This window comes from Haliotis asinina, chromosome 11, assembly GCF_037392515.1.
Source record: "Haliotis asinina isolate JCU_RB_2024 chromosome 11, JCU_Hal_asi_v2, whole genome shotgun sequence".
Taxonomy (NCBI): Eukaryota; Metazoa; Mollusca; class Gastropoda; order Lepetellida; family Haliotidae; genus Haliotis; species Haliotis asinina.
The window spans coordinates 37257154-37329242 of NC_090290.1; the positions used below are offsets into that span (position 1 = coordinate 37257154).

Here is a 72089-nt window from a genome sequence, read left to right on the forward strand (position 1 = left end):
TATCTGGTCTGGACCTGAATATTTACAGACTGTTACAGCTATACAGCTGGAATATTGCTGAGTGCAGTGTAAAACTAACCTTGCATGCTCGCTCACCTCCTCACTCACTCACCCACTCAACACATATTTAGTTTTGTATCTCTCTTTCAGTACTACAAGCTGACCCAGATGAACTACTACACTGTATTGTTCGGAGTATCACGCGCTCTCGGCTGCATGGCCTCGCTCATTTGGGACAGGGCGCTCGGGCTTCCCATAGAAAGACCAAAGTCCTTCGACACACCAGGCCTCATGAAACTTGTTGGAGCCAAGTGATCAAACATTTGGTTACCATAGGAATTTTTAAAAAGCCACGTTTTATAGAGAAACCAGAGTATCTTTTGTACATCTTGATTTTCTTCATTTGTTTGAATCTGTTTTCAAAAATAAATTAAGGGAAAATATGTTAGTACGTTGGTATGGTTCGTTTGAGGTTATCAAGCAGGTGTATGACAATCCTACGATGAAGTTTATGTGACATTTCGCAAAGCATATTTTAGACTTAAGGTATTCATGGTGTAGATCCCTGTATATGCTTTACTGTGCGGACATTATGCTCTGGTAGAAACTTTCAAAATTAGGGAGTTGTTAGTGAAAGAGGGCACAAGCTTCACATGTCTGTGGATATTTTTGGAAAAACAAAAGCAGTGGTGCAAAGTTTCAGTCATCATAATGATTATGGTTGTCATACAGACACATTTGTATATATTGTTTAACAGTCACCATGTAAAACATTTTTGTCATACCATTTCTCAGATGGGCAGGTTTCTTCAGTCATTTTGAAATGTCTGACTTAGTGAAAGCATTTTCATGGAAAGTGAGATCAATACAGTTCATAACACTAAGACGACAACTATCACATTTTTGACAATCTCTTGAAATATACTTATATTTCTCAACACCAATGTTTGCCTTTGTTTATACAGAGAAATCTGAGGAAATTTGTTGTGGGTGTAACCACCTTGGATCAATTTGAATTTCTGTTCAGTGTTGCACTTGAAGTTGTCTCCCTTTAAAGCAAGCATTTTTCTGTTTGTTGTTTTTGTGTGAGTGTGATTGTCACTTCAGTTGGATGTATTTACAAATACAATCTATACTGAAGAACCCAAGCATCATATGTGCTATGTATTGATGACTGAGAATTTGCACATGCACACTAGATCCAGGAAGGACTTTAGATTGTGTCGGTGCTTATCTGTACAAAGACTATAGTTCTACACTGTCAACCCTGTAAGTTACTCAGGTTAAGACACCTTTTAGGTTGTTGTGTTTTACCTACAACATCTGTTTGTGGAATTGTATTAACAGTGTTCGAAATTAACCTTTCATGACTCTGCAAGTACTTGCTACCTGCTTTAGGAATAGGTAGGAAAATCTTTTACCTGGTAGCAGCATTTTTTCCTGTTGCATAAAACACATGTAATCAGTTCATAGCGTCTTAATTACCTCTGCAGACTGGAATTTGTCACGTTATGCAAAAGACATACATTTACTTGTATTAGCAGGTGACATGTTATCACCTGTGAAGCATTAATGTAATATTTCTGCACATTTATGTGATTATTGGGATATGTAAGTGACCAAGAAAAGGTACAATGAGCATTTTTTGGAAATTAAAATACCAGTATTGGTAAGTTTATAAGGGAAAGTGCACAAGTGGAGATTTTCCGTTTGAAAATGATGGCTAATTGACGAACATAAGTGGTTTCACTAAAAAATACCAGGTAACAAGTTGTTGCTACTGGGTTTTTTTTCAGGTAGCAAAATGGCAGTTTGAATAGCAAATTTGCTACCTCAAAGGATTAATTTCGAACCCAGGTATTAACAGCTTATGTACATATTGTGTGCTGTAGCGATCATAGAAATCAAATACTATTCTATGTACAACTGTATATGATGAACAAAGTTGTCTGAGCGTTGTTGCCAGCGTATTTCTAGCCATACATATCAGCTGGAGGAGGTTGTTAAAAACACTTTTTTGCCAGTAGGTTGTTACCATAGAGCAGAGTTGATAATTGATAATATTGACCTGTTTCACAAAGCGATCATAATGCCACAATTGTGGTGAGTCACTTTTATGGTATATATGACTTAAGACAGTTGTAGCCTTGTGTCACTTTTGGAAATGACGTCCTGCTTGGTAAAAAATTCCTGTTGCAATTGTGTGAGATTCTTGTGATAGGACTTTTTCCAACAGTATGTGTGTTTTTCCCATCGTTTACAATACACAAGAAGATATACTTACAGTAGCTATTGCGGAGCAAAGGTGTCTTGACTTGAAGGATCTTGATTGAGTGGCTGGTTGTCGGTAATTCATGTATCGGGAACACATAATTGTACACGGTGAGATTCCTCTTGATGATCATTGGGCAATTAAATGTGTTATGGAAAGAATTAAAACTACATTACATTATTTATTTGTTTCTGTTTTTGCTCACAGTTTACCAGAAGAAAAAAAGACATGCTCCCAGTATGACAAGGCAAAATGTATGGCATGCTTGGAGAGTTGCCTCCCTTGGGTGAAATGGTTGTTCATTGTGAACAACCTGTGCGCAAAAACAACAGTCTGTTAATGCAGAGCTAAGGTCACCATAAGCCCTTGAGTCGTTCCTTCTTTAGCTTCCAAGAAATATGTATTGTCCTTTAAATACAGAAAACTATATTTATGACCAACTCAGATGCCGGATACAACCAGCTAAGTGCAAACCTCTAGTTGCATAGTTCAGTGACCAGCCGTAGAGGCAATTACGTTTATCAGCAAATACAATTAGTGATCCTTGTAACCTTAGTTTAGGGATGATGCGACCGCTTAATGGTTAACGCTTCAGTTCGTCGCGCTGAAGACCCGGATAGATTACTCACAGGGGTACAATATGTGAATCGCATTTCCTTCTCCCTTCCCACACATGAAAACAACGGACAAAAAGCAGCATGAGACTCCCACGAAGAGATGTGGCGTCTGTGTATATATTCTCACAGCAGAGCTTCTCATCTTTAGAGAAGCACTAGAGCATAAGGTCCACGGAAGGCTTCTAATGCCCATAAACGCCATTCCCATGTTTTATGACAAAACTCATTTCCATCAGGGACAAGTGGACTTTCTACGTTGTGCAGCTTGCAAAAAGTTTTCGGGTGTTTTCTGTTTTGTCAGGATGGGAGATGGAGGTAGTATCTCTTGCAGTCTGAGCAGTTGGGTAGCCTAGTGGTTAAGGCGTCTGCTCATCACGCCGAAGGCCCGGGTTCGAGTTCCTCATATAGGTGTTATCTTTGAAACCCATTTCTGGTGTCCACACAAGTGATATTGCTGAATTATTGTGAAAAATGGCGTAAAACCAGACTCGGTGTTTTGTCAGGTGTCAAGTTTTCATGGATCTCTATCCTGGAGGTGCATCCTGCATGTTGGTCAGACGTTTCTGTCTGTCAGGGACGCTGACCTTTACACCACCTCTTTTCTGTGTAAACTGGAGGACCTACAAGGTCGGTTAAACATTTTTATTAAAGCCTTTTTGTGTTTCAAAAAGGGACCCATGACATCATCAGGGGATCGTTTGTGCGTAGACTGAATCCAGCTTGAGGACTTAGCAGTTCAGACATCCAGGTCATGTTTGTGCAAACTATGGGTGAAGCCAGCATTCAGTTACCTTTGCTGCCCGAGAGGGTGGTTTCGCTAATGGTTTGCCCGGGCTCCATTGGTCGATGAGAGATGATTTGTTGGCCAACAATACCAAAAATTAGTGGCTAACGTGTTGCAGTGATTTCGAAAATAGGCAATCATCACGCGTCTTTTTTGTAAATAACTTTTCATCCAATGATCCAAACGATCTCAAACTTTGCATGTGGAATTTTGTCAGACAACCTAATCACACTGTAAATCACAGATTTTATGCATTTGTGTGAAAGAATCTGTCTATGTAACTGTCATCAAAATAAACAGCAGAACTCTGACAACTTGCAGACGGAGGGATCCAGTGGCCTGTAACAGCGGCAAACTATAGTTTAATTGACTTCAAACCACTTGGGCCCTTATTCTCGAAACGTTCGTAGCTCTGAGAATGTTTAAACTTTGATCTTAGCCAATGTGTTAAGAATGGGCTTAAGGCGTTCGTAGGGTTACGAACGTTTCGAAAATTGCTGGCCTGGTCTCTTCGCCTCAACAGACTGTTAGTTTAAATTCGCATGACATGGTCCTGTTCATAAACACAAGGGTAGCGTCTCTAATCGATCTCTTCGCCCGGACAAGTCTTTCCCGGGCAGACGACTATCGTTTTTGGAAGCTACTTTTGGGGTTTTCTACCTTGGCTCTTTATTAGTTTCTTTTTGGGGCTTTGTAACGTACCATGTCCAAAGAACATCGTGCACTTACCCATCTTATACATGGTGGTGATGGTCCCAGACGAGGTATGGCAAAGTCAGCAAGATGAAAAACGACAACGTCCAACCTGTTAAAACGCAACGGATGCGCACTTTCCGCGATATGGATGTCTTAATCCAAAACGAAAAGTTTCTTTTTCGGTACAGACTGCAGCTGTGAAACATCACGTTGCTGTAAACGTTTGCAGTTCAATACAATGCAGCATGACAAACCAAACCACGACACCCAGAATTAGCTGGAACACCGATGACTGGAACATTATCGAGTTCAGTATTCTTCTCTGTGTCTGAAAATGGTGGGAATGAAAGAAATAAACTCCAGATGTGATACATACTGGCTGATGAATCTGATGAACAACTCAGCCACAAGTAAGTCAACCTCTTCCATCCTTCTTGGCCCCTACCTGTTTTGTCTTGTGGCATCGTTTACAAAGATGTTTACTCATGCAAGTGATGTAGTCTTCTATTTTATGACATGGCAACGCCTATACATTATAAGTTCTTCTTGTCTTCTCAGCTATGTTACGTTTTCCTAGATGTCACATCCAACGAAGAGACTGGAGGCAGCCTACAAGTAACCAAACGGATGTCCTGTTACTACAGGATGTTTACTGAATGCTATCTCGATTTCGGTGGTTCAAGGGTGAAATAGGCATTCGTGATTGATTAATTCCCTTCCTTCCATAATCGTTTCCTCATTTGCCTATTTTGAAGTACAGAAGAAGTACTCATCGATGTGCATCGGCAGTGCGTTTATCTGCTTTTTGCTCACAGTGGTGTACAGGAATTTACAGTAATATCGCAAACAATATCATTTTGGCATCAGGAGCGTTTAGACAAGTAATTTCAGGTGAATAATGTCATGTCACCATCGCGCACCTGTCAGTCCAGTCTATTCTTTAAAAAATAGAATTGACTGTGTGCGACCATTTGAAACTTACGCCCACTGAGCGTCATCATATGGAAATAACTCTCTTTATGGTGACAGTTCCCGCGGCATTGTTCACAGATCAGTTTAATAAGAGGGGTACAAGCCGATACCCGCAGATGCAGTGTGGGTTCAAACAGGATTTAGTACCGAAATGCAAGCGGTGAAAGCACCATAGGTGCAAGATCTGCATCGTGGTTTTAATGGTACTTTTCTGATGCAAGATCTACCGAGGCCCTTACGGGGACGCTAATTAACACTCTGAAACTTTGGTAACATTTTATTTGCAATCTGAGAATACACAGGAAAAAACTTGAACAACAATGCCGGGCAATGATTATGTCACCAATCCGATTGTCACGGGATATTTGTTATGATGATGTTAATCACCACTGGCAAACGCACCAGTATCTGATGCATCCAGCCCTGGTTTGGATAACATTTACAAGCGACACACCTGGAATATTGCTTAGTGCAGCGTAAACTATACTCACTTATTCCATCATGGTAGGGTGTGATCACCTCTTTTGAATAAGCGTTCTGTAATTGCCTTTGGATTCAGGAGTGAGTTAGTGTTTCATAAACTACACAGTCTAGTAACAATGTGCATTGTATCTTTATGGTCTAACAATCTAAACGGTCTAACAATCTGCAAGTCTGTGTTGTCTACCAAGCTTCAGGCACCTTAACACAGCTTTATGGCCTATCTGGAAGTTTACAACGTTCTCTCTACTGGCAAATACATCACCTCACCACTAATCATGCAGTGAGTCAGTTTAGTTTTACGCCGCACTCAGCAATATTCCACCTATATGGCGGCGATCTGTAATAGTCGAGTCTGGACCAGACAATCCAGTGATCAACAGCATGGGCATCAATCTGCGCAAATGGGAACCGATGACGTGTCAACCAAGTCAGCGAGCCTGCCCACCCGATCCCGTTAGTCGCCTCTTACGCCAAGCATAGTCGCCTTTTATGGCAAGCATGGGTTGCTGAAGGCCTATTCTACCCCGGGATCTTCTATGCGCACTTGCAGACAGTCGAGGTTATGACTTTCCTACCTCTAACATTGAAGAGTTCGATCTCAGTTAAGATCGCGATCTTCAATTCATCGCGTCTTGCAATCGCGCTACGATCGGCTTTGTGCTAGTGGATTAGGGCAATTATATGCTGATTGTAAAGCTGATTGTAGGGGCATAAGATTGATTGTAACTATGACATCATCATCATCATCATAATCATCATCACTATCATCATCCAAACAGCAGGTCAGTCGTGGATAGGTTTGGATTTGATCTCACAAGGTTGGGGATGGACTACAGTCTCTAACAAACTCCAGTCAATCCCCATCCACTTGTCTCTGGAACCACAGAAACTTACACTCTTTGCAGTTTGTTTCCAGTCAGCATAATTTTACTGAACCAGATCCGCCAGAGCTTCGAGCATTTACCATATATTTTCGACGTACTACAAGTTATAGCTATGATTTTACTGAATGAAGAGAAGATCTAAAAGTGTGACGCCGCCCAACACAAGCACAATCTACGTATATATTATTGATCACATTTTCGTTTTCTTTCCATATATTACTTTTGATGTTTCTAACTTTAACGTCTTCAGTTCCCGTTAGATCTATACATACAGGACATGTTATAATACAGGGCCTAGATTTTCGAAGATCTCTTAGTGCTAAGATAGTCGTAAGTGCCATACATTAACATTAACTTACGAGTATCTTAGAGCTAAGAGAGCTTCGAAAATCTAGGCCCTGACCATCAGTGTGCAAATAGTTTTCAAATTGATATATTTACAAAATAATCCCATGAAAATTCACTAGTCAGTCGGACCTGTGACTGTTGCGATTCACTGGCCCGTCTGGATTTTTACTAGCCACGGGCTTGCGGGACAGTGGCTAATTAGCACTCTGCTCTCCTCTTTTATTAAATGTTTATAAAAAAGTAAAGGGACCTTTATGTGGTGAAAAGGAATCCATGCTGGTATTCGTAGCACCTCACCGTGTCCTAAACGGTAAATTGATCTGAAATTACGACTGCCAAAGTGATGCATATATTTACACATGTAAAGAACAGCCAAGGCAGGAACCTGCGTTATCTATTACTCAGCCAGGATCTACAAGTCAAGCCAGGCTTTCAAGGTCAAGGTTGATGAAGAGGAGAGAACCGGGATGTCCTGTTTATGCAGGGGCCATATGTAAATTGGCTGTTCAAAGATTCAGACGCCCTCCCATGTTTTTTGTATATAGCGCAAAATCTCACTTTATAAGCATTCCCTTCGTAAAACTGTTGGCGGTAAAGCTGGATGTGAATGTCCAACATGGGGCTCAAAGGTAGGCAACGTAAAATCGGATGGAATTAGGTTATGTTTTTTTCCATGTTGTAACCAAAAAAAGTTCCTTTGTTGGTAGTTTAGCATTAATTCGGAAAGTGGACTGAACCTACACTTGCCTGAGAAGAGCAAGATTTATGGATGTCAACTTCTTTATTCTGAATAACACGACGTTTCAGGGTATATGCTTGCTCTTCACCCGCCATCCATAAATCTTGCTTTTCTTATGTATTCCACTTCTAAAAACCGTTCAAAGATTTAACCATTATAGCAATATTTCTTATTCAATGGAACCACGATTCCTGGCCTCAGATACAATTTAGAGAATAACCAACAAAGATAAGTTGCATTTTTGTTTTCAAATGAATATATGGTTTTAATCCAGTGCCTTTGGAGACGGACTTAAACATTCATTAGCGACGGACAGGTTTTCTGGTAATTTCTAGTTTCGAGCAGGTTGTTCTCTACTATTCATTGACCTTTGAAGCGAGCAAATAAACAAGAAAAACCAAAATGCAGAGTTCATTTGCAAAACTCAATCTCAGCGCCAGAATTATTGTAAATCCTTCAAATAGCGATTTTAGGTTTTGGCTGCAAACGACTAGGTTGTTCAGGACAAGCGGGTCCAGGTGACATAACGTCATCAAATTGTGACATCATGAACAATCGATGACGTTGGACCGAACTGTCTCCACAACACACGGAGTAGATGAGTGATTATGGTGTTATATTGCCTTTTAACAATATTCCAGCATTATCAACTGGGACACAGGAATTGGGCTTCACATACTGCGCCCATGTTGGGAATCGAACAATGATCTTTAGTGAGACGAGCGAACGATTTAACCACTAGGCTATCCCTCCGCCCCTAAAAAACCCAATCGACCATTCCTCGATATCTCCAGGGTATATTTTCCGATAAATCTACACTATATCCTGGATGCATCTATAGCTCGGTCAAATAATATTATTATCTCTCTTTGATAGCTCAGCATTCTCACAGTGGCCAGCCAACTAAGCCGCCGTTACACACGAGCTTGTGTGTCACCAAAGATAGTGGTCGCAGCTGCGAAGGTTTGTTCGCAGTGCAATTCAGATTTTGGGGAAGTCATACAAAGTATCAGGTCCGAAACTTTAAAAAAAAACATACATGCAAGAACTCCTTCTATCTCTTTAAGAGTTCTTCTGCATGCTTTTTGTTACCAAGTTTGATCAGTTAGATAATTCAAAAAGCGAAAGTGAGTTGCGATTGGTACGCTCAACTTCTCATCGTAGACAGCTGATTGGATGGAAAGCCATCCAAGGGAGGTAATAAATCAGTGGGCCGAGCGGTAGATGCAGTCAGGGTATAGTGTAGATTTATCGGAACGTATTCCCTGGAGATATCAAGGATGTCATTCTACCCTCATGGATAATACAGACTCGGTACATATGGTGATTTTGTGGTCACGGTGAGTAAATGTCGACGTATATATCTGAGCATGTAACTTGTAGTATGTTGATCATTCTGATCCTCACCATGTGTGACTAGCCATCCCCATTTAACTATTGCTATTAACCTCGGGGTTGTTCAAGACTCCATTATGGCGGATTGCCATGTTTCCTCTGAGCCTAGGGCATAAAACGTTCGCTTGTCTCGCCGAAGTCCCAGGTTCGATTCCCCACATGGGCACAATGTGTGAAGCCCACTTCTGGCGTCCCCCGCCGTGATGCTGAAGAAATATTGATAAAAGTGGCGCTGAACTAAGCTCACTCAACCATTACGACCATAATTTAGCCATAGACATTCTCATCTAAATTCGATCAACATTGGTGATCCTGTTTCAAGCTTGGTAAATGGTTAAAGTTTGTATAACACACAGTATTTCTATATGTATATTTCATATATGTCTTAGTTTCTTCTTTATGAACCACAACATCAGATGATAAGTTTCTTTTGCCAGGTAGTTTACAAACAAAAAGTATTGGAACATCCTAAAATTCAATACAACCTCCAAATGTGGTGAGGTCCTTTATACACTGAAGTAAATGCATTATTTTGTGTGCTTAACGGAATAGTACCACATGCTGGAACATGCAGTTAAGCACCAGATTCAATATTCGTTGAATTTTATTAAAATGAAACATGGTCACAAGCTCCATGGCCTTTCATATGTTTTTAAATCTTTGATAAAGGCACAATGTCACATATTTTCGACAAAGTTTTGGCATATGTATATTGGGACATCTGCACTCACACGAACGGTCCCACGTTGTGTTGCCGGTGTTTCCCGAACTGATTTTAGTCACATCAAGATCGCTCCAAAGGACACAACTCTGCGCTTGATGTAATGTTTGGGCCCTTGAGAGCGCGGGAGTCCATTTAATACAACGCTGCATTAATTCATTCAGACTTTTTAAATCAATAATGTAATCTAAATATGTCATTTATTTTTTAAATAAATTTATGGTAGCTTCCCAGGGGCCGAGTATTACTGGGAGAAAGCATTATGGTATCTTTTAGAGAAGTGTGATATAGTGCCGTTAAAGTACACCGAAGTTCCGTATATTTTTATCTCGTGGTGTCATTGCAGTAATGCTGAAAATCCAGTAATCCGGTTAATTGCACCCCTGGGCAATCAAACATTTACAAGCGTTTGTCAAACGTCTTAGCGAAATGGTAAGTCGAATACATGTTGCATTACCGTGTCTCCGTTCATATGAAGTCTGTACAGGTTTGGAACCTGTAATTTGTTGTATCTTGAGCACCTGCTAGGTTTCATCAAAGACAGGCCTGTTCATTTAGGTCATACTGGGATTTCCAGCCTCAACTCAGACGTGTTGAAATCTCGAAGAACCGCAACGGTCATTGACCCCTAGGGAAGCATTCATTGCTGTTGAGAAACAAACCTGTTTTCACAGTGATTCAAACCAGCACAGGCAGCAATTATTTGCAGCAAAATCTGTGTTTATATCAGCTAAATAGCCCTCTCTGTAGCACCCTCACAAACTCACGCACAAGCAAGTAAAATGTACTCAAATTTGATTTTGGTCACAGATGCATGAGATTTGAAAACCTCCACGTCCAACATATGAAATTATGTAGACTTTACAATGACATGGACTTTGATCAAGCACTTTAATTATAATTTGCATGGTCGTTCGCCGTGCGATAATGATTGAGTGAGTTTGGTTTTACGCCGCACCGAGCAATCCAGCTATGTGGCGGCGGTCTGTAAAAAATACATTCTGGACCAGACAATCCAGTGATCAACAGCATAAGCATTGTTCTACGCAGTTGATACGATGACTTGTGTCAAGCAAGTCAGGTAGCCTGACCACCCGATCCCATCAGACGTCACTTACGGCAAATATGGGTTACTAAAGACCCGGATCTTCACGTGTCCTGGTGAAAACACTGAAATGATAATTAACACTTTTTCAGGTGACGCGGAACATGGAGTTGTTCACAGCACCAACCAGGAATCTTTCTGTGAGAAGTACACATCCTGTCGGTGGATCATTGGTTACCTGTGCTGTTCTGTCCGGCTCGCCCAAACTACGCTACGACAGTGCATGGGCATGGCGGTTGTTGTCATGACGATGCCAGTGACCGGACCGGATGTTACGTCACGTTCACCTGTTGTGGAAAACAATACGTTGTCTAACCATGTTTTGAGTGTGAGAAGCATTGTGTTATTTATAGATTGCGCATCGACATCTACAGATTGTACCTTTATCGTTAGTCTTAAAAGTGTTAACAGAGTTAAAGGATAGGCGCGCACACACACACGCACACGCACACGCACACGCACACGCACGCATGCACATACACACTCACACACACATAATAAATCCCACGCATACATACATTCACACATACACGCACCCACGCACACAAAAACCTACCCACCTACCACCCACACCCACATGCATGCATGCGTGCATGATACATACATACATACATACATACATACATACATACATACATACATACATACATACATACATACATACATACATACATACATACATACATACATACATACATACATACATACATACATACATACATACATACATACATACATACATACATACATACATACATACGCATGCATGAACGTACGCACGCACCGGAATGTCACCGCCAATCATTCTTGTAATATCAATCCAGGGTTGATTATTTTCCAGACCTCAGAATTCACGTGGACCTCAGAATTCGAGGGATTGATTCTGTCGTCCTACACATTTGGTTTCCTAGCAACTCCGATACTCGGTGGCTATGTTGCTGGGAAATATGGCGGGAAGATTGTCATCACGGTTTCCCTCGTTGCTGGTTCTATTCTGACAATGGCAACTCCGGTGGCAGCACGAGCATACCCCACGTCTTTGGTGGTTCTTAGGGCTGTCGTGGGGCTGTTTATGGTAAATGTTGTATATAATAGAACTAGGGCTGCAACGATTCACACAGACCTCTATTCGATTTTCGATATTGGACCCTCGATTCGATCAGTTTGGGTTTTATTTTTCATTTAAGTAAAATCAGAATGTTTCATTTCAGTCTCATAGCTTATTACTCATGGCATATCACACTGAAAAATTATTCCAAGATTTGACTAGGAAATCAGGAATGATAATGATTCAACATTTTCCAAATAAACAGAATATGGTATTTAAACTCAGAACGGCACTTTTCACTTTCTTGACCCCATGTCAAGAGCCATCAACGTTATTAAAGTAAATATTTCAAAAGTCAAGTATGTGGAAATAAAGATAATTTAAATAGATAAGGTCATTTAAATAGATATTTAAATATGAAATCGAAATTGTGATGACATCAGTTACAGAAAATTCGATTTTCGATCAATCGAACCGAGCCGTTGCAGTCCTGGTCTAAGTACTGTTCACTTAATCATTGTCTTTCATGATGACATTCCAAAGAAATTATCATATGTAAATTATGTTATTTCTTTACGTATGATAATACCCCATTAATGATGCCAGATGAATCTTGAGGCGAATCATTATAGCAAATAGATACACGAGAATAAGGTCGCCATGTCGGTGTGAACGTGTGCATGCAACTCAGTTCATTACTTTCCAATGCGACTCGGGAAGATTTCGGTTAGTATTGATCTTCTCTAACGTATGCTTGTCGTAAGAGGCGATTGACGGGATCGGGTGGTCGGGCTCGCTGACTTGGTTGACACATGTCATAGTATCCCAGTCGTTAGAACGACGCTCGTGCAGTTAATCGCTGAATTGTCGATTATTTATAGACCGCCACCATATAGCTGGAATATTGTTGAGTGCGGCGTAAAACTAATCGCACTCATTCACATACAAACACATTTTGTCATCAGCCAGTCTTGCATCTCCTGTGTTTGCCCTAGGGTTCTGTAGATCCGGCCATCCAGTCACTGTGGTCAAAGTGGGCTCCGAAACACGAAAAGGCGTCCCTCACGTCCTGTGCCTACTCCGGTATGTGATGACACGAGCATGTGCCTACAGCTTGTTAGGCTTGACTTGCGCTACACTACCCATGCATAACCCGGGAGGTCAAATGGTACAAACTGCAGGTCGAGTTAACTAAGGTTGCGTCCGTGCGAAACATGCATGCGTAGATTAGTTTCAGAACTTGCTCTGACGGTTTCTCGACACTGAGATGCCAAACGTCAACATTGTCTCGGCTGCTCGGACATGTTGACAATCAACTGAGAAAGGTGCACCCCTCCACAGTAATAAATCCAACTAGTTGTGACACGGTCACGCGATTCATTAGTACTCACTTGATAAGGTCAAGCTGAACAAGCTGTACTACCCTGCTGTGTAAACATACCCTTGTCCGAATCGTAAAAAAACATACCATTATTGTATATTCCTCTGTTTCCTCTCACCTCATTGGGCATACTTAGTTATATCGCCTTTTCCCTTGTGCTTGAACATACTCATTTACATATCTGGGACCCGTGAAGGTCCGGGATAGAATAGGCCTTCAGGAACCCATGCTTGCCATAAAAGGCGACTGTGCTTGTGGTAAGAGGCGACTAACGGGATCGAGTGGTCAGGCTCGCTGACGTGTTCGTCACAAGTCATCGGTTCCCAATTGCACAGATCGATGCTTATACTGTTGATCACTGGATTGTCTGGTCCAGACTCAGTTAATTACAGACCACCGCCATATAGGTGGAACACTGCTGAGTGTGGCGTAAAACTAAACTCACTCACTCACATATCTGTCTCATGTGCATCAATATAAATACACTGTACCGTCTACTATATCATTATCCACCAGGGGAAGGACCAGCCCTGAAACGTAGTGGGAAATAAATTAGAAGTTGTCATCCTTAAGATTTGTCCTATATTACTTTTGCACCTGATAACTCGTATAACTGATACGAGAAGTTCTTAAAACCTTTTGGCCTTGTAGCTTTGAGTTCATTTGCAATTCGCTTCCCCGCAAGTGAGACTTCACTTTTCGAAACAGGTTATTAATTACTGGGCGCCAGAGTGTACTCTTGGATTCCGCGTGAGTTGTGTCCTCCAGTGTGAGAATATGAACGACAGCTCTGTACTCAGTTCTTGAATCCTCCATGATATCAGTCGGATATCTCTCTTCTAGTTATGGCAGTATTCATACTGTTTGTTACGAGGTGTTGAAACTATCACAGGTATCTCATGAATGATCAGTGTATACAATACTACTAACGGCATTGCTGTTTCACAACTTTAGATTGTTGATTTTTTGTGTTTGGTTAGAAGTGACTTTTCGGGATATGCAGTTAATAACGGTTTTGTCATGAGCTGCTCTCTGTGCATCATCTGCGCGTTCACAATGTTCTTACTCTGCTTCTTTGTTTACTATGAAACCCGAATGTGATTCATTGCATACTTAATGCAGACAGGTATTGCCGTACTGTTGGTTACGCCGATATTAGTACATGCATACTCTATCACTTGACATAACACATAACATGAATGAGTGAGTGAGTTTAGTTTTACACCGCTTTTTGTAATATTCTAGTAATAGCACAACATGGCTAACGATCTCTTCAACTACAAGGCTTTCCCACCGCCCCACGAATGAGTGATTCGGAGAATTTAATTATTTTTAGTTTGAGTCTAAAATGTGTTAAAATTAGACTGTATATCCCAACAGGTGTTAGTATTGCTGGTATTCTGACATTTTTCATCTCGGGATATCTTGGTGGCGTCTCCCTAGACAACGGATGGCCTCTCATCTTCTACGTGTTTGGTAAGACGACATTTAGAATTAAAAATATTGAGGACTCATTTATTCGACTTCACAAAAACTCCCCATCATCTAATCAGTTTCAGATTTCAACAATACTGTAATCTATACATGTTTTTCGAAGCCATACAATATAATCAAGAATCTTTCAGAATTCATCACTTGTATGTATTCTAGACTAAGTATAATCGCTCTGCTGATCTGAAAACCAAAGTGTTTTAGTTCCTAAAAATATTTTTTCGAGAAACTCAATCTTGAAGGTTAGAACAACAATATTTTCAAATCTATTCGATCAAAATTCTTTGGAATTGTGCACATACATGTGCTATATCGCAAAGACTTGGAAAAGTATGCTAAAGTTCCTGAAATAAATGAGAAATTTCCGGATAACAATATATTTGTAATTTGGTTCAGACCCAGAGTGTTCTATGTATCAGAAATGCATCGGAATCGTTATTTAACTATTGTTGTATGGTTATTTCCCGTACCAGATTGTATCTTAGTCGTTGTAACATGTTTCGGTTTCATAGCCTACGAATTACATTAAATATATCATAAATAGGGGCAATGTTCTTGCATATCTATAATGATAATCAGTATCTTCCAGACTGCTCCATCTCCATATCACGTGATCAAACTGGATTTGCTGATTGGTCCATTAACTGCTTAGAACTAAACTGGAACTAAAAGATTAAACAACGCTTCATATCACCAGAAGTGGATGTAGAACATTCTGATTTTCTGGTGAAGATACGTCCTCTTTGATGTAATAAAAAAATTCCTTCTGGGCAAATAACTTGTAGCTGTGCATTTACTTTTGTGTAAATAAACCAGCAATAAAGGACACACGTGGAAGTATGTATAAGGGTTAAGGTATCAACTACATGCTAAAAAAACACAGATACATTTTTGGCATTTGATTTTTCTCGTTTTGAGAGCTTGGAGTGATATCATTACTGTCACTGACTCCCTCAGGGTTAAATGCTTAGGTCTTAAAACTGTGCTTAGACCCTGAACACAAACCTATCCATGTACCATGTCCTATAATAGAAGCAAATAGGTAAAGGTTCAGGGCATATAAATATCGAATTTCCCCCCAGCATTTACCTTAGTCTGTCATACATAACTGAGACAAATGTATCTAAGAAAAGCCATGCAAGTGTGGAGCATGTGGCAGATTTCCACAGCTTTAGGTTCTGAAAATGAAGAAAGTCTCACGGCTCCTTTTCTTTATTGTTTTACTATCAACTTATTTCTGCTAAATATGTTCATTTTTAAAGACTAGTTGTTAGTCTACACTAACCTCTCTTAACTGTGATGCCAGTGGGTTGAAAAATCCACAGACCCATGATTTGAACTTTGCTGATGAACAGATTCAGTGCACGGTGAAGTAACACCCGATTTGTATACCAGATATTTCTATGATACTTCTAACGCCTAGTCTATGAATATGTATAATTTTGATAGTAGCAAACAAACCCATATGAACTGAACAGGAGCCCTAGGCATACCAGAGATTCAGAACCTGAGGAAATCTAGACTTGCTTCATTTAGGTCTTTAGCCTTGCAAAGAAGGCTTGGCAGTTTAGAAAATAATGTGGTTCAGGGACTGTGAGACAGACTCTGGTACTTCTTGTGAATAGTCTCATATACCTCAGTCAGGGTTCATTTAGGTCTTTAGCCTTGCAAAGAAGGCTTGACAGTTTAGAAAAGATATGTGGTTCAGGGACTGTGAGACAAACTCTGGTACTTCATGTGAATAGTCTCATATACTTCAGTCAGACTGTACCTTCTATAATCTACAATTACATGGACTAAGTGTTTCAACTGTAGGTGGTTTCACGCTCCTGTGTGTGTTCCCCTGGGTGGGGTTTGTGTCCGACTCCCCACGGAACCACCCCCGGATCTCGGAGGCAGAGCTGAAACTGTTCACCAGGGACAGGACTGCTGGGAAGCTAGACAGAAAGGTACGTGACATGTCCGAAGCATGTAATTTTGTTTTGTGTACTTAGTGAGGAACCACAAATACTTTCGTTACCTGGAAATATTGACTTTCTTTGTGCATGTCTTACCAGTGTTGCATCAATTAATTTTGATGTTACTCACTAGAAAACCGTTATCTATAGAAAGCGTCATAAAGCATAATGGTATTGAGTGCGGAATTAAAACAACAAACAAACCAGCAACAAAAGAGCATTCACCCCCTCCCCTTATTTGTCTACATATTCACCACTGAGAGCTCAATTGATCCCGAGAGCATTTTTCTGCTACCGATCGCGATTGAAAACGACTTCTTTGCGACCAATATTTAAATGTTCTGTGTATACTGACAGCAAAAGAAACACAACTTTCAAATAGAAGACATAAACATGAACGCTTAGTTTTATGAGATTTCATTTTGTCGAAACTTGCGTTTCTTTTGCTGTTAAGTATATATTGGTATATTATGTATTATCAAAGCATTTGATTTTTCATCTTTTATATATCACCATCCCAGAGTATCCAATGTAACGTCCAAAGACGTTTATCTCATCGTATATTAAACGTATTAAATAACCTTGCAGATGTCACGGCCGCCGTGGAGAAAAATATGGACGTCGCGGGCATTTTGGGCGATCCTGGTCGCCCACATTTGCTACTCCTGGGTGACGTCCTGGGTCATGGCGTACCTGCCTAAATACATGAAACAGATACTCAAGTATGATATTGAAGAGGTGATGATACGGGTTGAATCAGAACCAAGTGTCGAACTGCCAAGTCGTCTTGATAAACATAAGTACCATCAAAATTTCGTCAGAAAGCTTTGACCTGCACTGTACGATGATCGTAAAATATGGTATATTAGGCATTGCTTGAGATTCGAACCCACACCCTCATAGTCAGCACACAAAGTCAGTCGCCTAACCCGCTCATCGAATAAAATCTGTACTTTACTGAGAAAGTGTTATCCCAAACATAACATGCGGTACATTTGACCACTTTCGTAATGACACTGTGCAGTCATACACTATTATCTTTGCTTAGAGTCTCAGATTGGGCATTATATTTTTAAAAATAATTACATATATTAATATATATGAACCATATTTACAGTTGACACTGGCACCAACTTGCTGGGTAGAGATCAAGTCAAGTTTGGTTATACAGAACATGTCCCAATTGCAATTCAAATTATTTTCAGTCAGTGTACAGGTTGTCAAAGTCCAGAACGTGAAATGCGTCGATTCTGGAGCTTAATATTGCTGCATATTAAATTTTAGTTAAATTGCTATACTGAGTAAACTTTTGTTAGGTGAATGGAAAGGGTGTTTTACGATTAAAAAGAACAGTTTTAAAAAGGATGAGGATCACATTACTGTTTACTGCGGAATCGAAGATGAATTTGATATTTAAATTCAAATCCAGTTTATCATTTAGCCAGTCTCGAAGTTTCCGTCATATATGGGTAAACTTGCTACAATCATCAAAGAGGTTCGGGTGTTGTTTCTATGAATGTTGTTTCTGGTCATGTTTTACTGATTTATTAATTACAGCACCATACCTGTGATTGTATGTTGCATTTTAGTCAGTGGGTGAGTGAGTTCGCACTTACGCCGCTGTTTAGCAATATTCCAGCAATATCACAACGGACCACCATAATGGGCTTTACACACTGTATCCATGTGGGGAATCAAACCCAGGTCTTCGGTGTGACTAGCGAATGCGTTAACCACTAGGCTACCTCCACCGCCCTTATTTTAAACAGAGAAATGTAATCACTGATGCTGGGTCGTCTGTGCAATGGAAAAATGTGTTATAACACGGTATTGCAGGATGGTATACTGTCTTCTGTACCGTTTGCTGGGAGGCTACTGGTCGGCATTGCTTCCGGCTACATATCTGACTGGGTGCTCGCCATGGGACTTCTGTCTACAGCCAATACAAGGAAGACATTTCAGCTCGTGGGTACGTCACGTCAGTGGCAAGATGTCGTTTGTTATCTCGTCTTGGAGTATTTCATATGCAATATGGTTAACCTGAGTTTACATAGTTTATTATCACGTAGCTGTTATAACGAATGTACTTGCTGACTGACGTCAGTGCCAAGATGTTGTCAGTAAAGATCAGATGGACCCGTGAAGGTCCGCGTTAGAATTGATCTTCAGTAACCATCTACTTGTCTTGAGACGTGACTAACGGGATCTGGTGATCAGGCTCGCTGACTTGGTTGACACATGTCATCGTATACGTAGTTGCCAGTTACGTAGATCGATGTTCATGCAGCTGATCACTGGATTGTCTGGTCCAGACTCAATTATTTACAGATCGCCGCCATGTAGCTGAGGTATTGCTGAGTGCGGCGTAAAACTAAACTCACTCACTCCAGATCGGGTGGGCGTTTTTGTGAAAGCGATATGGATTTTATTTATCATTCATCAGCATGAAGTAGATATGGACGTTTCTTGTTGATAAGATTGTACATGACTTTCAGGATGTATTGGATGTGCAGCCTGTACCATTCCCATTGGGTTTCTGGACCACGAGAAACGAACCCTGGCTGTGATTCTGTTAATACTAGGCTTATCCCTACAGAACTGTACGTCTGTAGCCTTCAGGATCAATCACCTCGATATAGCGCCAAGGTTTGTAGTTCGTATAGTGAGGATGACTAGATGTGTGGTTGAGTCTAGGTTGTTCTCGCGGAGCGCACAGCGATTTTCTAAAACTACCGGAAGTATTTAGTCTTGGAGAGACAGACGGTTCCTAGTCGCAGTGGTTTGGCTGCTTTGTTAGGAGCTGTCAATTGGAGCAAATGCTGATTGATGGGATGAATGAGTGAGTTTAGTTTTACACCGCTGTTAACAATATTCCAGCAATGTCACGGCGGGGAACACCAGAAACGGCTTTCACACATTGTAACCACGTGGCTAGTGAACGCCTTAATCACTGGGTTACCCAACCGCCCCTTTCTCAAACCAAGATATGTAAACTGACTTCACACATTGTGCTCATGCAGCGAACACATTGAGCAGTAACCAGTAGGCCACGCCATCGCCAGGGGAACAGACTATGTAATGTTGACAGGTAGAAGTGCTGACACAGTTGACATCAGAAAGACATGTTGACAGTGATAGCAGAAGCAGATATCGAAGACAGACAGACGTGTTGACGTATATAGTTGAAAAAGCGCGTTGAAGAGGCGTGCTGGCCTCTTTTACATCAACATTCTCAACACTTCTACACCGCTGCTACAACATTTCCACTAAACATTGGGGTAAAAGCAGGAGGAGGAAGAAAAGCGTGTTTGAGCCGATACTTTGGTGCGTCTTACCAAAACTGTGCAAAAGTCCGATGAGTGGTGTGAGCTTAAGGCAAAATGATCTTGGCCCTTATTCTCAAAACGTTCGTAGCCCTAAAAATTCTTAGTTTTGATCGTAGCCAATGTGTTAAGAATGGGCTTAAGAAGTTCGTAGGGCTACGAACGTTTCGGGAAAAGCTAGCCTGGTTCGGATACATGTCTATGTGAAGGTGTAAGTTGAGGTTACGAGTACTTCCGACGGAATCGATTTAGCACGTTCATTCTTAATGCCTGCAATTAAGACATCAATCTCTCAGCTGGTCACTTCCAATATGTGGTGTCTGTTAGAAGTTTGTTCTCGATAAGGTTGCCCGATGAATTAGTAAACATTTTTAAATTAATTCTTTCCTCTCTTCTATTCCAGGTTTGCTGGTGTGATGATGGGCATAACAGTGACATGCGCAATGGCTGCATCTCTTTCTGCACCGCTCATCTCCTCGTACGTGATAAAACAGGTTTGTACAGCCCTTGGTGTCGGATAAAAGTGTTCCTCTGACGGGGCATGATCATTTGTGATCAATCACTGAGTGTCGTGTTAATTCATGTCCCTGTCAGAACCATGATGCTCTCGAGAGAGCGATGCGACATACTATTTCCTGTTTATAGTTATTTTAAAGGCACATTTCACTATTCTCTCATTAATACCAACTATCAGCTCCAAGCAAAGCTACCATATATGTTTTTCCGATAAAAGTAGATATCAAGAAAACTATATGGAATTTAAACAGAATGAATTAATACAACGATGCATTTAATCGACTCTTGCGCCCTCTACCGACCGAAAGATATCTCAAGCGAACCCCTCAGAGCACCAATATCCTACAACGCAACATGTGATTGAGACCAGTTAGGCAAGTTTGTGTGTGCAGTTTTGGTTACTTTCCACATACGGCAAGTGTTATCTGTTTGGAAGCCGTTTGCCACGAAGTTTCAATTATCGATTTCAGGCACGTTTTGTAGGAGATAAGGCCTTTATTATATCAACAGGGAGCTAAAGTGAATGCATATGCCCCAATAAATACATTGGAGACAATTGGCGAAAAATCGTGGCATGGGGCCTTTAAGAAAGACAGGTAACTTTAAAATCCATCACTTCGTTCGTTGAAAACTATGGATTTGTTTAGCACCAGTCTAGTTTATAAATCAAATCTATGCCGTATGGTCAGCGAGCACTCGCCATTCATGTCCCTGATAGACATTCCGTTTCGAAGTTCCACCGGTATTATAGCTATTCCAGGCCCCCCTAAGTAATTGAAGGAATTACAGCAAATTTGAAGGAATTGCATCTCAAATGTAAACAAACGCAGCCCACTCGCGAAACAATTGCAGCGATATCGGTAATTTAGCGGTAATAACAGAAATACATCGGCCCTATCGGAAGCAATGTCGGTAATACTGGAAACATGATCGGCCATCTTCGGAGATTTTTCAGTCGCGAGCGGAAACTCACGCAGCAAAACATGGCGTCGTTGGAAGAAGCACCCGTCTCGGTGAGATTTGTTTTTAGTTTCTACTATTACATTTTTATACTTATCCATCTTTGACCACCCGTGTTGAATGCGTTTAGGTATGAGGTGTTGTCGGGGCAATAGCTTATGTTTTTAGGAAAAGATAGTCACTCTAGGAGAGCGTCACAAGTCATGCCCCTGTAGTTTGTTTACATCTGAACATCGAAGTCGTGCCGATGATTACGAACGTGCGCCAGATATAACATCATTTTTTTTGTAAAATGTTTTTAAATTTGTCAATTGCACTTCGTAGCAAGAAAGATTATGGCTCATAAACTTCTTCATGGCGCACGTTCATGATGTTCGTAATCATCGGCACGACTTCGATGTTCAGATGTAAACAATCTCCAGGGGCATGACTTGTGACACTCTTCTGCAGTGACAATCTTTTCCTAAAAACATAAGCTATTGTCCCGACAACACCTCATACCTAAACGCATTCAACACGGGTGGTCAAAGATGGATAAGTATGAAAATGTAATAGTAGGAACTAAAAACAAATTTCACCGAGACGGGTGCTTCTTCCAACGACGCCATGTTTTGCTGCGTGAGTTTCCGCTCGCGACTGAAAAATCTCCGAAGATGGCCGATCGTGTTTCCAGTATTACCGACATTGCTTCCGATAGGGCCGATGTGTTTCTGTTATTACCGCTAAACTACCGATATCGCTGCAATTGTTTCGCGAGTGGGCTGCGTTTGTTTACATTTGAGATGCAATTCCTTCAAATTTGCTGTAATTCCTTCTATTACTTAGGGGGGCCTGTATTCGCCGGTCTGTTATCACTCATTTAATAAAACTAGCTTGGCAACTGAATTTGAATCCGTATTAGCTGCGCAATCTCTCCTTCTGTGAAGTCACTGGGCAGAATTATGACCTCAATTTGTCTTCTTACGTGGACGCTGACACCTGACTATACAGATCCTGTTTCTTTCGTGGACGCTGGCACCTGACTATACAGATCCAGTTTCTTACGTGGACGCTGGCACCTGACTATACAGATCCAGTTTCTTACGTGGAAGCTGACACCTGACTATACAGATCCAGTTTCTTACGTGGACGCTGACACCTGACTTTGTAGATCCAGTTTCTTACGTGGACGCTGACACCTGACTATACAGATCCAGTTTCTATGTAGAGACAACTGTCAAAAACAAAGCTATTTTCCACACAAAGACCAAGGGGTTAACTTACATTCATGCTTAGTTTCCATGCCAAAGCAAGGGAGATAACTGGTGATAAAAGTCTAGTTTCCTGGCTTATCAAATAATGACGCAACGTTTAAGGTAGATGTTGATTGGACTAACGAGATTTTATACAGTCAAAAAAGCGATCGAGTGATCCGGTTCGTAAACAACATGGCAACTGTTGTACAAATTTCCGTCACTTGCAGGCTTTGCAAAACATAACAAAATATTATATGCCGCCATCACCACGACACGTATTAACCCAACTGTTTCATTCGTCACCTGATGCACTTGGAGAGTTGTGTGATCATATGTAAGGTGAGACTGTACATGAGTCCAATTAAATGTCAAACAGCATGCATTAAGACGCTGTTTCCATGTCCAAATGCGGGAGGGCTTCATCCATCGGGTACAAGAGTCATCCTTTCCAGCGTCATTTTAACAGTCACGCCCGTGAAGATCCAGGTTAGAACTGATACTCAGTAGCCCATGCTTGTCGTAAGAGGCGACTAATGGGATCGGGTGGTCAGGCTCGTTGACTGGGTTGATAAATGTCATCGTATCCAGCTGTTGATCACAGGATTGTCTGGTCCAGGCTGGATTGTTTACAGACCTCCGCCATATAGCTGGAAGATTGATGAATGCTGTGTAAAAATAAACTCACTCACTCACTTTACAGGTCACAGTGACTTTCTAGGTCAGTGTGGAAAATGGGAGTAATCATTATGCGCGTTGCTGAATGGCGGTGTGTACGACAGGAAATGACTCTTGATTACCCATCGACAGGCAGTGCGTCGACGTCAAGTGAAAGATATATAGAGATACCACTAACAAAAAATCCCAAACAAACGAACAAGCAACAACAACAACAACAAAACAACTCACTAAGGAGATAAATGTCGAAGTTTCTGAGTTGAAGAAATAAGGGACCACATAAAAGAGTTTAATTTTCTCAGGTTTCTTCACAAGCTATGTTATACAAATCTTGTGACGAAACCTTGGCACGAAAATAAAGGAATAATGCAAAAATTGACGAGAATGTTCCTTACGTAAGTTTGACAACGTTCATTTTTAATGTTACACTGTGCTTGGAAGAGCGAGTTTATGGTGACAGTGCTTGTGGTTATTTCAGATCAATATACGTCTTGGTTTATTCTTCAGGGAACTAGAGACGAATGGCAAATAGTTTTCTGGATCGTTGGTGGTTTGAACATTGTCGGCGCATGCGTATTTGTGGTGTTTGGAAAAGGAACTGAACTTGATTGGGCAAAGGAAGACGGGGGCGATATTCCTGCAAATAATCCAGATGAGACGAGGAATGATCACAGGGCCACATTTTCCGATGATACTGTGCCCAGAACTAGTGACGTGGTGCACGAAACCATTAACGATATACTTCAAACTGGTGAGAAAGGGGTCCAAACTAGAGATGCTCTCGAAACTAATTACGGTGAACGCAAAACTGATAGCGATCCACCCCAGACTGATTACGATATACTGCAAACCGATGACGATGTGCACAAAACTTATGACGATGTACACCAAACTGATGACGATGTCCACCAAACTGATGAAGACGTGTCCCGAACCAGTGACGACGTGCCCCGATCTAATGACGCTGCACTCCAATCTGATGTCGATGCGGCAGCTGATGTCACCCAAAATGATGACGGTCAGCAGCGAATTGCGGACAATGTCCCTACGAACCGAATCTGCACATATCCTGATCCAACCAGCTATAGTTGACTCTTGAATCAGAACTCATCTCTCGAGTTCAAACGTGATGATGACGTCCTATACTGTGTTCCTAAACGATTGTCCTAAACAATGTTTCATTTGTCATTTCGTTCCAATGTCATGGCAGCATGTTCCTTTGTCATGGCTTCATTCTGCTATGTCATGACAGCATGCTCCCTTGTCATGGCTTCATTCTGCTATGTCATGGCAGCATGCTCCCTTGTCATGGCTTCATTCTGCTATGTCATGACAGCATGTTCCCTTGTCATGGCTTCATTCTGCTATGTCATGGCAGCATGTTCCCTTGTCATGGCTTCATTCTGCTATGTCATGACAGCATGTTCCCTTGTCATGGCTTCATTCTGCTATGTCATGGCAGCATGCTCCCTTGTCATGGCTTCATTCTGCTATGTCATGACAGCATGTTCCCTTGTCATGGCTTCATTCTGCTATGTCATGACAGCATGTTCCCTTGTCATGGCTTCATTCTGCTATGTCATGACAGCATGTTCCCTTGTCATGGCTTCATTCTGCTATGACATTCCTCCATGTGCCTATAGTTAAGTCTTGCTTTTATTTTCCCTTGACGAGGAGGTGGGGTAGCCCAGTGGTTACTGCATTAGCTCGTCATGCCAAAGACCCGGGTTCGATTCCCCACATAGGTACAATGTGTGAAGTCCGTTTCTGGCGTCCCCCACCGTGATATTGCAGGAATATTGTTAAAAGCGGCGTAAACCAAACTCACTCACTCACTCACCCACTCACTCACCCACTCACTCACTCACTCACCCACTCACCCACCCACTCACTCACTCTTTCCGTGTCTCGTCTATATTTTCTCGTCTCATTTCTATATGCTCAACGCCGGAGCTATACCTTGTCATATAATCGGTTCTATATCTGCTGTGATGTGACCTCATGGTGTTCATTTCTGTTGTCTCCCAACGTGATATTACTAAGAGTGCATGGCTCCGAGGTAAATGTTATCATACAAAGTTGTCAGCTACTGAGCGAATAAAATTCAGGATTTATTGCAAAATGTTTCTTTGATCTATCTTTTAATCAATCCGTGAAGGACATATTTCAGTGAATATGTATAAACAGTCGTTTTTATGTCAGATATTAGAAATATGATGCCATAAGATCAAATCGCATGCTCGTACCACGGTATGCCCTCATGTGCCCGTTTCAGAGGATGCACACAAGTTTAAGCGAGAAATATACTCTTCAAAAAAAGCAGAGGATATTCATTTTTTTTATTCACGATTAAAAATATTTAGGAGTCAATCAAAGTTGATATGATATTATACTGAATGTTTTGAGAGTGCATCACCATTTGCACGTCCTTACAACCATAGTTATTTGGAATGTAGTGACTGTCTCTGTTGAAAGATGATTGGTGTGTGGCATGTAATTTGCATCTAAACGAATTTCATTTTAAAACAAACACTAACAAATGTGTGATGCAAGATGAGTGTCAAACTTTATGTTCTAGGTGATTTCTCGACCTTCTTGAAAAAAACGTCAAAATCAAGAATGGGACCCCATGCACGTGTGCGTTGTGTTTAGGGGTGGTATTAGAGGGAAATAGTGGTGCGTTCATATGATGTCTGTTCTTGAAACGTTTTTAACGTTTACACTTCCTATCAAAACGTTCATTATCCCCTACTTTTTGAAGAGTATAGAAGCACTCGAAACATCTGCCAAATCACAAGTACTTATCAGATTGTTAGCTAAAAGTACTCAGAAACATCAGTTCACAAGTGATCAAATCGCACATTTGATCACAGTGTTGCTGCACTGTTAATGAGTTCATGGAAATCATTCTACCGTGACAGAGAAGAAGTACATATATGCTTTTTCACACCAAGCATTACATATCATTTGCTGATAAACCATTAAGACATATCAGAGCAGTCTATAGAACGTGGTAAAATATATTCCAAACCACAAGCAACTACTGTAAATCTACCAAACAATAACCTTTCTCACAGTAAAAAACAGTAACAAAAGTAGGCTAATGTAGAACTACTGATCAGGTACAGTAACGAAGGTAGGCTAATGTGGAACTACACAGATACAGCAACGAAAGTAGATTAATATGGAACAATTTACGTACAGTGACGAAAGCACACTAATGTGGAACTATTTACGTACAGTAACGAAAATAGGCTCATGTGGAACTATTTACGTACACTAACGAAAATAGGCTCATGTGGAACTATTTAGGTACAGTAACGAAAGTAGACTAATGTGAGACTGTTTACGTACAGTGACGAAAATAGACTAATGTGGAACTACTCAGGTACAGTAACGAAAGTAGGCTAATGTGGAACTACTCAGGTACAATAACGAAAGTAGACTAATGTGGAACTACTCAGGTGCAGTAACAAAAGTAGACTAATGTGGAACTATTTAGGTACAGTAACGAAAGTAGACTAATGTGAGACTGTTTACGTACAGTGACGAAAATAGACTAATGCGGAACTACTCAGGTACAGTAAAGAAGGTAGTCAAATGTGGAACTACACAGGTACAGTAACGAAAGTAGACTAATGTGGAACTACTCAGGTACAGTAACGAAAGTAGTCAAATGTGGAACTACACAGGTACAGTAACGAAAGTAGTCAAATGTGGAACTACACAGGTACAGTAACGAAAGTAGACTAATGTGGAACTACTCAGGTACAGTAACGAACGTAGGCTCAAGTGGAGCTACTCAGGTACAGTAACAAAAGTAGACTAATGTGGAACTACTCGGTTACAGTAACGTAAGTAGGCTAATGTGGAACTACTCAGGTACAGTAACGTAAATAGGCTAACGTGGAACTACTCAGTTACAGTAACGTAAGCAGGCTAATGTGGAACTACTCAGGTACAGTAACGAAAGTAGGCTAATTTGGTACTATTCAATCACTTGCCTCGTGATTTGATTGGTCTAAACTGACATGTAATCATTTTCTCAAACCAAGAGCAGATAATTCAGTCAAAATGTTCCCCCAGTCTCTACATAATAGTTGATCCTATAGAAAACACTCCACATTTCGAACAGACACAAATTGTTATCTCAGTAACCATCGAGTTCAGATTACCAGAGAATTCAGCCATAACTATATCTATATATCAGTAAACTACCATTGAAACAATACGTCATACCTTCATTGCCCCGACACTGGCCCATGCACATAAACCTACAGCTTGAGAGGGGTCTACTTATTTTAAAAAGAGCATTGTGCTGAATATTACATTTATACCCATGAATAAAAAGCTATTTCTCCATTGAAAAGAAGTGTTGGACTCTTCCTGAAAACAAGACTGCCAAGATTTATTAAAGATTTGAGTTCCGGCAGACATAATATTGTTAGGACATGTAGACAGTTACTCCGTACAGCTAGCTGAAGTGTTGCATCAATCATGCCAAGAGGTCGGACGTACAGATTGTTAGACTTTGTTTTGAGCATTTAGACAGTTTGATCTTACAGCATACTGGATCACCCCAAGAGTAAGAGAGTACAGACTACCAGACCATTCTCACCTTAGGCCATACAGATTGTAAGGCCTTACAGCTAGTTAAACCATGCACCTTATGTTATAGAAAATAAGCACAAGTTTCCTCACACTTTCAAACTGTGTTGACTTCTTCAATCGTGTGATCAAAAGCTTGTCAGAACAAAAGATTCCATTCACTCCCGTGTTCGCACATCCGTCTTTGGTGTATTGTTTGGATCCTGGGGAAATGAATGCTGTCTTCTGTCACAAGCAGAAATTCCTCTATCATTTCCCAAGTGTTCAATGTTTGTGATAAAATGAAGCATGTGTTCACATCGCACGCAAAAAGGTATACAGTTGCACCAACGTTTTATCGGACACGGATTCAACATCAGTAGCACATTTTAAGACCTTTTCAGAAGAACCATTCCCTAGAATCTCAGAATCTTCTTTCTGTTGTTTAACATTAAGTATCTTCCTTCGCCCAGTCACGCTCAGTTCCTTTGCCAAACACAACAAAAACGCCAGCTCCGACAACGTTGACGGCGCCAACGATGTAGAAAATGATTTGCCATTCCTGCCTTGTACCCTGGAGACATGAAACAGAGCTGATTCAGACATGAGAAAAATTCAGAGAATTCATTGATATTGTTTAAATTCACAATGTCACGTCACATTTCACTAAAAATACGTACTGTATTTCTCTCAGTGATGCCCTAATGCTTATCAGCTATTCATTGAAGCTACCATATAATTTAGCTATAATTTATACATAACTACGTTCTTTGGTTTCAACATCAAACTGAAAAGATCGGACTAAGTTGCATTAAATCGACGTTCCCGCCCTCTACCGCCCGGACATTATCTCAAGCGCACCATATAGAGGTGCGTATGGAATACTGTAAGGGACATTCTCGCGAACTCGATCTTTGTAAACAAGCTTAAAATGCCAAAAGATAGAGAACAGGAGATTTTGGGCCAAACTAGCGTTCTCGCATTCTCGCATTTTGGGCATTTTAAGCTTGTTTCCAAAGGTCGAGATCGCGAGAATGCGTGAGTGCGAGAATGTCCGTTAAAGTTTTCCTTTGAGGTAGACAAATTACAGTGCTCACGAAAAGAAATTGAATCCAAATCCTGCGAGAAAAACTATAAATCGCATTCAAAGGCATATGCTTTTATCCTTGAGAAAAATGTCTTGGGGAAATTCTAATATAACTTTGACAAATCTTTTCTGATTGGATATAAAGGGACAAATGACGTATTAAAACTCAAGGTGCGTAATAGCAAAATACCGATATTCTTTCTACTGACGGGTCTGTATAAGTCCGATGACTGTGTATAAGTAAACGGAAGTGCAAGTACATAATCATACGTCGTGAGTCCTAGCCGTTAACCATCACATGCTTGATATCAAGATGACAACGCTGAATGAAGGCATATGGGTTTCACGTAAATGTTAAAATTTATAAACAGTTTTAAGGTCGAATTACGATCAATGATTTGCTCACTGAAACAAACAATTATCGTTTTACTTTTGAAAACAGACAACTTGAATCACAGTATAATGTCAGTAAACATGGTGCACTGACCAACGTCAACAATGTTCAGTGAGCTGTTTCTGCTGGAACCTCGATGGCAGAATATTTGTTTCTATATTTCTTGACGCCCACTAGGACAGAACGAGATTTCCTTGTTGTCCATTAGAGTGTGTTATATGTTGGAAGTGAGTCATGAACTGTACAAACCTCCTTGATGACGTATGACGTTATTAGTGGTGCGGACAGGGAGACCGTCATTGCACATGATATGGTCATGCCAACGATGACTCCGGCGAATCTAGGAGAGACAAAGGTTGGAGGTTTTCAGTACTTCTGCACCTTCTGTTGTCACTACCTCATCTGCTGCTTTTCTTATCACTAGCTGTGTACCCTATGTTACCTTCGTTACGACTACATCTACACCACATGTTACTACTACCTCTACACCTTTTGTTACCCATGTTGCCACTACTTCTATACCATCTAGATCTGGTACCTCTGTTACCCCCGTTACTACACCTTCTGTTACTACTGCATTTACACCTATTACTTTCGCTACTACTAGCTCTACACATTCTGTTAACTCCGTTACTACTACCTCTACACATTCTGTTACCTCGTTACAACTACTTTCACCCCTCTCTGTTACCTCCGTTACTACTACCTCTAAACCCTCTCTTACTACCTCGACATCCGTTAATTCCGTTACCACTACCGCGACATCCACTACCTTGACATCTGTTAATTCCATTACTACTACCTCTACATCTGTTAATTCCGCTACCACTACCTCAACATCCACTACCTATACATCTGTTAATTCCGTTACCACTACCTCGACATCCACTACCTCTACATCTGTTAATTCCGTTACCACTACCTCGACATCCACTACCTTGACATCTGTTAATTCCGTTACCACGACCTCTACATCTGTTAATTCCGTTACCACTACCTCGACATCCACTACCTATACATCTGTTAATTCCGTTACCACTACCTCGACACCCACTACCTCTACATCTGTTAATTCCGTTACCACTACCTCGACATCCACTACCTTGACATCTGTTAATTCCGTTACCACGACCTCTACATCTGTTAATTCCGTTACCACTACCTCAACATCCACTACCTATACATCTGTTAATTCCGTTACCACTACCTCTACATCTGTTAATTCCGTTACCACTACCTCAACATCCACTACCTATACATCTGTTAATTCCGTTACCACTACCTCGACATCCACTACCTCCTTCCACATTCTATTGTCATTGCTGTCACTACCTCTACATCTCTATAGGTTCGTCTTCTGTATCTACCTATCTCATGACCTATTGATCTTCCATCAAGACAAGTTGCGGTAATGTTCACTTTGTTACACAAGCTTGTGATGACCAGTATAAACAGAATGAGGTTTAGCATAAGCAAATTGTATGTGACAATGTGCTGCAAAAAGCATGCCGCCACAAGATATGTTGCTCTTCCATGGTTACCTTTGAGATCTGTAATCTATCATGTATGATGGAGTTGAGACGTAGCACTAACCTAGGCGCTATATCGAGGTGATTGATCTTGAAGGCGACGGATGTACAATTCTGTAGGGATATACCAGCAATCAACAGCATCAAAGCCAATGTCCCATTGCTGTCGTCAATGAATCCAACAAGAAGCATACATGCAGCGCACCCAAAACATCCTGGAAGAGACATCATTTCAATTACAATGAATGGGTGTGGAAATAATGTCTGGACTAGACAATAAAGTGATCGGGAACATCATGAACATCTTTACATACATTTAACGTGACGTCGACGCTCTGCCAAAAGGGTAGAGTGAGTCAAGACTAAATTCTTGTCGTACACACTGCCATTCAACAATGTAACTAACTCTTCCACATTGACCTACAAAAAGTACTGTTAAAGTGAGTGAGTTCAGTTTTACGTCGTACTGAGCAATATTCCACCTATATGGCAGCGGTCTGTAAATAATCGAGTCTAGACCAGAGAATCCAGTGATCAACAGCATGAGCATTGACCTGCGCAACTGAGAACCGATGGCATGTGTCAACCAAGTCAGCGAGTCTGACTACCCGATCCCGTTAGTCGCCTCTTACGACAAGCATAGTCGACTTTTATGGCAAGCATGGGTAGCTGAAGGCCTATTCTACTACGAATTTTCACGGGTCGACTATAGACAGAGATTAACTGGTGTTTTTATGACGGATACTTGTGATGACTGACACTGACTGTTCAGTCCCAGGAAGCTGTGTTAAATAAGACACAGTCTAATAACCAGGAAGTGGTTTCATAACGTCATCTTCACACGCACATTTGGGCGACGCGAAAAAATCAGTCCGCCCAGTAAATAATGTGATATCTGACATATTCTAGATACTATACGCAACAAAAGCCATTTTGACAGTGACGTCATCGTGACTTACCAACAACTTGGAAGGTCTTCCTGATATTTGCTGTTGACAGAAGTCTCCAGGAAAGCATCCTATCTGATATGTTGCCTGACACCATGCCGACTAACAGTCTCCCTGCATACGGTACCGACGACAGGATACCATTCTGCAAAATGGTAACTTATAAGGTGTGTTTAAAATTAACATGTGTGGTGACTTTTCAACACAAGAATATCAATTCAGCGGTAAGCCAAAACGCCTTTACTCGCTTGTAACTTCATTTTGCGTACAATCTGTTTACACGAATAAGTAACTGGCCACAGTATTTCCAAAACCAACCTATGTTTTGATCGAAGAATTCTAAAGATTATAAACATACGCAGATAATAAAGGCTTGTGACTTAATTTTTGCCTCGGGATTTTTTATTTAATTTTGTTTGTTTTGTGTGTGTGTTTTTGTTGTTGTTGTTGTTTTGTTTGTTTTGTTTTTGCTGCTGCTGCTGTTGCTGTTGTTATTTATCTCGGCCCTATTCCAGCCATATGGCAGCTGCCTGGACCAGACAATCCAGTGATCAGAGTCATGAGGATCGAAGTGGTGGCAGTTTGTTGTAGGCGACCTCGCAAGTCCTACACAGTACGACGGCTGCATCCCATTTCTCTTACGACGTCAATAACTGATCTTCCCGCTTGTAACATGCCAACGACACGTTCACGTTGCACAATTGACAATCGTGGCATTTAAAGTACTGTGATTTAAAAGTGTTTGTTTTTTCATTCTTGAGGCCAATGCAAACATGTGCAATGAAGAAAACTTCGATGCGAAGATCACGTGATCGACTGCTCGTGCAAAACCTGATTTGGCACTAACGTCATTTTCACGACGAATGGATGAGTTTGAGTGGGTTTTGCTAAAGTTTTTCTAGTGTCGAAAGATAGGGATCCCATTTCGGATGCATAGATGTATCATCAGAGAAAATTTATTGATTATTTTAAAAATTACACTATGTGAAGTTTCTTTTTTTACTCAGTATAGATTTTTTGAGAGGTGCGGCTTGACAGTGTGCCTTTAATTTTTCTCAACGAGCAACCCGTGAAGGTCCCAGGGTAGAATAGGCCTTCAGCAACCCAGACTTGCCATAAAAGGCGACTATGCTTGTCATAAGAGGCGACTAACGGGATCGGGTGGGCAGGCTCACTGACTTGGTTGACACATGTCATCGGTACCCAATTGCACAGATCGATGCTCATGTTGTTGATCACTGGATTGTCTGGTCCAGACTCGATTACTTACAGACCGCTGCCATATAGGTGGAATATTGCTGAGTGCGGTGTAAAACTAAACTCACTCACTCACTCTCAACGAGCAGTCTTCAGAAAGTCCTGGAGTAGCAGCTTCAGCAGAATCGTATGTATCCAAAGGACGACCATATGTCTGCTGAATCCTAAGATGTGTGTAACACACAGGCACTTAATCCCATGCTATGAAGGGGCGGTGTGGCAGACCCGAGGTCGATTCACCACATGGGTACAATGCATGAAGACCATGTCTGGTGTCCCCTGTCGTGATATTGCTGGAATATTACTAAAGCTGAAGTCACTCTGCGGGAAAACATGATTTGCGAGTGGATTTCGGTGTAGATAATCTGACAGTTCGTCATTTTATCTGGAATTGGATATTACTCTAGTTCCTAAGTAATAAGGGGCGGTCGGGTAGCCCAGTGGTGAAAGTGTCCAATTTCGACTCCCCACATGGGAACAGTGTGTGAAGTCCATTTCAGGTGTCTGAATATTGCTAACTTCGGCGTAAAACATACTCACACATTCACTCAGTTGAGCGACCTTTCGTGAATGAGATACATGGTTGGAAAACAAGCGCTCCACTGCAGTCGTAATTTGTGTCACGGCGTAAGTGTGGCAAAGCGTACGTGAGCAGATGGAATTCATAGCAATGATAATAATCACCTCTTCGACGTCATACTTGAGGATCTGCTTCATGTACTGAGGCAGGTAGGCCATGACCCACGATGTTACCCAGGTATGACTGATACAGGCGGCGCAGATTGCCCATACTGCCGGCGACGTTAATATCTTCCACCATAGCGTCCACGACATCTGCAACGTGGACGATGAATTTGACTAGGGTAACATTTCAACACTTACACTCAAGATAATAAGAGCTGCAGAACCCATTCCATATTGATAAGCGTTCACTGACAGAATTGTCCATTTTACCATATTGATAAGCGTTCACTGGCAAAAGTGAAGAGTAATAATAATAATAATAATAATAATAAGTATAGACTTGTATAGCGCTTTTACCACCTTAGCACAACTGCTCAAAAGCGCTGCTAAAGTCCGACAACATACGGATATACACAATGCTGACCCGTGAAGGTCCCGGGGTAGAACAGACCCGTGAAGGTCCCGGGGTAGAATAGACCCGTGAAGGTCCCGGGGTAGAATAGGCCTTCAGCAACCCATAAAAGGCCACTATGATTGTCGTAAGAGGCCACTAACGGGATTGGGTAGTCAGGCTCGCTGACATGGTTGACACATGTCATCGGTTTCCAACTGTGCAGATCGATGTTCATGTTGTTGATCACTGGATTGTCTGGTCCAGACTAGACAGATCGCCGCCAAATAGGTGGAATATTGCTGAGTGCTGCGTAAAACTAAACTCACTCACTCACTGATACGAGAAGTTCTTAAAACCTTTTGGTCTTGTAGCTTTGAGTTCATTTGCAATTCGCTCCCCTGCAAGTGAGACTTCACCTTTCGAAACAGGTTATTAATTACTGGGCGCCAGAGTGTACTCGTGGATTCCGCGTGAGTTGTGTCCTCCAGTGTGAGAACATGAACTACAGCTCTGTACTCAGTTCTTGAATCCTCCATGATATCAGTCGGATATCTCTCTTCTAGTTTCTGGCAGTATTAATTCTGTTTGTTGTGAGGTGTTGAAACTATCACAGGTATCTCATGAATGATCAGTGTATACAATACTACTAGCGGCATTGCATTTTCACAAATTTAGGTAGTGTGTTCTACGAACTTTTGACCTCCCCTCGTATGAATACCCTTGTATGTGATGACTTTAATATAGATACCCTCTCCGGTATGTGATAACTCGAACACATGCCTACTTCTGCATATCACACACACACACACACACACACACACACACACACACACACACACACACACACACACACACACACACACACACACACACACACACACACACACACACACACACACACACACTCAATGCTCAAATGTATAATCAGCCTCCCAGTAGCATCACCTAGATATTGCCTTACCATGAGATTTGTTAAACTCTTTAAAATCAATGCCTATTGCATCACTTTGATCAGCCCAGTGTTATATTGGAATGATATATACCAAATGATACGGATAATAAATTGGCTATCTTCTTCTATTATTATTCCATATTTGAAAGCACATACATTGTTATAAAAACATTGTTGAGTGAATCATAGATGTGTTTCAAAAGTATTAGATCTAATTATTATTACTCATATGATGTAATGTAAAAACCATTTTCTAGTTACAATGACTGGGCGTTCAGTTTGTTTCCAACACATGTAATAGGAGAAAATGGGGCCAAATCAACGAAGTACACGTCATCAAATCCCCCCAAAATGAAGACGCTAACTATTTCCAACCTGTGGTGTCGTTCAGTGTGTTTTATGTATACAATTGCGTGGCAATATCGAGGTGACACGAAATATGAAAGTACATGTCGGTCATGAAAGTAGGATGTGTGTCATTGTTTACATGTCGCCCATGTAACGACGATTTTCGTGTCTTAAAACTGCTTAAATAACGTTTTCCAACACTGAAAGTAACAATGGCCGTTGTTCTGGTGACGTAGACTTTGCCACAGTATGTATGAAAATGCTATGAAAAACTTCCAACCACCCATCCTCAGATTTTTCTATAGTACATGTTTGGCGTGTCTCCCTGCAGTGAACGCCGTCATTCGGCAGTGGTTGCCTGTGTCGGAGCGTTAGCGCAGGTGCAACAGAGCCAGGGAACCATGCTGTCTAAGACGCCGCAATTCGCTGCACAGTGTTGCGTTCCTTTGTCAGTCGCATCGCTTTCTTCGTCGGTTCGAATCCTGGTTCGCGCCGATCATGTCGCGTGGTGTAACAAGAACCATAATCGTACTCGTGGATTTCTTCAAAGACGTTTCGTCAGCTCTGACTGTAGAAAGGAAGCACTGCGATCTACCACCGACACGATCTACCACCGACAATATCTCACTTGCCTCCCAGTCCTTTTTCGCAGCTCTGTGGCTCCTGGTGATCAGTTTCACTTCTGTCTCCTTAATGCGCGGATTGTCCCTTGGGAAGTCGAAAACAAGCAGGACCCACGGAAACACACACAGTAGTGTATAACCACCTGTACACAAACGACTGAGTTAGTCAAACAGTATGCAAGTGTTCAGCAATGATCAATGATCGTCTCAAAAGTAGTTCATACATTTACATGGTTGTAGGGGATGATCCTTATGGAATATTCTCCAATCAAAGTTTCTTTAGGTGGCATTTAGAAGTTGACGAAGTGACGAAGAGCAACATTTTTCATGGACAGACAACTTCAAAATAGCAATTGATAGATACAAAGGTTGTCTTCTCATAAAATGTGTTCCTCTTCAAAAGAAAGGCATACTTTTTGAAAAAGATTACAGGTTGTATATTTTGTCAATCGTTTGTTCTTGTCTTGTCAGCTCCGGGTTAGCGTTTACAGAAAGGAAGACCAGTCGATAATAATAATTGTGAAAAGGTGGTTATAGGTTTTTGAATTTTCTGAATGAATAGCGTTTTGGATTTTCATTTTAAAGCTATGCTAGTGTTTGCTTATGGTACAGCTACATGGTGGCATTTTGATGCGACTGTGAATCTCTGTTAAGATAAATAGGGTTTCTGCAGGTTTCTGTTGCTTCAGATGCTCCAACGATTGTTTTACACTCTTACGCACAGCTCGAAATGCTGACTGGTCGTTCACAATGGCTACTCGTACACTACACTGGTTGGATATAAATATAACAAGTTCTCTCTTCGCGCGTTTAGCCGAATGTCGACTCACCCAATACGTAGAAGATTAAAGGCCATCCATTGTCAAAGGAAAGGCTACCGAGATATCCGGAAATGAAGAACGTCAGGACTCCCGCAATATTTGAACCTGGAAAAGAAGTATTCTGTCTAACACAGCTACGAATATCTAGCATAGCCATGAGTGTCCACAATAATACATGTATAAATAATTACAGTTGTGGTCAGCTTGTCCTGAGCTACTATACGCGGGAGGTCAAATGGCACAAATGGCAGGTCTAGTTAATTTCATTAAACAGGGAGCAGAGAATGTTATAAATGTTGCTCTCGTGCGAGGCATACTTAAACCGGAAACATTCAACCATCTGTATCTTCTTTTAAAAGAAGGGTAGTGCATTGCTGAAAATTTCTCGACACTGAGATGTCAAACGGCGACCTTGTCTTGGCTGTTCGGACGTGTTAAGAATCACCTGACAAAGGCACACCCCTTTACAATAATAGACCCAACCAGTTGTGACAAGGTCATGCAATACATCAGTATTCGCTTGATCAGGTCAAGTTGAACAAGCTGAAAGGACAGATAAGCTCTTAACTAATCAAAACGATGTGTTGGAACACGTGATCAGAACAGTAATGACACGCGTAGAGAAGTGCCTGTTTTTTCAAGCCTATCGCACCCTGTTTGTAACTGTGTTACAAGCCCATCCTGTCTGAAGTTTAGTTTTCACGCCGGTCATAGAACATCTTCGATATCTCCCTGGTATAAAATCTCCCCCAAAAATCTCCACTGTACCCTGGATGCATCTATGGCTCGGTCACCAAATCTTATTACCTCCCTTGGCTGACTCCGCATTCTTGCAGTAGGAAGTCAGCCGCCGTACAGCTGAGCTTGTCAGTGTCAACCAAGACAGCGGTCGCGGCTGCGGAGGTTGTTCGCAGTGGGAAATCATACAAACTGTCAGGTCCGAAACTTTAATGAAAGTATATGCAAGAACTCCGCCTGCCTCTTTTAGAGTTCCTCTGCATGATTTGTGTTGCCAAGTTTGATCGGTTAGATAATTTAAATAGCGAAAGTGACATGTGATTGGTACGCTCAGCTTCCCAGCTTAGACACCTGACTGGACAAAAAAAAAATAATAATAATAAAAATAAATAAAACAGCCAAGGGAGGTAAATAGAATTATCGGGCCGATCCGCAGACGCACCCAGGGTATAGTGGAGATTTATCGGAACGTATAACCTTGGATATCGAGGATGGTTTTAGCTATATTCCTGTAATTCCTGCGGGGACACCAGAATTGACCTTCACAACATTGTACCAAGTGGGGAAACGAACCCGGTCTGCGGCGTAACAAGGGAACGCATTAACCACCAGGCTACCCCTCCGCCCGTATCTTTGTATGAATGTGTCCCAATAATGAACGTATTACTGGAAGTTAGGAGACACAGTCGCCCGACCCCTCACTCCTATAGTAAGTACCCCTCGACGAACTGGGCAAAAGTACAGCCTGAGCGTCCATCTCCCCTGACTATTTGGAACGACCATAATTCGTAGGTTTCTGTAGCGGAGTTAGCTAGCACTATTGCATAGTTACCACAATATCAGAACCACGACAGTCTAGGACAACCATGAGTTTCTACGCCTGTGAGCATGACAATCAGTAAATACAGTGGACAGACAACGATTCAGATGAAAAATATACATTTCGAATTAGTGATCATTTGCCGTGACCAGTTACGTGTTTAGATGACTGAAATATAGAAGTAATATTAACGCAAACGGATGCAGATCCGTGTAATTAATGGTAATCAGTCAAGCATGCCTAACTTATAAGTATAGCTGGAACAATAACGAGTGCGGCAATAAACAACCAACCAATCTACCTTTGGTCATAGAATGACACAGGTAAGACAAGATTTTTCCCCAATAATAAGGGCCTTTGTAATGCGCTGAAGGGCATGCTCAGAGCACTAGAATCAGGTTAATATTACCCCGGATAATAAACCGTGCTGCTTGTGAGGCGCTAGAAGGTTTAATGTCACATGTCCTATCCCACCGGGTACCCCTGTTCTGATAAGTGAACAGACGGAAGTTTCATCACTCACTTGCCTAAGGTTAGACCACATGTATCACATGTGTTTCCTTGTGGGGCAGGATAGAAATCCTTGAAACACTCAGCGGTCAAGCTTCCGAACATGGTCACCCATCCAAGGACTCTCAGCGCCCATTGTTGCGTAACTTTAACTGGTTTGTGACCAAATACCTGGAGTCCTTACTAATTTTCATCAGAATGGTAAATCCGTGGTGTTGACGTTTTACATTCACATGGGACCCAAGTAGCAAGAGAGACCTAACAATCAGTATCAACTAAAACAAGCGCAACACATGAAGGAGAAAACACATGAAGGAGAAAACACATGAAGGAGAAAACACATGAAGGAGAAAACACACGAACGAGAAAACACATGAACGAGAAAACACATGAACGAGAAAACACATGAAGGAGAAAACACATGAACGAGAAAACACATACCCGCGTACGCACATGATGATAGAGACGCCTTCTCAAGTTTTGGAGCCCATTTCGACAAGATGCACTGAATCGATGGTTCTATTGTCCCCTGAAAAGAAGTTTCCAAAACTCAATTGTCAAACAAATTTTGAAAACAAAGCTTAACTGTAGGTATCTGGTAGCAGCAGGCCCTATTCTGGAAAGGGCTGGAGACGTTTCTGAAAGTTTTAAAGAAAGGTTAAAGAAAGGATAGCTTGGCCTTTGCTTGGAAAACGTATATGTCTTCCTGTCCTGGAAGGGCCAGTGAATTAATTCATTTGTTTTCATAACATCAGATAAGTTTGTTGTGTTAATACTTGAAGGATTTTTAGCTATTTATTTGGAAAACTTCATTTGTCATTTGTGAATAGTTTTCCTTACAAGGCTGTCTACTGCCACATAATAAAGTATAAAACGCTGTAATGTACGAACACTGTGAAACATTACCATGAAGATCCCACTGGCAGCACGTAAGATCACCAAAGACATCGGGAGTGCACGTGTTGCGACTGGAGTTGCTAAGGTGATTATGGAACCTGCGATGAGGGAGACTGTGATGACAACCTTCCCGCCATATTTCCCAGCAACATAGCCTCCGATGATCGGCGATGCAACATAGCCAAATGAGAAGGACGACAGAATCAAACCCTCGAATTCTGAGCTCCATTTGAATTCTGGTGTCTGGAAGAGTAGACTGTTGCTGAATGTGTGTTAGGATATTACGAATTATTATGATGAAAGAAGTGTATGCGGTTTGGTATGTATCGTCATTCGATGTTAAACAGCATGATCACGACATAGTAATTTTGAATTGTTGAATTAAAAAACATAATATATAGATGACCCCCCCCCCCCCACTCCCCCTTCCCTTGTCAGATTATTATGTCCCCATAATTGAAGAAAGGAAATAGATCGTGAAGTGGACCCAGGTGTTTCGAACGATTGGGCATTTTCATTTTCGCGAACATTTGGTGTCATCACTGTGCGATAGGATGTGCTCAGGATCTTATAGTGATTGGACTCTCACCAGCTTCCTTATGACATCTTCTTACAGTGTTGTATGTAACACTGACAGAAGATATATTCCATCGGAGAACTAAAGCCCAAATTCCTTACACCACACCACCCAACATCTATCTCGTGCCTTATTAGGTCCCCAAGCTTTTGATACATAAGACTCATATAGTGGGGATCGCACATTGGATTCTTATTTGAGACTTACTTGCTTTCTTGAGACTTCCTCTTACAGTGACAGCAGTCATATGAAGTGCTCGCTGAAGACATATTCTATGCAGACTAAACACAAAAACCCTTACACCACACGAGCATCACCTACCCCTGACTAACTGGTCCCAAAGACAGTTTATCACTCACTTGCAAAACTAGTTCAGGTAATGTGCTGTTGTCCGTAACAGAATGACTTGACGTCACTTCCGGCCCCGTTAGGGGCATCATCATCACAATAACAGCCATGCCCATACATTGTCGAAGGGTTGATTGAGCGAGACGAGCTGAGCAACACATGTAAGCTGTGATCCACCGACATGATGTATATTTCTGACAGAAGGTCTCTCTGGCTGGAATGTTGTACGGTTCGTCTTCGTCGTCAGATGATGAATCTTAAGAGAAACGATTAAACAAGTTCATGTTAGTATCTGCACCTACCCTGGATTGGTTGGCTGGTTCGTTTAACGCCACACCCATCGCTATTCCAGCTAATGTTTGGGGCTGTGGGTTGCCGTTGTGAGTGAGTTTATTTTTATGCCGCACTCAGCAATATTCCACCTATATGGTGGCGGTCTGTAAATAATCGAGTCTGGACCAGACAATCCAGTGACCAACAACATGAGCATCGATCTACGCAATTGGGAACCGATGACATGTGCCTGACAACCCGATCCCGTTAGTCGCCTCTTACGACAAGCAATCGCCTTTTATGGCAAGTATGATGAGTTACTAAAGGTCAATTCTGACCCGGGTCTGCACGGGTCCACACTGGAAGAAGAGTGAGTGCACGTGAGCTTAGTTTCACGCCACACTCAGCAATATTACGGCTATTTGGAGGCGGTATGTTTATAATGGAGTGTGGACCAGACAATCCAGTGATCAGTATTATGAACATCGATCTACGCAGTTGGCAAACGATGACATGTGTCAATTAAGTTAGCGAGCCTATTCCGTTAGTTGCCTCTTACGACCTGCATGAGGTACTGAAGACCAATTCTGACCCGTTTCTTATGGATCACTGGGAGAAGAGTAGGTATCATTATGGCAAATAGATGTGTACCACTCTGATATCATCAGTGTATCTAGTCAGACGATGAAAGGTGCATAGTCCGTGACGTTCCAGACGGTGTGTTGCAGGCGGACAACTCATCAGTGAACTGATAAAACCACACAGCCCTCTAGCTATCATTACCTTATCAGCTACATATGATTTGTTCTGCCTCATTGGCAGTCCCCCTAGCTGTTACTGCATAAAATATAAATATCCTTTGTTGTTCATATCGTGCATACCATCATGATGTCTTTTACGTACTGTTTATATTTATATTTTTATTTGCATAATCATAATCATATTTATAGACCGCCATTATATAGCTGGGATTTTGCTAAGTGCGGCTTAAAACTATTCTGAAGTACTTCACTCTTGTAATATGATACAGAAGTTTTCATCAAGTTGTAAACAGAGTATCCTACCTTTACCTTTAACGATGTTGTTAAGTCATTGTTAAAATATGGGCAAAAGTATATACAGTGGAAACTGTCAAAACAGGCACCTGTCCAATCTGGCAAGTTGCCAACACTGGCATGAAATCTCCGTGGCTTGTACATTTATCACCAGCTCCACAATCCGGCACATTGTCTGAACCAGATTATTTCTTCAGTCCCAATGAGTGCCAGTTTAGACATCTTCCACTGTACCCAACCTTAAACATGCCGCTTCAGTAACCTTCGTACAGTGTAATCTAACGAAAATGCCCTTCCTAAGGGCAGCACAATGCCCTTACTAACCCCTGATATTGATCATACACCTTTTTTGTAGTTGACGGGTAATTAGAAAATGTCGTGTTTTGGGAGCCACTACTGAACGCTGAGTGTAAAAAATCTGCATCGGTCAAGTTTTCAACACAGTATGTGAACATGCTGTTGCACGACCCAAAATATGTATCAGATACTTATGTATAACGGTATTTGTATTCAACAAGATAAATTAATCATGCTGCTTTTGATCTCGACGCGTTCACTTTGTAAAGATACAAGATACAGCGCAGAGTTGGGTCAGGCTTTGTCTCTATCTAAAGACACACAAACAACCCTCAACTCTCTCTCTAGCGACAACTGAGCTTTAGTTGTATGTGTTGAACTTGCAAAAGAAAAAAATGGTTACCGCAGTTTCAGTTCGATGTTCAACATAAGGGCACTTTTTGCAGCTCTAGTTTTGTTTACCAGTTCAAATGTGATTTAACATTATCCACAATGTGGATCATTCATCTACCGCCTTGGTTTAAAAATGTTGAAATGTTACTCACCACTGACTATAAGCCATGCCCTCTCTGCTTCTGTGGATATTGACATCGCCCTCGTGCAGCGACTGTAACACGGGGATCAGTAATGTACATGCGATTGTTTTGAACGTTATTGAACGTTATTGAACGTTTAATAAGCTCAAGGAATTCAAGTCTCAAAATACCATAGTGATACATTCGGAAAGTCTTTGTCTATCCTCAGCAAGACAAAGTCACGTTAAAGGCAGAACCATGCTTCCATGTCTTTCAGAGAACCGAACGCTGCTAAGGATCTACCTCCTGTATTTCAATATTTCAATATTCAATATTCCAATATTACAATTATATAACGTTTTGTTTTTAAAATGACAGCTGATTTTGCTTCAGCTTGCACAGTGTTTATATTTAAAGGACAGCTGGAAAAAACTATGCACTATTCATAGTTTAACATAGTTCACTGAAAAAATATTGTCTTTTTTGTGTATCCTTCGTTGTCGACTCTTGGTTGAGTTTCTGTTATCTTCAAACTACTCTCACTGGGGTCGTTCAGTAACATTGTAATTACATTTATGCAAATTTACATAACAAAATCCCTTAACAATATAAGAAAATGCTTACCTATTGCCGGTTAATCAGTGATGGAAATGGCAACTGGCTCATCCACACAATGCCAGTACTAACTGATCTCTGGAAGCAAGCACCCAGTTTAGGCGAGGGTCAGGTATGAGCCGTCTCAACCGCTAAGGAGATATAATTATTGAAATACATTGGATACGCATTGATCACAGGTGGCTCATAGATATGATTTCAAATATGATAATAGTTGCTTTTTTCATCGATATAGTTATACTTAATTTATTCATATGTTCATTTGTGAATACGATCTATTGTGCTATTGTCAGTACAATACAGCGATTTATAACAACTTGATGTACAATTCGCTTTAACATGCATGTCAGATAACCCATATATACCCGATATGCGATAAAAACATTTTTTGCCCTCGTCGGTATTCATGTATAAGAGATTAATATTCTCATTGATGTTGCTGTGGATTAACGAGGATTCCAGTTTCTCGAGGTCCGACTGTTTAGACATAAAGGGCTACCGTCTGTGTCTGTGTAAGGTGAAATGTACCATCATTCCTAGTCAGATTGTCACTGATCACGTATGCCGGATCATTTGGTTACATTCACAAGAATGACTAGTGTAGAAATGTCCTTATTATTCAGAAATATGAAATACGAACTATACCAGGACGTTTCTCATCTAATATGTGCAGAACAGGGTTTGTTTCTATTTTGTCATCGAATGATGCCGATTTAATATTTAAATTATCTTTATTTGTAAAATATGAAATGGAACTAACAAATAACTTGTGGAGTGGTATTTCAGATTTGTAATTACCTTATTCAAAAAGGCCTTCCTGATTACCAACAATTTTTAAAAGAATGCTATGTTTTTATCATGTCCACTTTATCTATCAATCGGTACATTTTCACCTGGTGTAATTCTGTAAAGGTTTATATGACTGATGGCCTTTGATGCACTAAATCATCTCTGGCTCTTTGACTACTGAATATTTGGCGATGTAGAAACGCACACCTTTACATCATTGTCCATACCTGTCCTATATCCTATTTGTATGTATGCCAGGTGGAAGCGATACTAAACCAGGTTTTGTGCATCGTCCACGTATGCGCATGTTTTGTTATGATATGGACAGTATAATTACAAACCAGAAATAAGATGTTTCCAAGCAAATTTGCTTAGGCAATAGTATAGTTTCAAATGTTTGATACTCGTTTGACATGTATGGGATACATGTTGCTACACATCTGGAATATTCAGAGAAACCCATGCCAACTGAATGAGATGTGTGCTATTTTGTTCTTTCAAGGCCATATGCAGGCTTCAAAAGCCCAGTATAACTACAACAGTTTTATTGGCAATATAAGGGCATTAAATATGTTTCCCAGTGCAAATATTCTTCTGTACAATAGCTCAAAGGAGAGATCGCGATTGTCTCTGGTCCTCAAAGAATAACTGAGAATGATCTATGTACAAATCGGGTAAAACAACTTGTTCTCTCTAACGTGTGTTAGAATTTGGATAGCTGTGCCCTGTTTTCATATAACAAACATCGTTGATGGGTAAAACGGACAGTTCGCTTTGTAATGAACATCGAGAAGGCACGTGCATTTTACGTTTTTATGTATTTCATATAGTAGATTTGATAAATTTAGATTGCAAGGAGTCTCAGGCTAAGAACATTAGGAAAGTGAATGTTGTTTGCTTAGGGATTGGGTTGATTTACGATCACAGTGACAGCATCGCATGTCATTGGACAATGACGTCACTGAAAATGACTCAGTTGATATTATTGACCAACCAATATGTTTATGTCTTTAATTTAGTTTAATTTCTTTAATCTACGAAATCAAAGAAACATGGTTAACTGGTATTATCCATTATCCGTTCTTTATCATTTAGATGAAAAGACACACGCGGTAAACTCAAACAGTCACAGCAGTACAGTTATAATAATTAGAAGTCTCTTATAACATAGTACAAGTATAATACAATCACGGCCATGATAACTACGCCTGTCATTTGATTCAATGAATGAATAAAAGAATACATAATCAACCACAGGCTGGCTTTAGAGCAAATGTTACAACTATCGATAATGTATTTGAATTAATGTACATGATGTCACATTTTCTAAAGCTTTTTGGTGCTTTTACTGGTTTTTCAAAGGTTTTTTGATAACATTTCGAGGAGGAAACTACAATACATACTACAATACAACATATAAGTAGGTTCTTTGATTAGTTAAAATATGTACAACAATATCAGACCGCGTGTTGATATGAAGGATACAACTTCCATGAACTAAACTGACGAGAAAAAGAAAATATACAAGTGTAATTGTTGCTGAAATCCCAAATTTGCGTTCTAACTAATAACATTATTGACGAACAATGATTGTATAGAACGCAGCGGGCATGTTTCATTTGCCAAAATGTAATCAAAATATTTGTACGTGTTTTGCTCCAATTTTCTCAAAATTGTGATTATTGTTCCATCCACGAACATGGAAACGTGTTTGTCGAGAAAACTGAACAATCACTTGACAAAAGCCTCACAATTAAATGCCAAGATTGACGTCAGCGCAAAGAAACCGGGCCACAGGAATGTCACAAATTGGTGCTTCCAACAGCCATTTTCCGACAACATTGGGTTACACAACGCAAACCATGATTCGGCTGTTCAGCCATTTCAAAATAACAGGACAGACATGTGATCGACCCAGAAGTTCACGTCCAGTGGATCGAGGATCGCTATCTGCGGGTTATTCACGTACGTAACCGGATATTGACGGTGACGTCATAAACAACCACGTCATTGGGTCCTTGCAGGAGCCTATTTACAGCGACGACGGCTTCGTGCTGCTGGCATACGGACCAACCGACCTTTGCGTGGAATGGCCTTGACCTTCCAGCATCGTAGAAACCTTCTGCAGTGGTCATCGCGACATCGCTATTTATTGCTACAATGTCAATAGACTGATAAAACACCTGTATTACAGTCGGTGTGTACAGTTTATATTCGCTTAACGCAATAAACAAGAAGTTGCAATTCATAAAGTTGTATGTTTCATTTTCAATACAGTCAAGCAAAACATGCTTCACTGTGATTCTTTCTTCACAAAGGATACAAAATGAGGCATCCTCAGCTTTCAACAAATATGTATGAGTATGTCTGGACTGGTCAATACATCCTCTAAATATGACCTCTTCAAATCTGGACTATGAACCCAAGCAGGTGTAACTGATACCTGGTTTAAATGTTATGGAATAAGAAGTGATGTCACAGACCCGCCACTGTGTTCTCCACTTGGCCAATAAGTGAGTGACTGACTTTAGCTTTATCTGGTTTATCTGGCGGCGTAAATAATCGAATCTGGACCAGTCATTCCAGTGATCAACAGCATGAGCATCGATCTGAGCAAATGGGAACCGGTGACATGTGTCAACCAAGTCTCATCCCGATTGTCGCCTCTTACGACAAGCATAGTTGCCTTTTGTAGCAAAAGACCTTCTGTGCTGAAGACCTATTCTACCCCGGATCTTCACGGGTCTATAAGACCAGGAAACCAACAAGAGATAACATCGCACTGGTTATCTGAGAGATCATTATACAGCTCTAAAATGTCTAAAGTACGTGGGTAAGTCGGAGACCTGAAGACATGAACGGCAGTCAGATTATATTACAAACTACCTACACAGGAGCGTATGACGAGGCAGTAAGGATAGCATCGGATTCAGAGGTAAACAGCTATTATCTGGAAGATACTCGTTTTGTCCCAGTGATGGTGGCACTAGCAACTTTGGCACCGTCCTTGGATCCATTGGTAAATATCGAACTGTTAAGGTTGAAGTTACTTCGCGATTGCAAGTACTCCTGCTGATAAATTAATTGGTTTGTTTAAGATTTTTTAAAACTTGTTTGGAAAGGACCTACTTCGAGTCTCACCAGCTTCCAGGGAGAAGTTATGATTTCAAAATATATTTGCAGCCACAGTATGCTGTTAGATAGGTCATAGGCAAGATCAGAGGGATAGGAACGTGCTTTAGTAATAAGAAAATTAGAGAACTTGCATATTTGAGATAATTTAACGCGGGGCTGTTTTAAAGAAGGACGTTTGCTTCAACATTAGCGGTATTAACGTCCACTGTTCGGAAGGGACACAGACATATTCTGTGTCTTTGGTGGTGGATTGTGTCCAGTTTCTTTGAACCTCTTTCACAGGCTCCACATGGATCCATAAGCTAATTTAAAACGAATCAGTGTAAGCGAAGGATGGTTGTTTGATCCCCTCCCCGCTTTAAATATGAGGCAACTTTTAACATATTTAAGGCCTTCAGGTATTTGGTCTTCAAATATTTGATATGTGTCTAAAGTCATATAAATTTCTTAAACTAATGTACATCCATGTTGTATCATAACCTTTTAAACCTTTTCCATGCCGAAAAGATTGATGAAGCATGCTGGTAATTTACAATGGATCTCATAATGACTGATTCTAGTTCAGCCATTGTACAACAGTACTCCTATTTTTGCGAAAACCTCATTGAATGTTTGTAGTATAATAATTAGTTTCTAAAAAACAGGAGATTATTCATCGTTAATTCTGTGTTTAAAATTAAATACACTCGATTAACCTTGATTGGGGATGTAAGTGAAGTACAAGAAAAACGATATTATAAATGCACATCGTCATTTTGTAAACCCACTGATTGTTATATTAATTGAGCCAGAAAATTGAATATGCCTAATATTCCGCTCATGAATGAAACATCTGTTCATCGAAGCCATTTGCAATCATCACTTACTCGTGTGCACACAGAATGTTACGTAATAGTGTTTTGAATTTTCCATCACCTTACGTCACGTGACTTATTATTTACTGACATCTAGGAAAGCAGACGGCGAGATGTGAGTAGGCTGGTGCTAACGGTATCCTTTTATATTGACATTTTTTAACGTAAAAATTGGTATCCGTGATCGTGGGCTGTTCATCTCGGCGCTGGACAATTTGATTTAGAGTATTATGTTTAATCCAGAGATTCATTAGATAAACATTTTGTCAGAGAGGCGTGACAATGGGTGCACTCTTTCATGACGTCATACAAGACTTGATCTACGGTAGATTTACAATAATTACCGCGATCCACGAATCAAGGTTACCCACGAATTTAGGTTACGGTTCTGCAGATCTATAGTTAAATAGAACTGTATGATCCTGGCCAGGCTTAGGTACAGGGACAACGATGACTTTCCCTATCAAGAGAAAAATGTCCAGTTAAGGGACATGTCCAAATATCATATAAACATACGTAAGAACGTTTTTAAAATATCAGTTGGGTATATAATTTAGAAGGTGATATTGTGTATCATGAGCTCCCGTTGCTGTTATCATGGGCTTGTGCTAAAACTCAGAGAAGACTTCACTGTCGTCTTCACCTTTATTAGAAATACATTGTAGTCTTCACCTTTATTAGAAATACATTGTAGTCTTCACCTTTATTAGAAATACACTGTAGTCTTCACCTTTATTAGAAATACACTGTAGTCTTCACCTTTATTAGAAATACACTGTAGTCTTCACCTTTATTAGAAATACACTGTAGTCTTCACCTTTGTTTGGAATACATTGTAGTCTTCACCTTTATTAGAAATATACTGTAGTCTTCACCTTTATTAGAAATACATTGTAGTCTTCACCTTTATTAGAAATGCACTGTCGTCTTCACGTTTATTAGAAATACATTGTAGTCGTCACCTTTATTAGAAATACATTGTAGTCTTCATCTTTATTAGAAATGCACTGTCGTCTTCACCTTTATTAGAAATACATTGTAGTCGTCACCTTTATTAGTAATACATTGTAGTCTTCACCATTATTAGAGATACACTGTCGTCTTCACCTTTATTAGAAATACATTGTAGTCGTCACTTTTATTAGAAATACATTGTAGTCTTCACCTTTATTAGAAATACACTGTAGTCGTCACCTTTGTTTGGAATACATTGTAGTCTTCACCTTTATTAGAAATACATTGTAGTCTTCACCTTTATTAGAAATGCACTGTAGTCGTCACCTTTATTAGAAATACATTGTAGTCTTCACTTTTATTAGAAATACATTGTAGTCTTCACCTTTATTAGAAATATATTGTAGTCTTCACCTTTATTAGAAATACACTGTAGTCTTCACCTTTATTAGAAATACACTGTAGTCTTCACCTTTGTTTGGAATGCATTGTAGTCTTCACCTTTATTAGAAATACATTGTAGTCTTCACCTTTATTAGAAATACACTGTAGTCTTCACCTTTATTAGAAATACATTGTATTCTTCACCTTTATTAGAAATACACTGTAGTCTTCACCTTTGTTTGGAATGCATTGTAGTCTTCACCTTTATTAGAAATACATTGTAGTCTTCACCTTTATTAGAAATACACTGTAGTCTTCACCTTTATTAGAAATACATTGTATTCTTCACCTTTATTAGAAATACACTGTAGTCTTCACCTTTGTTTGGAATGCATTGTAGTCTTCACCTTTATTAGAAATACACTGTAGTCTTCACCTTTATTAGAAATACATTGTAGTCTTCACCTTTATTAGAAATACATTGTAGTCTTCACCTTTATTAGAAATACACTGTAGTCTTCATCTTTGTTAAAAATACACTGTAGTCTTCACCTTTATTAGAAATACATTGTAGTCTTCACCTTTATTAGAAATACATTGTAGTCTTCATCTTTGTTAGAAATACACTGTAGTCTTCACCTTTATTAGAAATACATTGTAGTCGTCACCTTTATTAGAAATACATTGTAGTCTTCATCTTTGTTAGAAATACACTGTAGTCTTCACCTTTATTAGAAATACATTGTAGTCTTCATCTTTATTAGAAATACATTGTATTCTTCATCTTTATTAGAAATACATTGTAGTCTTCATCTTTATTAGAAATACACTGTAGTCTTCACCTTTATTAGAAATACATTGTAGTCTTCACCTTTATTAGAAATACATTGTAGTCTTCATCTTTATTAGAAATACATTGTATTCTTCATCTTTATTAGAAATACATTGTATTCTTCATCTTTATTAGAAATACATTGTAGTCTTCACCTTTATTAGAAATACACTGTAGTCTTCACCTTTATTAGAAATACATTGTAGTCTTCACCTTTATTAGAAATACATTGTAGTCTTCACCTTTATTAGAAATACACTGTAGTCTTCACCTTTATTAGAAATACATTGTAGTCTTCACCTTTATTAGAAATACACTGTAGTCTTCACCTTTATTAGAAATACACTGTAGTCTTCACCTTTATTAGAAATACATTGTAGTCGTCACCTTTATTAGAAATACATTGTAGTCTTCACCTTTATTAGAAATACATTGTAGTCTTCACCTTTATTAGAAATACATTGTAGTCTTCACCTTTATTAGAAATACACTGTAGTCTTCACCTTTATTAGAAATATATTGTAGTCGTCACCTTTATTAGAAATACATTGTAGTCTTCATCTTTATTAGAAATACATTGTAGTCTTCACCTTTATTAGAAATACATTGTAGTCTTCACCTTTATTAGAAATACATTGTAGTCTTCACCTTTATTAGAAATACATTGTATTCTTCACCTTTATTAGAAATACATTGTATTCTTCATCTTTATTAGAAATACATTGTAGTCTTCACCTTTATTAGAAATACATTGTAGTCTTCACCTTTATTAGAAATACATTGTAGTCTTCACCTTTATTAGAAATACATTGTAGTCTTCACCTTTATTAGAAATACATTGTATTCTTCACCTTTATTAGAAATACATTGTATTCTTCATCTTTATTAGAAATACATTGTAGTCTTCACCTTTATTAGAAATACATTGTAGTCTTCACCTTTATTAGAAATACATTGTATTCTTCATCTTTATTAGAAATACATTGTATTCTTCACCTTTATTAGAAATACATTGTAGTCTTCACCTTTATTAGAAATACATTGTAGTCGTCACCTTTATTAGAAATACATTGTATTCTTCATCTTTATTAGAAATACACTGTAGTCTTCACCTTTATTAGAAATACATTGTAGTCTTCACCTTTATTAGAAATACATTGTAGTCTTCACCTTTATTAGAAATACATTGTAGTCTTCACCTTTATTAGAAATACACTGTAGTCTTCACCTTTATTAGAAATACATTGTATTCTTCATCTTTATTAGAAATACACTGTAGTCTTCACCTTTATTAGAAATACATTGTAGTCTTCACCTTTATTAGAAATACATTGTAGTCTTCACCTTTATTAGAAATATATTGTAGTCGTCACCTTTATTAGAAATACATTGTAGTCGTCACCTTTATTAGAAATACATTGTATTCTTCATCTTTATTAGAAATACACTGTAGTCTTCACCTTTATTAGAAATACATTGTAGTCTTCACCTTTATTAGAAATACATTGTAGTCTTCACCTTTATTAGAAATACATTGTAGTCGTCACTTTTATTAGAAATACATTGTATTCTTCATCTTTATTAGAAATACACTGTAGTCTTCACCTTTATTAGAAATACATTGTAGTCTTCACCTTTATTAGAAATACACTGTAGTCTTCACCTTTATTAGAAATACACTGTAGTCTTCACCTTTATTAGAAATACATTGTAGTCTTCACCTTTATTAGAAATACATTGTAGTCTTCACCTTTATTAGAAATACATTGTATTCTTCATCTTTATTAGAAATACACTGTAGTCTTCACCTTTATTAGAAATACATTGTAGTCTTCACCTTTATTAGAAATACATTGTAGTCTTCACCTTTATTAGAAATACATTGTAGTCTTCATCTTTATTAGAAATATATTGTAGTCGTCACCTTTATTAGAAATACACTGTAGTCTTCATCTTTATTAGAAATACATTGTATTCTTCATCTTTATTAGAAATACATTGTAGTCTTCACCTTTATTAGAAATACACTGTAGTCTTCACCTTTATTAGAAATACATTGTAGTCTTCATCTTTATTAGAAATACATTGTAGTCTTCATCTTTATTAGAAATACACTGTAGTCTTCACCTTTATTAGAAATACACTGTAGTCTTCACCTTTATTAGAAATACATTGTAGTCTTCACCTTTATTAGAAATACACTGTAGTCTTCACCTTTATTAGAAATACATTGTAGTCTTCACCTTTATTAGAAATACACTGTAGTCTTCACCTTTATTAGAAATACATTGTAGTCTTCACCTTTATTAGAAATACATTGTTTTCTTCATCTTTATTAGAAATACACTGTAGTCTTCACCTTTATTAGAAATACATTGTAGTCGTCACCTTTATTAGAAATACATTGTAGTCGTCACCTTTATTAGAAATACATTGTAGTCTTCATCTTTATTAGAAATACATTGTAGTCTTCATCTTTATTAGAAATACACTGTAGTCTTCACCTTTATTAGAAATACACTGTAGTCTTCACCTTTATTAGAAATACATTGTAGTCTTCACCTTTATTAGAAATACATTGTTTTCTTCATCTTTATTAGAAATACACTGTAGTCTTCACCTTTATTAGAAATACATTGTAGTCGTCACCTTTATTAGAAATACATTGTAGTCGTCACCTTTATTAGAAATACATTGTAGTCTTCATCTTTGTTAGAAATACATTGTAGTCGTCACCTTTATTAGAAATACATTGTAGTCTTCATCTTTGTTAGAAATACACTGTAGTCTTCACCTTTATTAGAAATACATTGTAGTCTTCATCTTTGTTAGAAATACATTGTAGTCGTCACCTTTATTAGAAATATATTGTAGTCTTCACCTTTATTTGAAATACACTGTAGTCGTCACCTTTATTAGAAATGCACTGTAGTCTTCTTCTTTATTTGAAATACATTGTAACCTTCATCTTTAATAGAAATACATTTTTCATCTTTCCTTGATGATTTTTTAAATTTCTGAAATTGTAATAAGAATGCACTGCTAAACTTTTACCCAACTTATTTGCAATGTATGATGTATCCGTTAATAAAATTATATTGTGGCCATCTTAGAGATGATGAACACAGGCAGACAGAGATTAAAATGAAATCATTTTGATTACCGACTTGGATAGGGGATAATTATTTACAAACGATAACAAAGTTTGGACGTTAGATCCTTTTTATAGGCTCTTGGTTGGTGGGTAACAATTATTTTATAAACGACAATCTCCCACTGGGGTTTATGTAGAATTACACAACAATTCCTATAAAATGTTCAAATAACGCTAGCGCTTACCCTTAGCAAGTTAATCAGTGATCGATACAGAGAACACATACACACAGGTGCTGACAGCACGTACCCACACTTAGCGTCAGGCATCACCTGCATCAATCGCTGAGTTGGACATAATTATTCAACTGCATTGGATATGCATTAATGGCAGGTAGCTCAAAGGTACGATGTCAAATGTGATTACGATATTTGCATTTTCATAAATATACATTTACCTAATTAACCCATTTAGCTATTCGTCGAAATTAGAGGTTAGGTATTTTTTCTTGGTCCCAATATGAACTATTTAAGCTCGGTAGAATGTATTTATATATTTCGTTATTCAATCAGAAGAAAATGAAATGAAATGGTTTGAATTTTTTCCTTACTCAGCTTTCCTCCAAAATACCTAATACGATGGATAAAACCTTTATCAGCATCCAGCAGCTGGAACAAGCTCTACAGCCGATCTGGCACTCACCAGTTCAACCTTGAGTAATGAATTTGAATGGCTGGGCCAAGATGACCTATGTGGGAGTGATCACTTCTCCACCAATCTTAACAATTTCAAACCTGGGGGTGATCGTCTTTTTTCAAGAAGGAACTTTACCAAAGCTGATCGGCCATTATACCATCGTATATAAGATTCTGTGTATTGAATATTGAAGGATTCTATCGGATGTACTGAACAACATTGTTATAACTAGTCCTCTGCAAATCCACATATTCGTAAGAAATGGTTCAATAATGAATGCTAATGCATATTTACAGACCACATACCTGGAATATTGTTGAGTGCGGCGTAAAACTAAACTCACTCGTACGGTTCTTCTTCGTCATCGTTAGGAGAAAAGGTTCAATACATTCACCACACTGTCTTTAGTGAATCATTTGAATGACTGACACTTGATGAAACGAACCCAGATTGGAAGAAGAGTTTTGATTGTTATGGAAAATGTGTGTATCGTACTGAGAAGGAGTAATATCACACTGATAATGAGTAATATCACACTGATAACGAGTAATATCACACTGATAATGAGTGATATCACACTGATAACGAGTAATATCACACTGATAATGAGTAATATCACACTGATAACGAGTAATATCACACTGATAATGAGTGATATCACACTGATAACAACTAAGATCATACTGATAACAACTAATATCATACTGATAACAACTGATGAAAAGCGTATTGTTCATAATGCACGACTTGCACTGACAACATGACGTTGCCTGAAAACATGACGTTGCCTGAAAACATGACGTTCACTGAAAACAGGACCTTCACTGAAAACGGCATTCACTGAAAACATGACATTCACTGAAAAAGGCATTCACTGAAAACATGACATTCACTGACAGTCAGTTGCTGCAGGTCCTCAGACTGCATGTCTGCCGATTCCATCTGTTGTCAATAAACTGGTCAACAGAGCATTCAAGTTATCATTGCTAAACAATAGTATCAAACTATGTATGTTCTGCCTCATGGACACTTGGCATCTTCCAGATGTTACTGCAGTAATTACCAATATCCATTATTGTTGATAATCCATTTCATGCATGCCATCATGTTAGTTTTTCATCCCCTATTTGACGAATATACTATTTGACGAAATTTAAGCCCAAATATGAACTTGTTACGAAATATACCAAATTCGTGTAAAATGATGAAATGGCCTCTGTCTGATTTCTACACCAGTTCGTGATTGATCGTTCAGTTGTTGTCTACTTAAATTTATTTTTAAAGAATGATAGACATGAAGGATTAATGGTCAGACGTATGTGAACAATGAGTGAATGAGTTTAGTTTTACGCCGCACTCAACAATATTTCAGCTATATGGCGGCGGTCTATGAATAATTGAGTCTGGACCAGACAATCCAGTGATCAATAGCATGAGCATCGATCTGAGCAACTGGAACAGATGACATGTGTCAACCAATCACTGTGGTATAACAATCACTGTGGTATACCAATCACCCTGGTATACCAATCACCTTGGTATACCAATCGCCGTGGTATAACAATCACTGTGGTATAACAATCACCATGATATACCAATCACCCTGGTATAACAATCACCTTCGTATACCAATCACTGTGGTATAACAATCACTGTGGTATACCAATCACCCTGGTATACCAATCACCTTGGTATACCAATCACCGTGGTATAACAATCACTGTGGTATAACAATCACCATGATATACCAATCACCCTGGTATAACAATCACCTTCGTATACCAATCACCGTGGTATAACAATCACTGTGGTATACCAATCACCATGGTATACCAATCACCGTGGTATAACAATCACCTTGGTACACCAATCACCGTGGTATAACAATCACTGTGGTATAACAATCACCAAACACACGACACTGATTAGATTTCACCTTGGTCTAACTATGGTGAGACCTCAAAGAAAGTTAAACGATCAACGCTGAAATAAGGTCTTTATTAAAATACAAACATTCACCACAAAGAAATATTGGCAAACCTACAACAACAGTCATTAGAAAATCAGAAAATAATATCGTTCAAATTAGCACGTACAAATTATAGAAAACAGTAACTCGAGACACTCACCGACAGGTGGACAGCAGAAATAAATATCCAAAGCCTAACAAAGTGATGCCATCGGTAAGATTGGAATAATGCAATTATATGTTACATGATACCACGTAATAGTAGGAGATAAACGTTAGTCAACAGGAACTACGTTATTGATTCATGCACGTGAGCATCAATAAAATTCACTTGTGCGTTCATGCATCCATACGTTAACAGGCTGTTGGGTGACTTCACAAACCCTCACGTGTAATATGTTACATAGTGTCTGGTCTGCCACAAACAAAATATGTAACTGTTATGATATATTAAAATTGGGTGATGAAGCCCATGGGTACCGTCGGTGTGTTAAGTCTCAAAATCCAGGGGAAATATTCCCATATAGCGATATTTTTATGTAACAGACTAGGATTCTCCTACGCCATCTGTACTATCTCCTTGCAGATAATTATGATGTTTTGAACATTTGCTTTCAACACTTTTGACAAGAATCCGAAAGTTTTCTTCAGTGCTCAGGGCTACTGCAGGCCACATGAGTACCTCCCTCGCTTTCGTTCGAAAAATATTTTTCATGTCAAAATAAAACATCGCCACCACCATAAGTACACTCCCATTTCGTCACTTGGTTTCAACCAGATTTCCTGCCCCATATTGAATAGCCATGCACGTGAAGTATATTTTATTCAACATTTTAAGCACCACTCATGGTATTCAGATCGTTCTTCCACTCCATTACCCCTTGCAAAAGCAAAAATTAAAATAAGAAATACGTACCATATTGCCTAATTTTACCATGAACCAGTTGGAGTTTATTTTTATTACCTGTCGTCGTTATTGTTAGAGCTTTCGTAACATACACTCTATATAAAAACGTTTCTGGCATAGCGGGCGAATGAAACAGGGGAGGTAACTCCGGAAGTATTCCATATGGCGGACACGTAATTTAACAAGCATACACTTCTGTTCCTTCACTCCGTTGAACTGGAAGCTGACCGGAACCGGAATGGAGTCGAAGAACGATCTGATATACCGGGAGTTCAGCCTGGTTCCCTGGATCTGTTACGCCTGCACTAACACCCCGGACTGAAGTGAGCGAGTTTCAGGGCAGGCGCAACAGCCCCAGGGAACCAGGCTGCCACGAGTTGCACTTAAAATGTTAATTATAATATATTTCATGTGATTAATGACTGGGGTTGGAACGTGAGGTTGGAAATCTGAGAACACTACCCAGTGAAGAAATGGGTCAGTACCTATGATGGTGGCAATATTTTGTTTTGACATGAAAAATATTCTAACCGAAACGAGGGACGCACGTTGCCAGCCTTTGCTCGCTTCGTTCGCTTCCATGAAAAATGGTCAGTTTCTTTATGCTGCACAACTCCATTACAGTACATGGATAATGATACAGCTTTTGCCATCTTGAAAAATGATTGAATCTTGAAGACCCGGGAAATTTCCAGGACACACTGTCCACAAATTGTTCATAACAACTGCTTAATACATCTGGACGTTTGAACGATTGACAACAGGTATGCAACAATGTCTATATCTGGTGTCTTGTGAGGACCTACGCTGATCTCAATGCATATGTCAGTTCTAGTATGGTGGGGAGGCCTTGTATACGTTTTAGGGCAAAACGTTGTGCTCGTTCCGGCGCAGTCATCTCATGTCTGGCGATACTGGTCCACAATTCACAACCGAATACTGCTCTCGGTATAGCAACTGATCGCAGTACCTTAGACGATGTTATTGGATTTAGCCCATGTGGGTGACAACCTGATCTGGAAAGTGTCATTGTGGTCGATTTCAGTTTGGAACAGCTCTGTAGTGTTCTCTCCCAGGAGTTGAATTCGGAGTTCTTGATGATCCCAACGTGCTTATTTTTTTACACTGCTGGAACTCATTCCTTGTATAGAAGAATCGGTGACATCAGCCTGTCCTGTCTGCTGGACCGTACAACTTGGGATTTTGTTGGAGAGAAGGTGAATCTCCATGTTGAACTGTATTCTTGACAGATGGGGATCATGTCCCGTAAATTTGCGTTCACCGTGCATACTAGTGCTATGTTGTCCGCCTGTGTTGGTGCTGCAACATGAAGGTCAAGAAACATTGCACCCTTCTCACTTTGAATGAGGTGTTTTAGTAGACCATCTATGTAGGGCAGGTATAGTTTTGAGGACAGAACACTTCAGTGTCTCACATCTGCATGGTGGGAACCAGTATGATAGTTTGTTGTTGGCTGTAACACAACTTGTCATGGATTTATTCATACTGTCAATGGCTAACCATATAGCGTTGTGTATGCCAAGAGAGTACAGCTTATGGAGATTATTTGCATGCCACGTGGTGTCAAATGCTTTAGAGCTGTCGAAGAAGCAGACGTGAACATTATCTGATCTCTCAAGGCAATAATCAACAGTGAGTGACAAAGGACGTATGGCACGAAGACAGTCCTCTCTGGAACCCATACTGTTGATTGGACGGGAATAATGTAGAATCTGCAAATTCCGGAATCCTCTTACTTAGGAAACCTTGAATGTCACAGGAAGCAGCGTGACAGCATAGTTAGAGTCTGATTGGAGTTTCGATTTTTGGCCGCTTTTATATATGGGAATGATGAGACCCTTGGACCACTCTCTTGGAATGTGTCCGGACACCATGAGGGCGTTGAACAGCTCATCTAAGGCTACGTACAGGTAGAATACACCATATTTCAGATGCTCATGACTTACACCATCTATTCCTGCTGCTTTGTTGCTCTTGATGCGTTTACATAAGGGTAGTTTCTTTTGTAGATGCGGTTATTTCACTTATGCCAGATTCTAGCGACTTCTCAGTTGTTCTATTTTTCACTCTATGTCTCTCGTACGTTTGTCGTCAAATTGTTCCTCTTGGTCCTTACACACACTCTTCAGATGATGTGCCATTGCACTGCAGATAGGGTGCGGATCACATATCCTTTCACCTTTTACATCCAGGTATGGAATTTGTCGTTTCTTTCCTTGGCACAAGAACAAGGACCAGTAACGTTTCTGGTCTATATTACATGCGTCATCTCGGCCTTTGAAGTAATCTTATCCATAGCGTGAAGCCTATTCTCTCATACTTTGTTTAAAAACGTCCTTTGCTGCCTTGTAGAGCTTGAATGTGTCCCCTTGACCCGACCGCATCCACCCATTCAAGTCTCCTTTTTGTTATAAATTTGTGATTACCTTTGACGGCACCCTTCCAGAAGGGCTTAAGAGACCTCCGAAATTATTTCTTAGGGATGCACAGTTCGCTTGCGTTGAGCAGAGATTCTATAACACTACGGTACGACCATTGTTTCTTGATCCCAAGCTTTGATCTTTAAGTTCAGTGGCCACAGGGTGTTGTTTACTGCATAAGTATGGTCTGGTATGGAGCCATTCTACACTGCTTTATTCCAGCAATACCTTTCATAAATATGATTCCCTTCTGTCTCTGTAGAATGCAGATTTAGCTTTAGATAACATGAGATAGGATTGAGATCTGACACATTCAGTGGGTTATCATCTCTGACTTTAGCGTTAGTTACAAGGTTCCTCAGGTCTTAGCGTGAGTTACAAAGTTCTTCAGGTACTAAAATAAGGTCAAGTGCCACCACTGACCCTCCATTATATGCCATGAATGTGAATGAAGGCGCTCTGCGGTTGGATTCAATGATCATTGACTTTAACCCCAGGTCCAGAGCACAGTTACTGAGAAGACTATTTCTGCTGTTTAGGAATGATTCGTATCGTAGTCCAACGATAGCTCCGTTAAAATCTCCCATCATTATTACATTACCTCTCATCTAATATGTGTTATTAATAGTTCTGATCATGGTGACAGATTCATAGAATTAGATAGATTTATGAGATCATTAGATCTGTTTGACGGAGGCAAATATACAGAGAATATGAAGAGGGGGCTATGTCTGAGTGTTAGGAGAGTTCCTAAAGCATAGATTGTATTCGCTCAGTTGATGGTCAGAAATTGCACATATGTTCATTATTACTGAGTACGTTTTAATCCGTCTGATCAGTATTCCAGCAATATGACTTCGGTGAACGAAGGAAGTGGGCGTCACACATGGTGTCTATGTGTCGAATCAAACCATATGTTGGGCGTGACGAGCAATATGCCCTCATCGTCCTCAAGTGCAAATGACCTATGTGATAGCGCTGATCTACTTACACCATCCACTGACACATGTGCGGATAGCCGTATGTTACTACCTTTAGACGTACTGCACCCATCCTCCATTAGGATTGGTGGGTCTAGCTAAACTGCCTTGTTTATTCACGTATACGTAACGATAACGAGAGTGCGATTCTAATCAATGAAACGATATTATCAGTGACGGAGATATGTTGGCATCTCCTGTACGCTTTGACAGGTGTGCGTTGACAATGTGTTCTTTGACAGGTGTTAAACAATGACACACTTGTCTTTCGGGGCGATTTTGAAAAATCACGATGCAAATTTGTGATCATGTATACTGACAGAAGATTGTATATGTAGGACTGGTCATGAGATCAACAGCACATCGACAGCACATATATAAGTCAGGAGCCCCTGGACTTTGGTGTACGCATGAGTACAAATGTGTATTGCTAATGGATAAGCTGATTTTGAATTCAAAAGATTTATATGAGGATTAGGGTTGTGTAATGATAACATGGTAGACATATTTTTCTCTGCATTGTCATACAATTGAATGGGTATTCTAATTATACATGATGATATTCATTTTCTAGCATATTAATCATTAAATAGTATTGATCATATTTTGACCATATTTGCAGGTTAAAGAAGAAAAGATAGCTCTACAGTCATGAGCCTTGAACATGTACTAGTTGCGTGGATATGTGCGTTATAAAATTTAAATATCTTTTAAAAATAATAATAAAAGGAAACACGTTGTCTATCTAAACTATCCAAAAATGAAACGCATAGACGAGAAATCTGTTGCGAAAATATTTCTCTTGTATAACTCTTCGACATATAGACTTTAGTGAATGAAATTTACACCACTTTAGAAGAATATCTGTACAGCCAACTTTACACAACGGAGACGTTGAGCGAGATAGTGACGACGAAGTACGACCCAGACGTCGGGTTTCCTGACACTCAGACTAATCTCTTTCAACTTGTTTCGTACAATTTGACCAGATATCCTCTGAAGTCCAGGAACCCTGGCTGCTTTGCACTCACTCGTGGCAGTACGATCACGCAGCTGTAGTACCCGGATGTACCGATCTTGGGCTGCAGTGGTAACTCGAGGTATGCCTGTACGAAGACGGGCATTTGTTACACCTGTTTGGTTGCAACGAACTTCAAACCATGACATCTTGCCCAGACTAACATGCAGCCGCCAGGCAACAGAAGACTGGTAATCTCCACTATGCATTATTTTAATGTCGATGCTCCGTGTCGCAGAGTCAAGACCTCATGTAGTGATTTGACCTTGAAACTCCTTCAAAACAAATGCCAATTTCTGAAAGGTATCTGGATTTTACTGCCAGACAGTGAATGCTATTTCTTTACAGAATTTCAGCTGGAAGGTGATTTCTTTTGCGCTGTGACGATACCATTCTAATCATTGTAGGACATCTCATCAAAATCAACATTTTCATGTAAAATGGATTTTTTATTTAAGCAATGGTGTAAAATCATGTTTTTAAGACCTTTGTTGCATATTGCGACGATTGTTTGAACATAATTGGTAATTGGTAAAAATACAAATCACCTATGCGTTTCTTTTTGGGAATATTTACGTTAAACCAGGTTTATAGATAACGAGCGTGGATCTAGTCAACTGGAATACGATGATGTACAAAAAATTCAGAGACTCGACCACCCGATCCCATTAGTAGTCCCTGGTTGCTGAAGAAAAGTTGTAGCCCGGATGTTCATGAGTAACAAATTCGTGATTCGGGTGGTGGTGTGGTCTCTTTACCAAACATACTTCAATGTGATAACGTGTATAAACTTTGTGTATACGTACATTGTAGAAGTAAATCAACAATGTTCCATTAATCAAACTTACTCTCTTGAACTCCATCGGGCATAGAGAGACATGAGTCAAATAAGAATAAACACCAGAATAATTTCGAAATGGGAAATTTGTTAGTGCGAACATTTACCTCTTCTTGTCACTCAGTTATCAGTGAAATGTAATCCAATTATGGTTACCTTTCACCCTGATACATCAGCATTAGCCCCGCTCTTCATTCTTCCATTCTCTATCCCATGTTTTGTTAAATTTAGTTTTCTTAAAGATATTATTCATATAAGTCATCGTTTTCTTTAATAAAAGCGTCAAGCCGACTAATATTGACACTCTCTGCTAAAAGTGTACTCCGTGGTCCAATTACGAGATGAAGCTTATCGGATCGCATTTACGAAAACATACGAAGTCTTCCGAATGAATACGACCACGTGATATTAGAATATCGCGCGATGTTGCATCGTACGAGCTCTTGCAACGTTATAAATACCACCTGAGATCTCATCAGTGCTTCAAACACACGTGCACTTCTCTGAAACCCGGTCGTAGAGGCGGATCTCTTAACTGACAATATGAGTTCTCTATGGACAGGGATTGGCCTTGTTATTTTCACTGTTGTGAGAGCCGAATATACGTCTTTACAATGGCGCGATTGTGGTAAGAGCATTTCATTCCTTCTTAAACAGCGGGGTCGTTGTGATTCTTGAAATTATGAAACTATTACAGACACTGTGCCAGACTGACACGTACGCTTACATATTGTTCTTGAAGTTGTTCAAATCGATCTTAGGACTTTGGAGGCCGTAACTTCATACTTTAACTTAGGCTTAGGGCGTTCTTTTTTTTCTTTTTTTTTCTTTTTATTTTTCTTTTGTTTTGTTTGACACGTGGGCACCAAATTTTTAACATGGGTTCCAAATAAACGTGATGTCGTCACTGCTTTTCAGCTATCCCTTCGTATAGGTTTCAAGGTCGTTTTCGTTTTGGGCTTGACTAGTGCTAGGTCTGTGAATATATAAAATTACAATTTTGAGAGCCACAAATCAACCCCTTTAAACTGAAACGTAACCCCGTGGAGATGAGAGATTCTGAACCTGAGGAAATCTAGACTTGCTTCTTTGAGAGATTTAGCACTGCAGGGAAGCCTAAGCACTGGGAATAATAATATGGCTAACGGACTGTGAGTAGGTTTTGGCCAGTCAAACCTCTTTCGGCAGGTAATCGAGAATAACCGTCCTCTGAAGATGACGTCTGTACTCATTATTATATAATTGTTTTTTCCTCCTTCATTTCAATGCGTTACTGTAATTCTCAGATGATCTACGAGTGATGTCTTTTTTGAAAAAGAACATATTTATTATTTTTTAATATATTTTATGGCGTATTCTTACATTGAACGATACGTTATAGTATGTGCAGTCTTACACGATACACTTTCTTTTGTTGGTTGCAATCTACAACATTGGAAAGTAAGTGTGAGTGAGTTTAGTTTTACGCCGCACTCAACAATATTCCACCTATATGGAGGCTGTCTGTAAATAATCGAGTCTGGACCAGACAATCCAGTGATCAACAACATGAACATCGATCTGTGCAAATGGGAACCGATGACCTGTGTCAACCAAGTCAGCGAGCCTGACCACCCGATCCTGTTAGTCGCCTCTTACGACAAGCATAGTCACCTTTTCTGGCAAGCATGGGTTGCTGAAGGCCTATTCTACCCCGGGACCTTCACGGGTGGATTGGAAAACATATTATTAATAGTTGTATACGTGATTGCAAGTAATTTCTTACTTTAGATTTTTATCGAGCTGAATTTTTACTTTGCGGGGAAAAAGAATGGATAACAAAGTATTTTACTTTACATGAAACGTCTAAGCAGGTACGCTTGTTTGCCTCTCAGTTTATTTAATTATATCGATTGATTTAATATTCGTCAGATCAGACCTGAAGTTATTTATTATGCTGTCGGTTTGTACATCTGATTCTTTAATAATTGCGTACTACTCATCATAGACATGACTTTGGTTACAAAGTTTCGGGTTAATGAGTGAGTGAGTGAGTTTAGTTCTACTCCGCACAGTATTTCAGCTACATGGGGTCGGTCTGTAAATAATCGAGTCTGGGCCAGACAATCCAGCGATCAAGAACATTATCGTCGATTTCCACAAATAGGAACCGATGACATGCGTCGATCATGTCAGCACGCCCGATCCAATTCGTAGCCTCTTACAAGCATGGGCTGCTGAAGATCAATTCTAACGCGGACCTCGAGTCTTCGGGTCAATGATCACTATTCATTGTGTTCATATGGAATGTTGCCGCACGAGGGTTACAGTGTAGGTTGTAATGCGAGTTATCATGACGATGGGGCATCACAACTGATGATAACATTCCCCGTGCCAGTGACACGAAGAGATAGCACGCACTTGTTATCAAGTAGAGTGAGTGATTGCCGCCGCGTATCATTTCTGATGACAGCTTCTCACATCCATTGTGAGTACATATCTGTGCTTGACTAGCGTTTGGATAATAGAAGGTCATCCGACGTTGATATCTTTCACCTGTGACCTTTCATACATACGTATTACGAAAACGATAAGGATTTGTTGAGTTTTCTTCAGTTGAGTATTGCATCAAACGACAAATAAGCGTACTTGGGGCCCTAAATATACGTACTCAAAACAGTAACATACGTACTTGGGGCCCTAAATATACGTACTCAACACAGTAACATACGTACTTGGGGCCCTAAATATACGTACTCAACACAGTAACATACGTACTTGGGGCCCTAAATATACGTACTCAACACAGTAACATACGTACTTGGGGCCCTAAATATACGTACTCAACACAGTAACATACGTACTTGAGGTGGTAAATACATGTACTCAACACAGTAACATACGTACTTGAGGTGGTAAATACACGTACTCAACACAGTAATATACGTACTTGAGGTGGTAAATACACGTACTCAACACAGTAATATACGTGCTTGAGGTGGTAAATACACGTACTCAACACAGTAACATACGTACTTGAGGTGGTAAATACACGTACTCAACACAGTAACATACGTACTTGAGGTGGTAAATACACGTACTCAACACAGTAACATACGTACTTGAGGTGGTAAATACACGTCCTCAACACAGTAACATACGTACTTGAGGTGGTAAATACACGTACTCAACACAGTAATATACGTGCTTGAGGTGGTAAATACATGTACTCAACACAGTAATATACGAAAAGTGATCAATTTAAAATTCAATAATTGCTTTCACGGTCCACCTCTGGAAGCCTGTAAAACTGCTCTTGCCCATGCGACAGTACCTACTTTCCTCTTGATCCTGACGTTCGTTTCCAGGCACCGACCCATCGATATCGATCGACAACATCGCCGTGACGCCGATGCCAGTGACGATTCCTGGGAACATGAGCTTCACGTTGCAAGCCTCATCTACTCGGTCACACCTCGACAGGATGGTATTAAAACTGTCGTCAAAGAGGAAGGGTTGGATCGACCTCCCAGTGCCATGCCTGTTCAACGTGGGTTCATGGTGAGTGAACTTCGTAAAGAATCGTCCTTGTTGTTCATAGTTTAAGAAGGAGTTATATAGTTTTACGCCGCACTCATCAATATCCCACCTATGTGGCTGCGGTCTGTAAATGATCGAGTTGGAATCAATCAGTTCTGTGATCAACACCATGAAAATAGACCTACGCAACTGAGATGCGATGACGTGTCAACCAAGCCAGCACGCCAGACCATCCGATCCCGTTACTCGCCTCTTACGGCAAGCATGGATTGCCGAAGACCAATTCACACCCGTATCTTAACGGGCATGATGAAGTATCTTATGTGTATTCGTTATCGTTTAAGACGGTGTGGCGCTAGGTTTTCTGTTAATTTGAAAGAAAATGACGCAAAAGGTTTCGATTTACTCTATTTTATTGAGGTTCTGTTTTGGCAGTGCATGGCGCCATGAACCACTGAAAACGTCCAATATATGAACTCAAAACGAGCTTCTTCTTTATTGCCAAATCAAAACGAAGTACAAAAAAACGTATTAAAGCATGTCTATAGACTATTTTGTTTGGAGATATGGTGTAAGATTTGCCACAGGTTTCTGTGAGGATACACGAAAATAACGCATAAGAATTGGATTTAATCTATCTTACGTAAGTACTGTTTGTTACCGTTTTCTGCAATATACGGCGTCCAAGTTACGCAAAAAAAATCTTTTTAAAATTCTCATGTTACACAACGCTACGGAGATGTCATTCTGTTGGCATATTTCAGCACCTACAACGACACGTGCACACTGCTAGAAACGATGCAGCGGGACAACTGGGCTGGCGTTATGAGGAACGTGGGCTGGCAGATCCAGAACATGCTGTCATCCGTCGGCATCAACGACTACTGCCCCTTGCCGATACAGAGACTGAACATAGAGAACTACGTCCTTACAATGCCCCCCATACCGTCAATACTGGCGTTCTTTGCCGAGGTACGTCCAGGTATATTGTATCATACTTTGCACTTGATTGTTTTTACCTTGAAGATAGAGAAGACATTTCGATTTGAGCTTCGCTATTCTTTCAATAAAATAAAACACTTCCGCATACACAAAGCGTTACTGTCAACTGCCCAGAGAGCTTGCCATAGCGTTCCGTGAAAGGTCTCCAAAACGACTTCATACAGACTTTACAAAAAGTTAACATACTATGAACTTTTTTATTTTGCGATTTGTGCGATTTATTTATACATAAATTTCCAATGTAACATATAATTTTGGTGATTATGCTCTGCAGATGGACTAAAACATTAAGACAACAAAATTGTTTCGATTAAACATTTTGCAATTTGCGTACGTGATACCTCCCTGAAGTCTTGAACATTTACAGACCCGTGAAGGTCTGGGGTAGAATGGGCCTTCAGCAACCCATGCTTGCCATAAAACGCGACTGTGCTTGTAAGAGGCGACTAACGGGATCGGGTGGTCAAGCCCTCCGACTTAGCTGACACATGTCATCTGTTCCCAGTTGGGCAGATCGGTGCTCATGCTTTTGATCACTGGATTGTCTGGTCCCACTGGATTGTCTCGATTATTGACAGACCGCCTCCATATAGGTGGAATATTGCTGAGTGTGGCGTAAAACGAAACTCACCTACTCATTAAATATTTACAAATTTTCATTGCAACTATTTATATTTATTTTTACTCATCTTAATTTACAAAATGACAATGGTTTTGCACTTCAGCTGATAAATATGAATGCTTATACATATTTGATAACATTAAAATGTTCGCTAACCTGAAAACGTATGCTATGCAATACATTTCACAACGTACTAGTTATCACGTAAAAGAGACTAGATACAGCAATTCATATGGTAACTTAATTTTGTGATGTTCTGAACCTGCTGTTTCCAGGGTGACTACGAGACTCGACTTCTGGCTTTGGACCACGCCACCAACGACGTCCTCGTGTGTGTCGACCTGAAGATGACGATGAAGCAACACACCGAGAGATGCACAGACTGGTTTTGCAGGATGCGGAATGCCTTTAGTCCATGAACGAAAGCTTTTAAGCTACAGACATCCATGTGCGGACTGTACTTAACGACAGGAATGAAATGTACCAAACACTTATTAACACAACACTGACGCTCAAGTCAAAAGCATGGACTCGTCCTAACTCCGATTCAGGACTAATGGCTTCACGTTCACATACTTGACACTCACAGCTGATATGTCACCTTTGTGCTGTCTAACAATAGGCATTGTCTTTCTCGACGCTAAACCATGCAACCGTAGTACCCGGTGGTCGAGCGTGCATCTTTCAGTATCCTTGAATTTAAAAATCGATAGGATCAATTATGTCATCATTTGTGAACACAACCAACGTTTGTTCATAGCACATAATATTATGTCTTCTTCATTTCCAACTTCAGCAAGCAAGAGTGGTGTCTGGCGAAATAAAGACATTTAAGGCCATGTTATTATTTACAGTGTGTAATTTATTAAGAATTATTGAGAAGTTAAGATGTTTAAACTTAGATTGCTAGGTAACAGTATGGTTGTGTTGAGTTGGGCATTGCGTCACATCGACATGATTCCAGCCATAAAACATAACTTATAGTTTAGGTGGAGTTGCTTTAGGAATAGTTGAAACATAAATGTTGACGAAGAAAGGTGATGCTGACCAAGTTTTCAGTTTGCGAGGATGAACATATTTTTATTTAGGGAATACATTGTAGGATCGTCTAGAAAATTGAAATATGAGGCTAATTTCATTTTATAATGTCATGTCGGAATGTATAATTATGATGGGTTGCAGATCGATAAATAAATACCTTTCATAAAGGTGAAGATCACAAAATATCCGTTGCAACATGTATATACACTGTGTACTAAATTATTTCAACGTCTTTTTTGAAGAATCTCGATTTATTTATTGTAACATTTATTGCTGTGAACATCAGGATGCATGCACTCATGCTCTTCATAAAGTCCATGTACAATTAATTCGCTGTAGATATTTTTGCTCGTTGTGCTATTTCAAAATAAATAAATAAATTCTGTGAACTGTGTCTTATCCAAATTTCTATAACGTGCATGAACAAATTTTGAGCCTGGAGCACCTCTGAAGTCATTACCTGGGCCCTTGCTGTCCCCTGTCGTGATCTTGATGGAGTATTGTAAGAAATAGCTCAAAACAATACTCACTCAGTACCAGGATCCTACTGTCCCATGCAGTGATATTCATGGAGTATTGCAAAAAATAGCGCAAAACAATACTCACTCAGTACCAGGATCCTACTGTCCCATGCAGTGATAGTCATGGAGTATTGCAAAAAATAGCGTAAAACAATACTCACTCAGTACCAGGATCCTACTGTCCCATGCAGTGATATTCATGGAGTATTGCAAAAAATAGCGTAAAACAATACTCACTCAGTACCAGGATCCTACTGTCCCATGCAGTGATATTCATGGAGTATTGCAAAAAATAGCGTAAAACAATACTCACTCAGTACCAGGATCCTACTGTCCCATGCAGTGATATTCATGGAGTATTGTAAGAAGTAGCGTAAAACAATACTCACTCAGTACCAGGATCCTACTGTCCCATGCAGTGATATTCATGGAGTATTGCAAAAAATAGCGTAAAACAATACTCACTCAGTACCAGGATCCTACTGTCCCATGCAGTGATATTCATGGAGTATTGTAAGAAGTAGCGTAAAACAATACTCACTCAGTACCAGGAAATTCTGCTTCACTGTGCTAGAGATGCAACACAATCAGTACCAGTGAATACTGCGCTGATTCAGATATTTATCAGCTATTAAATCCCAGGACATTTATCCCAATCTCGTACAGATTTGCAGTGATACACATTCGCAGTGATAAGGCTACACAACTGCCACAGGCTAATTTGCATATCACGAGACCTGAGTTTCTCGTCTGTAAACAAACGCGCTTATTCTGAAATCATATTTCTTTTTAAATTTTAAACTACAAGAGGGATGTGTACGGTAATGAAAGTGGCTGTGTATAAATCAAAGGGACTGTTTCAGAGTTTATGGAGCCGTACAACCACTTTTAAACAAAAGATAACAACGCAGAACTAGTGTTGACTGTTTGAGAGTATTTACAAAATGAAAGTAAACCTTTTTATCACGTTTTCGTATGTTTAAACACATGTTTATTAAATCAACATATGCAAGATCTTGATTTGTACTGTGGACGCCAAACGGAGGCAGCCTGTGACAGATCGAGGTACAAGGGTGACCTCTGGAACTCTGGGTAGAAGTGTGAAGTAAGGGACGAATATGTATTGTTCCTTGTCGAATAAACATATGTGAATATTGGTGTATGTGTAACTTGTCCGTACTACCGTACTACATGTATTTCATGTCATCTGGACATACCCTCAAATACCCTTACAACCCAATAGACATCACCCAGATTCCATCTAGCCATCACCCAGACTTCATCCAGTCATCACCCAGATTCATATCTAGCCATCACCCAGACTACATCCAGTCGTCACCCAGACTACAACCAATCACCACCCAGACTCCATCTAGCCATCACCCAGCTTCTGCCTAGCCACCACCCAGACTACAACCAATCATCACCTCGAGTAATATCTAGCCATCGCCAGACTACACCCCGCCATCACCCAGACTCATATCTAGCTATCGCCCAAACTCCCACCCTAGAAACCAATAGTCATCACAAAGACTCCCATCTATCCATCACATCCTGTAGAACACGTGGAGTAATTAATGCATGTACAGTGGACGTTGTCTAAACCGACACTCATCTGGACTGAAGAAATAGTCCGGTCTGGACAGAGTGCTGGATTGTAGAGCTGATACATGTACAAGCCACGGGTGGAACAGAGATTTTATGCTGGTGATGACAACTTGCCGGATTGGACAGATACCGGTTTTGACAGATTCCACTGTATTTGAATATTGTATAATGATGTAGTGGTACAGGGACAGATGACTAGCCTGGTGGTTAAAGCGTTTGCAGAACACGACAAAGGTCTGAGTTCGAATTCTCACGCTTTTAACTTATCAAGACAATTATTGTTGTCACCTGCCGTAATACTACTGAAATATTACCAAGGATTACCACTCACTCACTCACTCACCCACTCACTCACTCACTGCTATAAACTGATACGAAAGGATACTTGATTACGATGAGATGACAACACATAGAGATGTATCTGGCCAGCAGTTGGGATTACGAATAAGGAGTCACTGGGTTTACTCATTATATAACAATGATCACGAGGTTGCTGGAGTTACTTCAGGTTATTAATCTCAACAGATGTCGCCAAATATGATTGCTTTAATGAGCTTAGATACTTGCATTCTTCTATTTCATTTTGATTTCGAAATTAATAACAGAGTTTGCATTTCAACAAATGTTGCCAAATTGTTATCTTATGATTTAGGATGATCTAAATTATGTTCCGTGTATGTCTTTTGGGATTTCCACCAATGTTTGTGGCTACAAATCAACTATCAACTAGAATCACTTGGAACGTGTTTAGTTTGTGAATAAAGTCGACTGAACCCTTTCTATACTGACATGAAATCCATTGCACGAAAGTAATATTGCGCTGAAATGAGTGAGTATGGTTTTACATGTATGCCTCTTTTCGCAATGTACCAGCAATGTCACGGCGGGGGACTCCAAAATGGCTTCTCACATTACACCCATTTGGGAATCGAACGCAGGCCTTCGGCGAGACGATCTAACGCATTAACCACTTGACTACCTCCATATTCCCCAAAAGAACAACTGACAATCAAC

General features: G+C 39.8%; 4 protein-coding genes across 4 annotated transcripts in view; 3 read left to right on the top strand and 1 right to left on the bottom strand.

Moving 5' to 3' along the window:
- Positions 1-2452, top strand: part of LOC137256572 (citrate synthase, mitochondrial-like) — a 25493-nt gene extending 23041 nt beyond the window's left edge. Inside the window, exon 10 of the mRNA XM_067794439.1 lies at positions 151-2452. Coding sequence (XP_067650540.1) covers positions 151-315 — 165 coding nt within the window. The 3' untranslated portion in view covers positions 316-2452. The remainder of the gene's footprint in view (positions 1-150) is intronic.
- A 5220-nt stretch (positions 2453-7672) lies between these two features.
- LOC137255401 (uncharacterized transporter slc-17.2-like) lies at positions 7673-24695 on the top strand. Its single transcript, XM_067792843.1, has 12 exons — positions 7673-7685; positions 11109-11344; positions 11858-12084; positions 12831-12847; positions 13070-13147; positions 14826-14921; positions 16752-16885; positions 17483-17632; positions 18731-18863; positions 19390-19540; positions 20621-20711; positions 24111-24695. The coding sequence occupies exons 1-12, from the start codon at positions 7673-7675 to the stop codon at positions 24693-24695; spliced, it is 1911 nt and encodes a 636-aa protein (XP_067648944.1).
- A 3946-nt stretch (positions 24696-28641) lies between these two features.
- On the bottom strand, positions 28642-43957 carry LOC137255403 (sialin-like). The gene is made up of 11 exons (XM_067792844.1): positions 43881-43957; positions 43287-43348; positions 41128-41372; positions 40201-40434; positions 39736-39823; positions 36415-36548; positions 34089-34238; positions 32160-32292; positions 31265-31415; positions 29921-30011; positions 28642-28764 (listed from the first exon to the last, which is right to left on the bottom strand). The coding sequence occupies exons 2-11, from the start codon at positions 43330-43332 to the stop codon at positions 28642-28644; spliced, it is 1395 nt and encodes a 464-aa protein (XP_067648945.1). The 5' UTR covers positions 43333-43348; positions 43881-43957.
- Positions 43958-63152: 19195 nt separating this feature from the next.
- On the top strand, positions 63153-69335 carry LOC137256595 (ganglioside GM2 activator-like). The gene is made up of 4 exons (XM_067794470.1): positions 63153-63390; positions 66110-66302; positions 67046-67253; positions 68181-69335. Exons 1-4 carry the CDS (start codon positions 63306-63308, stop codon positions 68322-68324), a joined length of 630 nt encoding a protein of 209 aa, XP_067650571.1. The 5' UTR covers positions 63153-63305; the 3' UTR covers positions 68325-69335.
- The last annotated feature ends 2754 nt before the right edge of the window (positions 69336-72089 follow it).

Excerpts from the sequence above, each read along its gene's own strand:
- LOC137255403 (XM_067792844.1), bottom strand. The coding sequence starts at position 43,332 with ATGTCAATATCCACAGAAGCAGAGAGGGCATGGCTTATAGTCAGTG. Across the intron at positions 40,435-41,127 it reads TACCTGAACTAGTTTTGCAA|ACACCAGAATTCAAATGGAG; the intron begins GTGAGTGATAAA and ends CTACTCTTCCAG. Across the intron at positions 39,824-40,200 it reads CTGCCAGTGGGATCTTCATG|GGGACAATAGAACCATCGAT; the intron begins GTAATGTTTCAC and ends ACTTCTTTTCAG.
- LOC137256595 (XM_067794470.1), top strand. The coding sequence starts at position 63,306 with ATGAGTTCTCTATGGACAGGGATTGGCCTTGTTATTTTCACTGTTGTG. Across the intron at positions 63,391-66,109 it reads TTTACAATGGCGCGATTGTG|GCACCGACCCATCGATATCG; the intron begins GTAAGAGCATTT and ends GTTCGTTTCCAG. Across the intron at positions 67,254-68,180 it reads TACTGGCGTTCTTTGCCGAG|GGTGACTACGAGACTCGACT; the intron begins GTACGTCCAGGT and ends TGCTGTTTCCAG.
- LOC137255401 (XM_067792843.1), top strand. Across the intron at positions 16,886-17,482 it reads CTGGGAAGCTAGACAGAAAG|ATGTCACGGCCGCCGTGGAG; the intron begins GTACGTGACATG and ends ATAACCTTGCAG. Across the intron at positions 18,864-19,389 it reads GAAGACATTTCAGCTCGTGG|GATGTATTGGATGTGCAGCC; the intron begins GTACGTCACGTC and ends CATGACTTTCAG.